Source organism: Gossypium hirsutum, chromosome D09, assembly GCF_007990345.1.
Source record: "Gossypium hirsutum isolate 1008001.06 chromosome D09, Gossypium_hirsutum_v2.1, whole genome shotgun sequence".
NCBI classification, from domain to species: domain Eukaryota; kingdom Viridiplantae; phylum Streptophyta; class Magnoliopsida; order Malvales; family Malvaceae; genus Gossypium; species Gossypium hirsutum.
This window is the reverse complement of record NC_053445.1, coordinates 50,199,381-50,271,469: the sequence shown is the minus strand read 5'-3', so window position 1 is coordinate 50,271,469 and position 72,089 is coordinate 50,199,381. Positions and strand designations below refer to the sequence as shown.

The 72,089-nt window shown below is 29.6% G+C and overlaps 3 protein-coding genes and 3 pseudogenes across 8 annotated transcripts; 1 reads left to right on the top strand and 5 right to left on the bottom strand.

The window, feature by feature from the left end:
- The first annotated feature begins 21,637 nt into the window (after positions 1-21,637).
- LOC107890584 (probable pectate lyase 1) lies at positions 21,638-26,404 on the top strand. Its single transcript, XM_016815087.2, has 7 exons — positions 21,638-21,955; positions 22,387-22,440; positions 22,993-23,076; positions 24,374-25,016; positions 25,116-25,219; positions 25,328-25,466; positions 25,560-26,404. Exons 1-7 carry the CDS (start codon positions 21,858-21,860, stop codon positions 25,779-25,781), a joined length of 1,344 nt encoding a protein of 447 aa, XP_016670576.1. The 5' UTR covers positions 21,638-21,857; the 3' UTR covers positions 25,782-26,404.
- LOC121220988 (inosine triphosphate pyrophosphatase) lies at positions 26,292-31,726 on the bottom strand. 5 transcript variants are annotated; one of them, XM_041101237.1, is made up of 9 exons: positions 30,988-31,216; positions 30,844-30,908; positions 30,687-30,750; positions 30,590-30,599; positions 30,031-30,062; positions 29,800-29,912; positions 28,092-28,168; positions 27,905-28,022; positions 26,292-27,209 (listed from the first exon to the last, which is right to left on the bottom strand). In XM_041101237.1, exons 1-8 carry the CDS (start codon positions 31,121-31,123, stop codon positions 27,908-27,910), a joined length of 612 nt encoding a protein of 203 aa, XP_040957171.1. In that variant the 5' UTR covers positions 31,124-31,216; the 3' UTR covers positions 26,292-27,209; positions 27,905-27,907. The 5 variants fall into 5 exon arrangements, with proteins under 5 accessions (XP_040957171.1, XP_040957172.1, XP_040957170.1 ...); XM_041101238.1 differs by lacking the exon at positions 26,292-27,209 and adding an exon at positions 31,631-31,726 and having other exon boundaries at positions 27,619-28,022; positions 30,988-31,130; XM_041101236.1 differs by lacking the exon at positions 26,292-27,209 and adding an exon at positions 27,619-27,809.
- Positions 31,727-36,822: 5,096 nt separating this feature from the next.
- On the bottom strand, positions 36,823-42,436 carry LOC107890587 (probable leucine-rich repeat receptor-like protein kinase At5g63930). Of its 2 annotated transcripts, XM_016815091.2 has the most exons (4): positions 42,057-42,382; positions 41,189-41,256; positions 37,793-40,749; positions 36,823-37,549 (listed from the first exon to the last, which is right to left on the bottom strand). In XM_016815091.2, the coding sequence occupies exons 3-4, from the start codon at positions 40,737-40,739 to the stop codon at positions 37,167-37,169; spliced, it is 3,330 nt and encodes a 1,109-aa protein (XP_016670580.2). In that variant the 5' UTR covers positions 40,740-40,749; positions 41,189-41,256; positions 42,057-42,382; the 3' UTR covers positions 36,823-37,166. The 2 variants fall into 2 exon arrangements, with proteins under 2 accessions (XP_016670580.2, XP_016670581.2); XM_016815092.2 differs by lacking the exon at positions 41,189-41,256 and having other exon boundaries at positions 42,057-42,436.
- Positions 42,437-55,529: 13,093 nt separating this feature from the next.
- LOC121220987 (probable serine incorporator) lies at positions 55,530-60,035 on the bottom strand (annotated as a pseudogene).
- Positions 60,036-61,733: 1,698 nt separating this feature from the next.
- On the bottom strand, positions 61,734-65,227 carry LOC121220783 (chaperonin CPN60-2, mitochondrial-like; annotated as a pseudogene).
- Positions 65,228-68,846: 3,619 nt separating this feature from the next.
- LOC121220986 (chaperonin CPN60-2, mitochondrial-like) overlaps positions 68,847-72,089 on the bottom strand; it is a 3,961-nt pseudogene continuing 718 nt past the window's right edge.

Here is a 72,089-nt window from a genome sequence, read left to right as displayed (position 1 = left end):
TTAACTTAGATTATGTATAAATAAATTTTGTTGAAGCTAATTAAATTATTGGATGAATGCCACAGCTCAAATTCACAATGTTCACGACCAATAAACAAAGGGTCAATATATTATTTGGGACCTAAATTTGGTTCTAATGTTCAATTTAGTATTTGAATTTTTTTGTCCTCATTTGGTACTTGAATTTGGTTTCAATATTTAATTTGATCCACAGCCAAATGACATCATGTGACTCAATGAATATTTGACACGTACTCTAGTAAGAAAACATAGGGATTTAATAGTAAAAAAAAAACTCAAGAATCAAATTGAAGCCAAACTCAAATACTTAAATGGGAAAAAGAAGAACTCAAATATCAAATTTGAAAAAAAAAAGCTCAAGTATCAAACTAAATATTGAAGCCAAACTCGTCGATTGAGTCGTAGCTCGATTGGCATAGGCGTTGTTGCCAATGCAGAAAGACATGGGTTTGAATGCAACGAAGCGCATTATCCTCCTATTTATGGGTTGGGGGGACTACGAATGAGTTTGTTCAAAAAAAAAAACATTGAAGCCAAACTCAAATACCAAATTGAACGTTAAAACCAAACTCAGATACTAAAATGCATAGTAACACATAAATAAATGGTTGTTACTCTTAATTTGAATTATAAGAAGCTTAATGCTCTTTTAAATAAAGTCTTGAATTTGAGTTTTATGAATGGAGAAAACAACGATAGAAGAGCTTTATCCTCCATTTAAGGATCTAATCTGATTCAACTCTAAATTTAATCATAGTTCAATACCAATATCAGATATTAGAGGGACTAAAAAAATTATTGTTATGTGTAATAAAGCAATTACATTGGTTTTTTGCAATTTAAAAATATGCTTAAAATTTCCATTCAAAAAAAAATATATGGTCAAAATTTGATGTTAATCTCTATACTTTGACAAAATTTGAGATTTAATCATTATACTTAAAAAATTAAAATTTAAGTCCCCTATTTTCTTGATTTAAAAATCACAGTCCAATAATTAAAATTGTAAGTCTTTTTTGTCACAATTTATCAATTTGGATGTTGATTATGCTGTCCTTATGTGATGTGGCATATGATTGACACGAAGTAAACATATTATGTTAGCAAAGTTTACCTACAATTACTAACGACAATAATGATTAGACTCAAATTCTTAAATTTAAAAAAAAAAGGATTAAATTTTAAACTTATAAAATACAATAACTATATTTCAAATTTTATCAAAGTATCTGGACTAACAATTGAAATACAAGTACAAAAGATTGCCCCACATTAAAGTTAAAAGGGAAATTTGAGGCTTTGTCAAAAAAAAAAAGGGATATTTGAGGCTTTGTTTACGTTAAAAGTTAATAATTGTCAGGGTCAACAGTGTAAAAAGTAAATCCCAATTGGCTACTTTTTTTTTTCTTTTGAACTTTTTTGATAAACATTTTTTCTTATAATCTCATATATATTTGATAGAATATTTAGAATTATCTATAATTCTTTTCTAATCTTTAAATAGAAGGATAATGTGTTTCAGCATACTCGAATCTATGTCCTTTTGCATTGAGAACAATGCCTATGCCGATCAGTAACATATTTTTTAAATAGGATAAATACCAAAACTATACATAAACTATGATTTAATGTGCAATTGTATATATAAATTTTAATTTTGTATAATTTTATACATGAAATTCTGATTTGATTCAAATTCTTGTAAATTATTAACATAATTATTCATATAATATCATTTTATGTTTATATATTTTATACATAAACAATTATATTTATCCAATATAAAAATAAATCGATGTATTTATTTCTTTAAATGTGTATGATTAAATTAAAATTAAAGTTTCAAGTATAGATTTAAACCACAATTAGAGTTTCACATGTATAATTGCATTCATATATACAATTCTACATTAAATTAAAATTCATATATAACTTTGAGACTTTTCCATTTTAAATCAGAGTAGTTAAAGATAATTAACAGGCCAACCTTTAAATTACAGAAAAGTGAAAAAGCAGAATTAATGGTATTGGGCAATAATCATTGTTAATTGCTGGATACTGCTCAAAATTAATTAAAATGTCAAAACAATATATTTATCCTGTAATTATGATCAATCGTATAGGGCTGAATCACTTATCTAAGATTTGGGAGCTCCTTCCTTTTTCTTTCTGTTGTTTTCACTGATTGATTGTTCACCTGTAAATTTGTCTTCCTGTAGTATGTCTTTATATATAAAGGAAATTCAGAGGTGCTTTTAGATTTTATTTAACATTGAGTTGGGTGATTTAAAGATTAATATTTAATTTCAAATATTGTACATAGGAAAAACAAGTTGTTTGAAACTTACCTCAACTGAAACTTAATATAATTATCACATACCCAAAATTAATCGTTTACTTTTAATTGTTAATTATATAATAAATATACACTCAGTTTTATTCTTTTGGTGAAACCTCATCAAAGGGTTATCCTATTAGTGAAGCTGTACCGTCTGGATCCAAACATATATCACTCTTATTGTTCATCATCAACATTTTCTAAAACTCAATCCAGTAAAATTGTATAATCAACAAGAAGGGAATCAATGAATGACAAGCCCATGAATTAGTTGGAATACATATTTTTTGACACTACAACTTCAACCTTAAATCTTGAGGTTCGCTGATTTGGGTTACTGTTCGGAATACGTATTTTAATATGATGTTTGGTGTTAAATGACAAAATGATTAGCATAATGCGTAATGTCTTAACACCGTAAATCACACAAAAGATTGTGATTCTCCAGTTACCTCCTTAATCATAGCCATTAATGTAAAAAAGAAAAGGAAACAGAGCCCATTTTTTTTATAGTTGATGACATGACATGACATGACATGACATTTGTTCTAGAGAAACAAGATTCCTTGCTGCAGCAAGCTGGCCGTACAGCTACTTTAAGCATGCAATTACAATGTCCACATGCCGCTATCCCTTTATCCAACATTTTTAAAATAACGAATATTTTTACTGTAACATTGAATGCTTAAACAATAAACAAAGTTTTAAAAAATAAGGGTTGTGCCGCCACCAATCACTCCGCAAGCAAAGATTATAAACATAAAATAAAATAAAAATAATAGCATTAGAAAGGTTGTAAGGCGATGGAATCGAAAATGTGGCAATGATTAAATGATAAGAAATTTGATATTTTTTAAGTAAGGTAAAATCTAATGGAATTATTGAATTTCAATAAAATTTAAATTGAATTTTGTTTTAATGATTGAGAGAGAAGGATGGGAATTGAATAGATGTCGTATATATGGGAGTTGAAATCCTTGATGAGCGCAAGGAAGAAGAGAAGAGTGGTGGGTGGTTGTGGTTGGCGATTTATATATGTATGTTTCAGCTGCCTTCATTTATTTTCTGCCTCCTCAATTAATTCCACTACTTTTCATACCCTATAGATATATTATTGCCACTGTTGCTCACAGAATAAAATAGCCAGTTAAACCCGGATTTTGATTTAATGTGTGATGGGATATACAATAATTTCATTTGATGTAATTCAGCAACAAATTTATTTTAGTTTCATTCTACATTTTGGGGAATATAATTGTTTTTTCTTTGTTCTAGAGTAAATACAAACTAATGTAATATTGTAATTGTGTTAGTGTTGTGTGGAAATTAAATACATTGTGTATATAATTACATTAAAGTAAAGTTTTTATATCAAATAATACATTTAATTAAGGATTTTATTCTACACTAATACTAGAATAAAAAAGAACTACGGGGATAGGTGAAATGGTAATAGTTTTTCTTATCTTAACCAATTGTCGAGAGTCTGATCTTCGTCCTAGGTATAAAACAGCTTTAAAACTTATAGCTAGTGTTTACCCCCTTAATGGACATATAGAACGCAGAAGAGTTATTGAGCTTGCTCAAGTGGATACCTTTAGAAACAAAAAAAAAAGAAAGAGGAAAAAGGATATACTTATAAACAATGAAGAGTTATACAGAAAAAGCAACTATAAACTCTAAAAAAATTAATTTTTGTGAAACGTTTAACACTACACATGATGGTATTGTAAATTATTATTTTTATTTTCATTTATCGATATAGAAAATAATTCTCCTGAAAATAAAGGTGATGTGTAATTAAAAGAATATTTAATATTTGTAGATAGATTGATTGTTGATGTAGCTTTTTTGCGACCCAAATCACCGCATTGAAGGAATCGCTTTCAAATTCAATAATGAAATTATTAGCAACAGGTGAGTCAACTATGGACTTTGAATATATATAACTTTTTAAGTCTTTAACATGTTTGGTGCGTTGAAAAACACAAGTGAGAAAAAAATATAAACGTGTTTGGTAAGAATGTAAATATTTGGTACTGTTTCACGATGATATGAGTTTAAGTGTGTTGATATGTTGTATTTTGTCTCAAAAATGATAAAATTTTAATATAATCATTTTAAAAATTAGAAAGATATAAGCTCTCATAAAAAAAAATACAATTTCATTCCAACCCTTCCTCAAAAGTTTGCTGACTTTGTCCCAACTCATCTCTGTATTATCCTTCAATTTAAAGATGTGAGGATATAAATAAAGAATAGGTAGATACTTTGGGGCCTCAGTTCTCTCTTAATTTCATTTTGGTCCATTCAAATATTAATAATCCAATTCTAATCTTTTAGTGTTCTTTCATCAATAAAAAATTATTGTTGGTCTCTCTTTTTAAAACTAATTATTTAATTTAAGCTTTTTTTAACATAGAATTAATTATTTTTCAAAATTTTATAATTTATATTGATGACCCTCACGAAGTTAACATGAAAAACACCCAAGTACAAAGATGTGAATGATTTAATCCTTTCACTAATAATAGGCAATTTATATTAAATCAACATGCAACCCTAAACTTAAGTAAGCATTTACTTAATAAAGATGACAAATCATATCTCAACAAATGAAACTACTACTCTCATCTCAAATTTGGGTTCAACTCAAATAATACTTCATTTACATAATATGCAACCCAGTGTGCTGGTCTAATAGTAGAGTATTTATCGTCTCAAGTGTGATTTGAGTTTGAGTCGCGTTAATCACATTGCTATCAGGGCTTTGGCCTAAAAAGAAAAACCTTTTCAATCAATTAGGTGATCAGTTTAACTACTATATATCTACCTTCATTTCTATCCAAATTAAGTAAATTGTCAATGCATCCCCATTCTATGGGGTTGTTTAATTGAATTAGTTTACCAATCCTTCATTCTTTTTCTTAATTCTGTTGTTCTTCCCATGTACCTAATTCTTAATTAGCACTTGCTACTTATTATAAAATTAATCGTTGATGTACTTTCTTCATAATTGAATACTTCACAAGCTAAATTCTAATTGGTATCATTAAATTGGTATCCTAATTCTTAATGTAATTTTATTCGCTAAAAGTACTTAAAAGGTAAGTTTATTTAATGTAGTTAATGTTCTTAATAGGTTGGAAATATTAGTAAATAAGATTTCTTGGTAATCAATAAATAGAAGTTTTTTTTTTTTTGAAAAAAAGGGATGTTTCCTAGGAATTTTCATGTAAGGTGGTTTGTATTTTTTTTTTGAAAAATTTTTTTTAAGAAAAATTCATTAATTCATTCAATGAATAAGGCCATACAATTCGCAGAAAAAATAACAAACATTCGTTGTACGCATTAAAGAACAAGCTCTATCAACACAACAAAAGCTTTAGCTTCAGCATCAATAGAACATTATGGCACGTTGACAATCGGTTCTATCACAACATATCAAGAGTGGTTGCAAGCACTTAATATAATAATAAAATCAAGCGGCGAGCATAAATCGGCAAAAGAACTAAGCATCCACTAAACTAGAGAGGACGGCGACAAAACTAACCCTAAAATTACTTGCAAAAGCAAGACTACATGCATAAGTAAGACTAAAAAGCGTACGACAAGAGTTGACAAAAACTTCTAAAAGTGAAGACTTATTAAACAGTGGAAAAACAAATAAAAAAACAAAACAGAAACAGATTAAGAAACTGTCGGTGGTCGGTGGTGTTCCAACGATGACAGGCACCGTCATCTGTCCATCACAACTTGTGAAAACAACAAAGGTACCCACAAAATAAATTTGTAAACTGAAAAGAGCGAAGATACATTGAGTGAATGAGAAGAAGAAAGAAAAAGAGGGTTGATGGGCAGGAGAAAAAGGCGGGCAATAGCTAACCAGAGGCTAACATCACCGCTAGACAAAAACAAAAAGAAGCAAGCTTTTTTTTTTGTGAAAGTTAAGTTACAAGTTCGGTGTAGTGATATTTTGTCGTTTTAGGATTGTGACAGTAAACTAGAAGAGTTGAACCAAGTTAAATATTGTCTTTTATGAACTAATTAAATTAAGTTTCGTGTTCATTCAATCAACAAAGTTTTGATAGTATTGGCAAAAGTTAATTTTTTTGGGGTTTTGAGTGTTTAAATTTAAGTATTATTATATGCAAATGTCGTGTGTGAATTTTTTTCCTAAAAATCGCAGCATATTTGAACTTTGTATATTCAAATTTATTCAAATTTAAATTAATCCATGGGGCTTTATATTAAATTAATAATAGATTATAAATATATTATTATGATTTATACTTGGGACTTACAATTGTGTTAGTCCAACAGATGAATTTGATTTTACAACTTGGAAATATTAAGAAATTGTATAAACCTAAAATCATATTATCTATATACATACACTATAATAATATAAGGTTTAAAAAAAAAGTCATGTTGATATTATAATTTTTGACATATATTACTCTCCATTTGAAGCACTTATTTACAAATTGAGTTAATTACTCTTTTATTCTTTGCCTTTTAATTTTTTGAAGTATTTCATGCCTTTTGTTTAATTTTTTTATAATTTTTTATACATTAAATATAAAATTAATTTTAAATAAATTATCTCTTTATTTTAATATTTTACTTAATTGAATTAACTTTTAATGTTATCATATTAAAATTAATGAATATTAAATTGTTAAGCTTAAAATAAAATAAGAGTTAATTACATTAATCATTGACTAAAGTAGAGCAAAGATAAATATAAAATCAAATATTAACAATTTTGACATTAAAAAAAATTTAATTTAACAATATATAAAATAAATAACCTGTAAGAAATTATCAATAATATTATAATATATTAAATCATGATGGTTTTTATATTATTTTAATATTAAATACCTTTAAAATTAAATAAAAATAATATAATTGATTCCAAATTAATTAAACATTTTAAAAAATACTTTTAATTACATTACTTTTTAAATTTATTAATTATTTTTAATTTTTGAAGAAATTTAATAAAAATTTTAAATAAAAACTAATTTATAAAAAGTATAATAAATTTTATATACACAACCAATTTGTACATGAGAATACAAACTAGTAATATATCTAACTATATATAAAAATTATCCCAATGCATGGGATAGCTTAATTCAACAATGAAAAAGGCTAATTTTTAGCCAAATTAACAATGTCATTAAAGATTTCAAGAGCGGCAATTAAGGTATTTCAAGATGATTAAGAAAAAGAAACAAAATGCAAAGAGAGTTTGTATTAATTTTGCTAAGATAACTTATTTAAATTTTATTTTTATTTGAAAGGAAATAGTAAAGAACAACAAACACGAAATAACCAATGAGAGGAGGACTGCTACAACTCGAGCCGTTCACCCCATACACTTGAGTTCTAGTACCCCAAACTCATTGGAAGAACTCACAGAATTACAAAGAAACAAATCTAACAATGAAGGAAGGGGAGTAGCAACTCACTCCGTGTGGTTTGCATATAATAAGGCGACTCTAACAAGAAAATGAGCCACCTCATTAGCACCTCAACATGTCCAGTGAAAGGACAAAGACTAAAAAGATGATTTGAGTACTGGACAGTCGTAAATCAGCGTACCAAACCTAGAGTCATCAACACAGGAATCAAGAAAAGCATTCACCACTACTAAAAAATCCGATTCGACAATAATATTATTCATAAGACATGGTTACAACCATGAAACAACCTCCCATATAGAAAGCGCCTGAGCTAGGCAGGGATTGAGAAGAAACTGTTGGAAACCTGAAAAACATTTCACCAACCGAGCACAAGAGTCAATAGTGTATGTTATATCTCAATTCATCCCACATTTAGTATAACTTTGACATGTAACTCATGTCCATGTTTTTTAAAATATATTTAGTTTTCACACATTTAAGATTAATTATATGTATATTTTGGAATATTGTGTACATGTTTCATGCAAATAATATTCAAAATGAATAACATTTTATAAATCAAAGAAGTTGAAATAATAATTTACATAATGATACAATATTATTTAAATTAACTTGTGCAATATAAATCAATTATATATTATATATCTATTATAATTAAAAATATTTAATTATGCACCTTACAATTTTTATCAACTATACATTTCAATAACTCGTGGAGCTTGTATAAACTTCAATGATAATGGTAAAAAAAACTTTGATTATCTTTTTGTCGAATCTTTTTTCATCGCTTAGTGTAGATGGTTTTTCATCATAATTTCATTTTAACTCTAATCTCATTTACTTAACATACCAAAATATAAAAAAAAAGAAAACATTTAAATAAATTATCATAGTGACCAATTTAGGAAAAAAAATTAAATGATGTAATTAGAGTAGTTGATCCATATTAGATTTGTCCATAGGTCGAGTTTGGACAAATAATTTTGTGCCTCAAGTAGGATGGGTTCGGTTGGCTCGAAAAATGAGATTGGGCTTGAAAATCTTTTAGAATCAAGCCACGACACGAACAACTCTAATCCACACTCCACATGTTAGTATAAGTCAATTTAAAATTTGTATTCAGGTGGCATCAAAAAAATAAGTAAATTTATTTTATTAATTTTTAATTTACTTTTAAATGATTTATTTGAAAGCATTGTAATATGCATGTAGATTATATATATATATTCAATAATTTTGCTTTAAATTAGATTATTAGGTTAGTACATTTATTAACAGATCGATTTAGCATTTTCATAATTAAAAGTCAAGGTTTTTTTTAAATAATATATTCAAAGGGATTTATTTGGATTTTCACTTGTATTACTTAAGATTTCCCTTCGACCTTAAATAATTAATATGAATTTAATTTTAATAATTAACGAAATATCAATTATCAATATTATTACAATTTGAATACAAAATTCAAATAAAACTCTATTATTCAATAATATATTTTTTAAAAATTTAATTTTAATAACTAATGAAATATAAATTATCCATATTATTAAAACTTGAATATAAAATATAAATAAGATTCTATTATTCAATAATATTTTTCATTAATTTTATTATTAATTAAAAGTTTTATAAAAAAAACTTTAAACCCGTATGAAAATAGGTTATTTTTTAGTAAAGTACAATTAGGGTGTTAATACTCACACACCTACAGTAGGGATATACCTTTTTTTTTTTTGTAATGTACAATTAGAAGGTTAGTCCTCACACACACACACCATAGAGACATACCCACCCCACACATGCACACACTACATCCAAAGGAAATTGTCTAAATAAAGGTCTACAACTTGCTCTTTCGGAGGTTCAAACTTAAGTGGGTTCTATAGATGAACAACGCCAACAAACCAATTACAGAAGTTTGCAAGGGTTAATTCTAGTACAGTCAGCCCTCTCTATAACAACCACCAGCTATAACAATTCATTATAACAGCAAAGTTTTCAATAAAACTGATTCTTTATGTTTTATTTTAACCATAGTTATGAAGTACATTTTTTATTAAATTAGTTTTCTATAATAGCATATTGCCTAAAATTTTAAGTAAAATTATTGCTATTACATTTAAGCAAGTTTATTACTTATAATTTATTAGATAAAAATGATCTTAATTAAAATATCATTTTAATAAAATGTTTAAATTTCAAATTAAAAAATCTATTAATCATATTTTATTAAATGAAAATAAGTTCTAAAGAGTAGAATTAAAGATATTAATTCAATAAACTATTAAGTTCTCTAATTAAATATTCTACTATGAATTTGGAACATCATAAATTTATAAATTGATTACTTGAATTTAATAACTCATGATAAATTAATTAATTTAAATTTATAATTCATACTGATTAATTGAACTTGTTAGATTGATGAACTTCATTATTAATCATGTGAAAGAATGTAAAATAAAATATGCATAATAATAATAATAATAATAATGCATGCATGCATGCATGCATGCACCTACTTTGCGTCTTTTAATCTTATTGATTTAATTTTCACTTTTTTCTTCCATATAATTCTCACTTTCTTCCCCCTTTTTTTTTCAAAAGGAAATTCATTAATTCATTTCATAAATGGGACCATACAATTCGGGGGAAATAACAGACATCCGTCCTAAGCGGTGAAGGACAAGCTCAATCAACACAACAAAAACTTCAACCTCAGCATTCATAGAACATTATTGTATATTGACAATTGGTTTTGTCACAACTCAAGAATGACATATCTAGAGTGATTGTAAGCACTTAATACGATAAGAAAATCAACCTCGGGTGATTCAAAATGGCGAGCAAAAATCGGCAAGAGAATAGAGCTTCACCAAACTAGAGAGGATGACGACAAAAACCATCCCTAAAATCACATGCATAAGTAAGACTAAAAAACGTACTACAAGAGCAAACAAAACTTCTAAAAGTGAAGATTTATTAAACAATGGCAAATAAACAAAAAAATAATATAAAACTATATAAAACTTAAGATAACATGGGTCCAAAAATCATTAATCATTCTAAAATACTCTTAAGACATAAACATATTAACAAATAAAATCTTAACAGATAAACGGAATTATTATTGAAAAAATTTACGATACATATTTGCCTTTGTGTTATACTTCCACATTTTTTTCACAAATGTTGATTATGTCCCCTTTTTTCCCTTCAGACTATGAAGAGAATTCTATTTGACTATCACAGTAGCTATTAATAGAATGCCTTTACGTGGATTAATTCAACAAAGTACTATCAATTTGTGGTACATTTCAAACCATACACACCAAAATACTATCCAATGTTTTTGTTTACAAAAACACTGCGACGTTGATATTTGACTCTAATTTTTAATTGTAAAAGATTCGAGTCACTACCAGAATAATATACACCTAAATTGTTATTTATTATTTACGAATTGAGTCGATTCGGATTAAATTCGATGAACAAGAGAATTTATTTGACTAAGATTGGACTCAGGGCAACCTTACAGTGTAACATATTTTAACCTAAATACATGCAAAGTTAATTGTAATATATTTTATTAGTCCTATTATTTACATGTATTTAAGTTAAAATATGTTACTAGTCCTTAGTACTTATCTAGAATTTGATAATTAACTTTTGTACTTTAAAGTTAAAATTTTAATTATCTTATTTTTTCAACTTAAAAAATTCTAGCTTAATTATTATTATTGTTTGTAATTACTATCAAAGTTTGTAAACTTAACATTTTTATTTTTTATCAATCATCTGTAACGTTATATGAAGGTAGTCTAATCAACATGCCAAGTTAGCAAATTGCAATGAAAATACTAAAAACGTTAATTATTGGATTGAGATTTTTTAAATCAAAAAAATAACATGACTTAATTTTTAACCTTTTAAGTTCAGGGACTAAATTTCAAATTTTGTCTAAATACAAAGACGAATAATATATTTTAACCTAAAATTTAAAAAAAGAAATATTTTTTTTATTTTGTAAATAGTTATTCGGGCTGCAATCGCATTATATGAGTAGAGGTTAAAATATCGGATATTGATTTTAATGTGTCTAACGTCATTCTCATCTCCTAAACATTCAATGGGTTTATATCATAAACTTCAGTTTAATCCTTATATTATTAAAAAGATTTGAGTAGTTGATATTTTAGTCCCTGTATATTAAATGTGTTATTAATGGAATAACTTAACTTAATAGTAGTTAATGTATTGTATCAAAAAGAACATATATGATAAGAACAAAAAAATGAAATTAATTTTCTTTTTTTCTGGTACCTTTAAAATGTTCCTTTTAATAGTAAAAAATAAATAAAATAAACTTTCTAGTATGGTGCAAGGACTTGTAGTAAAATTTACCCTATAATTATAAAATATATTAAAGAAAAATTGTAGTTAGCTTACACATACAGATGGATATGACAGAGTTTAAACTTGAAATTTATAAATAATATGGAACTTGTAAAGTGAGAGATGATGTATTAAGTGGGTACCCCATGGTTCCACCAAGCACATGGAACCACACATGCTTGGTCTAGGTCACTATCCAAATTGCAACCAAAATAGATTCGTTTGCTGATAATTAGAGGACGGCATTATCTAATATCGTAATGCACATCAATCAACCAATGAAGCACACATAAATTTGGGACTTATATTGAGGCAATTTGGAGTAGGGAAAAGTTACATGTTCACTAAACAAATGCATGTGGTTGGGAACATTAGGGGTCAAGTCACAGTTTCCCATGTTCATAATGTATATAGCATATACCTATTTGAATTGATACATATCATAAATGGTTGTTTTTGGGTGTTCAATCCATTTGCTGTATTTTGTGTATTCATATGCTTTATATAGTTGTTGTTGATGATAAGGTGAATGGAACCCAAAAAAGCCTTAATCAATTGGGATGGAGGATAAACTCTTTCCCTAGACAGTTGTGAGAATCTTAATTTTTGGATACATTGGCTTGTAATATCCCATCAATTGTGGCTAAGATTCCTAAAGTCGTCACTTCTTCAACTTTATTTTGGGTTCTAATTTGATAGTTGGAAAATAAATATTATGTTATTGTTATGAAAGAATGGATTGAATTAGTGTTATTCATTAATCGGATTTTAATTCAGTTAAAAAATTATAAATTTTTTTTTATAAAATGGCAAACAATATTATATAGGGTATTTATGTTATTTTATATTTTTATATAAAATCTATAAAAGTACAATTATGTGATTTTAAGCTTAAAATATCATATTCTTTAATATCTCAATTTTACAAATTTATTACACTAAATTTTTTAAACGTATATCATTATATAATTCTTTTTTCACCCATATCGTGGGCATGTAATAATCTAGTGTGATATGAAAATTTTAACTAAAGCATGGTACTTATAAACAAGGTTTTCAGAATCGAATCAATGGTCGAACCAATCTGGCCATCAATTCTTTGGTCCAACTGATTTGTCCAACTAAATTAGATAAATCATTAAAAAATAAAAATTTGGTTTAACAACCCAATTCAATTGAGTTTGTTGCCCAGTTCAATTAGTTCGTACTAATTCTTAGATCAATCGATTGAATGTCCTTTTTTATATTGATACTTCAATTGATTCTTAATCCAACCGATATAACCAATAAATCTAATTTAGCTCTAAAAACCAAGCGTTGGTGGCGTCTTATATCAAAATTTCTATAAACATATATTAGCTTAAACACCATTATAATATATAAGAAAACAAAAACGCATAAATTGCATGACCTATTTAATTTTGGGTGCAAAATATATTTACAACTTTTTCCAACTTTTTTAAAATATAAAATAATAATAATAATAATAAGTGCAATTTATTTTGGCATTGTTTTGTAATAAAGAATGGAAAAGACTTAAACTATACTCCACCCTAATATTATTAGTCTGACATCAAATTATAATCTCCTACCAACTTATTATATATATTAAAAAAACTTGACATCAAAGTAAGTTACATTTATAATTAATTACACCAACCACACCATTTCTCAACAATTAGGAGATTAACAAAATTAATCTTGAAATTAGCTTACAATAATTTTAAAATCGCTATATATTGCTAATTTACTTTAAAATCGATACATCTATATAATAAATACACGCATGTTTACAATTTAATCGACGTATTATAAATATATTAACACTATTTAATTTAGATAAACTTAAAAAAGGAATTAATAAATGCAACACAAATATTTTAAAATTTAAATCATAATTTAATAACGACTTATAAATAAACCCCAAAAAAATATATACTGCACCGAACAAATACACAATTATATTGATTTTTATTTTTTATTTTTATGGGCAGTCAAATTCCTGTCATGGTGCAGCAGTTTGAGGGAGGCCAGTCAAATTGCTTTGCATCACTTTGGTTAATGTTAAAAAAGAAAAACGAAAAATAAAGGTAAGGGAGTTAGGCCCAAAGGCAGGGTAGGGTAGATATTTGGTTAACTAACTTTAGACTACTACTTTCCCCTAGTCACTTGTAGAAAGGATGGTATGGAGAAACAAAAGATAGCCACACGTCTGATTTTAATTGGTGGGATGATAAATGAGGAAGGTTTTTGGATTAATTTTTTCAGTGGAAAATAAATGTTCTTTTTTTAAATAATAGTAGTGATTTAAATAAGTATTTTTTAACTTTATTTTATTTTAAATTTTGATTGACTTCGTTGTTTCACTCAACTCATGTACTTCCTTCAACAAACAAAAAAATTGATGCACCAAATTCAATCAAACAATTACTTGAACATTTGTACTGAGAGGGTACAATAGAATAATATCATTCTCATTTTGAAAAATAAAATAAAATTACTAACCTCCAACTCAATCTCTTAAAATTAATTAATTTTAATTATATAGATAAAAAGTTTCAATGCTAACATCACAAGTAGGGGTGTTCATAATTCTGTTAAAATCAAATTAACCGACTAAACTGATCTGATTTGGTTAATCAATGAGTGGCCGAATTTAGTTTAATTAGAGGTCAATTAATGATTTTTAAAATTTTCGGTTACCGATTTTTGAAATCGAGTAATTAACCGGAATAAATAATATATATTATATATAATCTATTTTTTATGAACTATTTTAAAATATGGATATTAATATATGTTTTATATTTATTTTACCTAAAATACAAAAACATATAAATTTCGGTTAATGTATTTGAAAAAAAATTTGATTTGGTTAACGGTTAAAGATTTTTACCTTTCGGATAATTCGATTAATAGTAATTCGATTCGGTTAATAACCAAATCAATTGTTTGAACACCCTTAATCGTAAGTATATAAAAAATTTATTTTTTATAGCGTAATTTTTAAAAATTTATATCCCCATTTATAAAATTAAAAGATAATTTCTCATTTTATAAAATCATGGATTTCATTGCTACCTCTAACCAATAAGAGTTCTTTTTTCTTTAAAAAAACTATAACCAATAATAATAATAATAATAATTTTAACTTCCAAACTCAAAAAAGTCAAACCAAAAATAACTAACGCATGAGAGATTGGTTGTATTGGTCCACACAATCAATGGTCCGAATTATATCAATTTAATCATGATGATTGATGAAGTGTTTTAACCTTTTTGTGCAAAAAATAAAAGGTAAAATGATGAATAGAATAAGGGTGAGGGGTGTGTCCACAAAGCGTGGGGAAGTTGTCATCATGGGAGCCACTTCTGTTGTTGCATTCAAACATAATCGTGCCCTAAATTACATTATAGCCGTGGCTCGAAATTTTAAGATAATAATATTTTTATTATTAATATTTAAATTCCTATTTTTACTTCGTTGTTAAATATAAAATTAGAGAAGCTCGTAGATTCGATACACAAATATTTTTTGGGGAAATTTAAATTTATTTAATTTGTTCCAATATATATTAATATATTTTAAACCCATCTAATTTAAACCCGCTTCCCGCCAACCTTAAATACTTACCTTTACTATAGCACTTTTATCTTCTTTGGTTTAAGATTTAAAGACGTAAAGGTAAAAGAAATGTTTTGACCCATTTGTTGAAACTTCAAAATTAATTGGGATAGATTCGTGCAAACAACAAGATAATAAAAGTGGAAAAGATCAAATGTACAAATATTTTACGTGAAAAACTTTCAAAGAGAAAAAAATCACGGGTAAATGATGTATTAATTTTTCACTAAATAAATAAACAAACGAGGGTACAATATGGAGAAATAAACCAAAATGTACTGCTTGAAATCTAAAATGCTGCTGGTAAATAAGAGAACACATCATGGCATGCCGGCTCTCCTCGTCATGACATCGATGCCGCATTTGCCTGGGGTTTACATCGTGTCGTCCCGACGAGCCCTACCTGCTAGTCACAACGCCAAGCCTATTTTTTGTCCTTTTTCGGTTGTTCGTTGATTGTTCCTGCAAATTTTTTTGATAAATGCGAGGCACACCCCACAAAATAAGAGAAAAAAAAGCATGGATTTAAATTCAAAGATTAACTAGTTTGATTTATCAAAAATCTAATATTTTGAATTCGAGAATGATTTAAATTTGAAATGATATAAAAAATAATTAAGTTCGAGTTCTACATACATAATTGTTATATATATGTTTTGTCTACTTACATTCGATGAAAAAAAGTTATTATCTTGAATTTGAACATCACTCAAACTCGAGATGACTTGAATTATTAACTTGAAATGACTCCAACAAAAATTAAATTAAAATTTTAGAAATTTTATTACAAATGTATGATGTGTAAATCACGTATTTAGAACATATGGTTTAAAAATAACATATAATATATAGAACTAATGTGGGCGAAACAATATGTATAACAACATTGAAATATATAAAAATATTAAAATAAAACTTTGATTAGAGTGGTAATGAAAAGATTTTATAAATGTTGGTGGCATGAGCTCATATCTCAATATATATAAATTTATATTAATTTTAATTAAAAATGTAAAAATATAAAAATACCTTTACAAGTATAAAATTTATTTTAATAATATAAGGGTAAATTTAATATTTTTCCACACAATATATAATTATAATATATTCCTGTATTTGTTATGTTTATCTGTATGTAAAATAATGCAACCATATACTATACAGTATTTAATATTTAGAATTGTATTATTGTGACAAATTTTTAATATCAAATTAGTTTAAAATTATATAAAATATGAAACAATCTTAGAGTCTATTGTTTAAAAAAATACAATGCTAAAATTCGAATATAAAATTTATTAAATGCGACCTTTAAAAAGTAATTGTAGTAATTGTATGACTTAACTGGATTAAGCCCTAAAGAATTTTGTAATGATTTATTTGGTCCTCGATTTTCATAAAAAATTTATTTTAATTCTTTATTTATTTATTTTAACTCTTTTAGTCCTAAAATTGTATTATTTATGAAATCACCTAAAATAGATAGAAACGTGGCAGTCCACATATATGCCATATTAACAATTAATTAATTTGTAATTCTTTTAATTTTTATACATTTTTAATAATTCTAATAATTTTTTGAATTCTTAAATTTAAGAAAAATAATTGTTGATGCGGCATCCATGTGGCAATCCACATGTATGTCACGTCAGTAAAATGAACAAACACTAACTTTTTTTATCCATTTTGGGATGATTTGAGAAATAGGATAAGTTTAAGGATTAAAAGACACTAAAATTTAAATGAATGACTAAAATAATTTTTTTATAAAATTGGAGGGCTAAATAAATTATTATGCAAATTTTCTTTATTCATTTTCTCAAAATTGAAATGATTCTCACTGATAATTTAATAAATTGATTGTGTTGGATAAGTCCATATAAGTTGCTATTTCTTTATGACTTTTTTTTCCCATTTATTATAAATTTGGTAGCAGAATTATTAATACTATGAATTTTGAAATAAGATTTTGCTACAAATAACACATACCCAGAATTCAATCTTACGAAAATATTTTTTTTCATTTTGACCAGAATGACTAATTTGGCTGGATTTTGGAACATTCACGAGATTGGATTACCTATTTGACTCAAATTTTGGATTGTTGAATGTATTATACGATTATAAATTATAACTTATTTTTTATTGCCAAAGATTTTTTTTTTGATAATAACATGATAATATTATATCAAATTAAAGTGAACAGAAACACCTAAAGCCTCGTCTTACCTAAAAGTGTCAATTAACTCCCTAAGCACATATTCGACCATCTGCATACCCTCTTTCCTAATAAAAGACATTTTGGCTATAACATGCCTCATCACCCAATGATTTCTGATTTGTAGCATCTGCTGGATTCACAGAAGCAAAGTCGAATTTGAGGACACGAAATAACTTTCTTGAATAGCTTTAATCACCTCTAAGCAATCTGTTTGAATCAAAGCCTTATCAGGCACCCTTTTTGTAACAAAAGTAAACCGTTCCATATGCCCCATAACTCAGCCTCAAAAATTGAGCAATCACCTAAATCATGGTTAAATCCAACAATCTACTCTGCGGACTAGTCTCGCACCACACCACCAACAGAGGCCAACCCCGTACTCATCCCATTAGTATGTAGATAAAAAAAAGTTACCTGTCAATGATTGATCTTGAGTATCAATACGACTATCAGATGGTCTATGGAATAATATGCACAATGTTGAAGCTAGAGAGGCTGGCAGGGGCCTTGGGTCCCCCTAAAATTAAAAATTTTCCATTTAGACTCTTTATCGTTTACAAAATTTTAAATTAATAATGGTAAAATTACACTTTAGCCCCCTAAAAATGATAAAAATTAAATTTAATCATTTAAAAATTATAAAAATATAGACTATTAAAATGGTGAAATTGTATTTTACTATCATAAAAATATACAATTTAGTTTCGGTCCCTTCAAAAAAAAAATCTAACTCCGCCACTAAAGTTAAACACTATTAAAAATAAATTAGTTGATTTTTATTAAAATATAGAACTTTATTATTGTTATTTTGGTGGTTATTGTTGTAATTGAAAATATGGCATGATTTTTTTTTATTTAGAAAATATAATAATGTTCACGGAATGTTTGCAAGCTTTGGTTTTCATTTAATTAATTTTGGTTTCGGATCCTTAATATAATGTACTCATTTGCATAACATACATTAAAATTGTTTAATTTAATGAAATTTGTACTTATTAAGTCGTTTTATTTTGATTGTTTATAATTAATTATATTAATCTCTATCCCTAAACACCGATTAAATAACATATAATCAAAATCAGTTGGTCCAATCCACTTGACTATTGTTTAAGTCTGACCAAAACGAAACCTAGATTTGCTACTTGAAAAATAATAATTAATTCGTAATTAATATTTGCGAATTATTGCGCATATACATATATGGTGGAATTTCAGATATTTCAGTTGTAGCAGAAATTCACGTAAAGAAATCACACTCCCATTAGAATATTGCTGAAATAAACTAATTTTCCTCTAATTACCTTCAAAATAAATAGTAAAATAATTAGAAATAAGAAAAATAGTGAAATGCTTTTTTTTTTTCATATACATTATTATGTCAATGAATTTAATAAATAATAAATTATTCAAGTTAAACTTTTTTATTAGCTCTTATATTATTATGCGTAAGTTGTAGATTTAATTCATGCACTTTTCGAATTTTTGAAATTTAAGTTCCAACCGTTAAATTCATCTAGTTCTGTCATTTTCAAGATTTTATGCGGCTAACAGACTATCACACACTACTCCAAAAAAGTTGAATAATGGTTGTAACGGTTGTCATTTGCATCAAGACTGAATTTTTTTTTTAAAAAAAAGAAAGTACTGGGGCTGAGAATGACCAAATTGAAGAATATAGACTAAATCTAAAACTTTACGTATAATACGATATTAATAACAGAATTTAACCAAACAGGTTTAACGACAACCGTGCAAGTCAAGATTGAAATTTTAAATTTTGAAAAAATTCGAAGACTAAAATTCATCCAAATTAAAATATGACTAAACCCACCACTTAAGGGATTAATAGCAAATTTTGACCAATTATTTATATATATAATAAAGTGAAATAATTAGAAATAAGAGAGATATGTAGAAAAAAGAACCCCAAAGATTGAGTTAAAATAGTTTATCAAAAAAGGTTTATTTAAAATCATGTTATTTATTTCATGTTTTGATTTTTATTATTTATTTCGATTCATGGCATCAAATTTAATGTTAATTAAATTTTATGTGTTTTATATAAATAATATTCTTTTAGCAGTTTCGCTGCTGTGAGTAATTTCCTTTCCTGGAATGCAAGTTCTTGGCATCATCGATAAAGCTTTTTATTTCCCCATTTTGCATGGCAACTTAAAATGTAATCACATATTAATATAATTATAGCTAGACATTCCTATTCCGATCCATAATTTGTTTGGCCTCAATTCTATGACTGAAGAAGAATTTAATTACTTTTTTTACCAATAAGGATAAATGGCTGTACAATTAAAATATTAGTACTCACACATACATGCCATGAATGTACCCATGTCCATGAAAACAGAAGGGGTGAGGGCTCGACACGAAATATTTGCAATACCCAACCTCACTCCACTTTTATTGTTATCCCTAAATGTGAATGTTTTTACGAGCAGAATTGTAATTGAAATATAATCATAATACTATATACTCGAATAACTATAATTAGAAACATATTATCAAATTAAGAATCTAAAACCTTTTTTAAGGTGTAAATGACACATTTGTACTCCTAAATTACTCAAGTTCAACTAGAAAAATTTTAACTCAATTCAATAATTAATGAGCTGAATTTGAGCTTAGTACACCCGAGTCAAATGGTTTGAAACCCTTATCAAATTTTCCATTTTAATATATATTTTAATTTTTTTTATATTATTAAATTATATTATTACCCTTAAATATATTATTAAACTTGAGTTTAATTATCAAGCCAAACTTGAGCATGAAAATTGATAAATAAGATTAATCAAGCTTGACCTTAAAAATAAATAGTTGATTGAGCTAGAGTTTATCCATACAAGCTTGGTTCAATTACACTTCTATTGTTACCTCTATGAAAAATTCGCTCATTTTTCCTTTTATTTGGATATATTTAGAATTTTCAATTAATGGCCTCATTAACATTAAACTGATGAATCCAATTTTTTAAATATACTAATTTTCAGTTACATTAATATATTTTTTCTGGGATAATATTTCAACGCTAACCAAACAAGGTCATTAATTTCTGGGATACTATAACAAACCAGGAGCTCATTATTGTATCTAACAACAGCCATGTGAATTTGAGAATCCGAAAAGGAATTAATTTCCTAATTTCGTACCGCGTTTTACTTTCAATCTTGTAATGGACTCCATTTTCCTCTGTTTTCAAAGGCCGTGATTGGCGCAACCCGTAATTCAATTCCACCAATATCCCAATTAAAATTTTTCACTATTAAAAATATAATAAATTTCGTTTTTATTTATTATTTTATGAAAAATAAACTAATATTCAAAACCGGAAAATCAGCAGGAAACCGTGATATTCTGCTCCTTCCTTTCCCTCCGTACGGCCACTGTAATATAATCTGATGTGGCATTTTCACCACGGTTAAATAGTGAAATTGAACTTTTGTTTAACCGCGGTTAAATGGCACGTGACTTAAAGAAAGGGATCTCGGAAGGGAACGAGAGACAGTTAGTGACGGTTAGGTAACTAGGTTCATTGGTTAAAGCAAAACCTAGCCTGAAAAGTGAAAACGCTCTCGTTTTGTAATTACAGGTAAATGACGACGTCGTTTCTTCTTTTTTTCGTTTTGCTCGTGGCTCTATAAAAAACCGTTTCCTTGGAACTTGTACCCAGAGACTCTCCGTGCTTCTTCTTCTACTACTTTTTCTTTTCTCAGCTTTTTCCTGTTTATTTTCTTTTCTTGTTTTGAGTTGCCTGTTTGGGTAGAGAGAAAGTTTTTGAGTACCGAAGAAGCTGAGAAAGTTACAATGGCGGTTTCAAACAACTGGGCTTTCGCTTCTTTAGCTCTTCTGTTTTTGCTTCTTGTTGCCGCAATGGCTACTGTACGGACCGGCAACGTTTCCAGGTTTCTCTCTAAAGACATTCACTCTCTTTTTCTCTTTTCAACTTCAATTCTGAAGCTTCCTTTTTTTTCATTTTGGTAAAAACAGAGTCCCAAAACAAAAATCTTGTTTCCCCCCTTTTTCCCTGTTTTAATGAAATATTAGAGTAATAATTCAAATTAAGTGAAATTTTCCATTGGCTAGATCTTGAAATCTACACTTGGAAAATCAATCTCAATCTCTAAAATGGAACTGGATTTTTGTTTTTAACGTCTCCATTATTCACATTTACACACCTTAACATGTATAAAAATGAGATCTCACTATCCTTTTTTAATGTAAACTGAAAATGTCTCTTCACTGCAGAAAATATATAAAACCTCTTTTTTCTTCATTTGTTATGCATTTTCTCTATTTAACTGTTTTTTTTATTTTTCCTTTGTCACTTTTACAGCAATGTGGAAACAGAGAAGGTGCAGAGCTCAAAGAACTCCACAATGGCAGCTAGGTAAAATGCACTGCAGAGCTCAAAACACTAGCCTTTGCTTTTCTGTTAAAAAAAAACTGATGATCTTAGCCGTTAGTTTTGTCCTTTTAATTTACGTTTCCCGTTTGGACCGTTGGATAATAGGAGCGGTTATTCTTTTATCCATTCTAACAATAAAATTAAGATCCCTGCTGCTTAGATCCAGATCCTTGGATCTTAACCGTTTATTCCACGGTACATTCTTCCTTTCTTTGGTCAGATAACCAGAATTACCCTCCTCTTACAAGGAAAAAAAAAAACGAAATGCCAAAGTGCATTTTGGTCATTTCAATAATCCTCGCCGACGGTTCCCTCGCGGTTTCCTTTCCCACCCATCTTTTAACGGTTTTGGGAGTTTTGGCGGACAGCTCCCTTTGAGCAGTGTGTACTTGCTGTTGTTTTTATATCTACTGTTGTACTCGCATTTAGGAACCGACACGTGTCTTTTCATCAATGGAAACATTAATAACCATTACATTATTTTTATTTATTTACTGGGTTTCCATTAATGAGTTTTATATGGCTGATTTTCAGGTCAGAGGAGGTCGAGCCACTTAACGAGCATGCCGTTCCTGACCCAGAGGCTGTAGCAGCCGAGGTGGAATCCATCATTGACATGTGAGTCTCTCTTTTTTATTCTTTTTTTTTTACATTACTTTTATTTATATAAAATTTGAAGTAAATAAGAAAGTAATATTTCTTTCGATTAAAAGTAAATTTTAGGGAAGGTGATTTGGGTTTTTTATTTTTTTATATTCTTGGTAGGTAGGAGAGTAAATAGTTCACAAGACACAAATTTATTGTGGTAGCAGTTGTAGATTTGTAGCATTTACCCTCGTTTGTTTTCTGTCAAGGGAGCCCATTTTTTAACTTATTAGATATTAAAATAAAAATATAATAAGTATTAGTAATTTTTTATTAGTGAGTGATACGAGGATTTTCATATCATCAATCAAAATCTGTTACATTTTTACTTTGATCATGACATTTTTTTTTCATGCTTTTGTTTTACCCCTTTCATGTTATTACTGTCTTTTTCTCGCTCTCATTCCGTAACCAATCCAATTCTTCAATTTGTTTACACGTACTTTGAGGGTCCAATATTTTCACATGCTTATTCAATTAAATTGTCCAAATTTACAACTTTTATTTTTTGGGTAGTTTTAATCACTTATTTTATTATAGTTAAAGTTGCGTTACATCACTTTAGTGTAGATGCACGTTTGTTTGTCTATTCAAGCAAATTCCATCATTCATACTTCTCCCATAAATCATGATTAACAACCTACTTTTATTTTACCCATTTTCAATTTACTATCTTTTGTTTGTCTTCCTAATTCTTTTTAACCATTATCTTATAAATGTAAAAGTCTAAATGCTTGTAATAATCTTAAGAATGGAAACAGTGGAAGCCATTTTCTTGTTTTCTTTGACTTATGTTATAATTTTGGAGAAAAACAAAATTTGGGTAAAGGATTTTCTTGTGTGTCTAACTTCTTAAATTTATAGATTCTTTGTAGTTTTTTTTTTTTTTTGCCTCTTTTAAGTGCAATTTCTTTTCTTTTGGAAATAACAGCTTTTACCTGTTCGTTGTAAAAGGACAATAGCTAAAACATATCCATACCCGTTAATTTGGAATGACTTTATTGTCCTCGATGAGTGACAAAATTTATATTACACCCTTTGTCTCTTTGTGCACTACCTTTTCTATATTGGGATCTGATTTATGGCCCTCGGGACTGTAGGAGCTGATATGGAAAGTGGGGTTCAATTTATCCCCACCGACAATAATTTTTTACAGCTGCGAATTCCTAGATTATGATAAGTTGTGATTTTATTGCATGTTACCGTTAATAGTAACATTTGATAATAATGCCTAAATGCATGCATGCATGCACATTTGATATGATGGCAGGAACATTCGCAATGTGACTGAAAGAAGAAAGTTGGGGTTCTTCACATGCGGAACAGGTAACCCCATTGATGATTGCTGGCGTTGTGACCCAAACTGGCAGAAGAACCGGAAGAGACTTGCTGATTGTGGCATTGGTTTTGGAAGGAATGCAATTGGTGGGCGTGATGGACGTTTCTATGTTGTCACTGACCCTAATGATGATGACCCTGTTAACCCCAAACCTGGTACCTTGCGTCATGCTGTGATCCAGGACGAGCCTCTTTGGATTGTGTTCAATAGGGACATGGTTATTCGGTTGAAGCAGGAGCTGATTATGAACAGTTTTAAGACCATTGATGGTCGTGGGGTGAATGTCCATATTGCTAATGGGGCATGTATCACCATCCAGTATGTTACCAATGTGATCATTCATGGTCTTCATATTCATGACTGTAAGCCTACTGGCAATGCTATGGTGAGAAGCTCACCGTCTCACTTTGGGTGGAGGACAATGGCTGATGGCGATGCAATCTCCATCTTCGGTTCAAGCCACATTTGGGTTGATCACAATTCTCTCTCTAATTGTGCTGATGGTCTTGTTGATGCTGTCATGGGCTCAACTGCCATTACCATCTCCAACAACCACATGACCCACCACAATGAGGTAAAATTTGCTGCATATTTCTCTTTGTAGCTAGAGTTCTATGCAAAGCATTCTTATTAATGGTAAAGCTAACTGTTCCGGATCTGTGATTAAATGTAGGTGATGTTGCTAGGGCACAGTGACTCCTACACAAGGGACAAGCAAATGCAAGTGACCATTGCCTACAACCATTTCGGAGAGGGACTAATCCAGAGAATGCCAAGGTAGTGCATCAATTAATTAAACCTTTCACAATAAAGGCCTTTTGTTATCAGTGGAAATCAAAAAATGAAATGTAATCTGAGAATTGGATTGGATTATGATTAATGCAGGTGTAGGCATGGATATTTCCATGTGGTGAACAATGACTACACTCACTGGGAAATGTATGCTATTGGTGGAAGTGCAAACCCCACCATCAACAGCCAGGGTAACAGATATGCAGCTCCAACCAACCCATTTGCAAAGGAGGTATGATTTATCTCGGTCTCTCATTCGTTCATTTTCAATTGATTGAGATTCACAATCCTTGATCATTTAATGATATTGATTGAACTTGAACAGGTTACCAAGAGAGTGGATACAGCTGAAGGGCAGTGGAAGAGCTGGAATTGGAGGTCAGAAGGAGACTTGTTACTGAACGGTGCCTACTTCACACCATCTGGAGCTGGAGCCTCAGCCAGCTATGCCAGGGCCTCAAGCTTGGGAGCCAAGTCCTCTTCCATGGTTGGAGCCATGACTTCCAATGCTGGTGCTCTTCCTTGCCGCAGAGGCAAGCAATGCTAGTATTATCCATCTTTCCCCCAATCAATTAAATTGGCTGAAAATCAGCCTTTTTACAATCTGTTTGATTTTCCCCCTTTTTCCATGATTCTTAAAAAAAAAAATTTAAAGCACTACCTACCCCAATCAAATATCCATTTATACTATATATCCCCTGTTTGTTTTCCACCCCATCTACCTCAACCTGCTTCATCACATATTTTGACGAAGTGTACAAATTTACACATTGTCATTATATTTGTCTTGTCCTGCCAACTCACTCATCCTGTTTGTCAATTTGTTTTATTTTCTCAACCTCGGCCTGCTTCAGCTTGAACTCAAGTAACCCAAACCAAAAGGAAGTATATGTGTGCTAGGAGCAGGTGCGGAAGCGTTGTCCCCTTTTTCCCCCCCTTATGAAGTATTTTACTGGGTCATTGTTCAGTTTCCCTCTCTAAAACCATCATTTGGTTTCCACATGCTCTTTGGTCCTTTGGGTCTTTATAGGTTCGAATGATTTTGTGATTTTTTTTCCTTTTAAAAAAATTGTGTCTATATTACAAGCAAAAGTGTCTGAATGTCAAACTTCCAAGTTATTGAAAGACTTTGTTACAGATGATGAAATATGATGATGCATTATAGTCAAATAGCATTGATGTTTCTTTTACATTACCCTTTCACTTTTTCTTTCACTTTTTGGTTCAGTAATTGTCTTGGATATCAACATGCTCTCCCCAAAGCAAATGCATTAGTGATTTTTATTTCATGTGGGCACCGACAGACAAGCATCCCCCACATGACCTAAAAGCCAGTAATTAGTTAATATCATGACTTTAATTCTCTTAACCTTTTTACCAAATGATACAAAGCCATGGTGCAACCGATTGCATTAAACAGGTAATAAATAATTTCAATAAGGCTTCAACCACCCTTCTCGTTAACATCTTGTTCCTGCCTCCCACTAGTTTAGTTTATCCATATTTGTAAAGAAAACAAAAACCATGTGAGTAAAGGTGCATTTAAAGAAATACAAATACAAGGAGGAACATAGAAAAGAAAAAAGAAGACGCATAAAGAACATTGATAGAAACTGAAAAGAAGTGATTGGAAGAGTAGTGGTGGCAAAAAAAAGCCCAAGTCCGACAATTGAGAATGAGATTCAATGTGAATAAGGAGAGTCACGTGGAAGATGAAGGAGACACCAAATGCAGTGGTCTGCTTGAACCATGTGGGATGAGATAAATTGTTTTGCAAATTAAGATGGATGGGACCATACAACACCATTCTCTTTCTATTCCCCCAACTTGCTCATGTTACTTCTGTCACTTCACCAATGCCTTCCACCCTCATTAAGATCATTCTTTATTTTAGAATTTAGGTACCCATCAAAACATCAAATATCTTTGTTTCTAGTTGCAGTCAATCCACCATCACATAGTTACTTTCCGTCAACTGGAAAAACAGGTAATGGAAATTAACTATGCATGCAAAATATGATCTCATTCTCATCCAGAATCCCAACTTTTTCCAAATTCAAAATGAATCTATTCTATAAACACAGTATCTCCACCAGCAATGACAAGTTTTGATTGGCATCAAAAACCAAATCATGATTTCATCTTCAAGCAGACAAAAAAACTAAACATCCTAGGTAAATCTAGACTCATCCCTTTCGGTTTTTTTTTAAATCAAGTTCTAAAATATATTTATGAGCCAAATCATTTAAGGTGAATGCAGACAAATCCAGTAATTGATGTTTAAACCATAAAATATTACAGTTCAAGACAATATAGGAACATCCATTTCAACTTGTAGACAATATAGGACCATCCATTTCAACTTGTAGAGAAGTACTCAATTGTTAAAAAAAAACTGAAACTGGCGTTCAATTATAATTCACGGTGTTAAGATTGCGGTTCTCAATGATTTTTAATACCAGAGAATTTTTTTCCCAAACTAAGCACTAGGAATATAGATTTATATAAAATGTAATCTTCAATGTTTTCCATGCGAGAAACTTGCTTTCACTGTTTCCACTGTTCCTGATATACCCTTTATAGAAATCAGAAGTGAACATGGTGGAGAAGGGTTGTAACAGTCTAAGAATCTACCATACAATGGTAACAACAAAGACAGATATGGCTCACTCTTTAGTTGGAGGTGCTGAAATTGTATCCTGCTTCGGCAAAGTGGGATTTCACCATATCAAGAGCCCTTGACCGGTGAGAAATCTTGTTCTTCTCTTCCTTCGGCATCTCCGCATAACTACAGAAAACAATACATTATTATTAAATCATAATTAATCAACACAGAAAAATTAAACAACAGACTTACGTTTGGTCATAGCCGTCAGGCTGAAAGATAGGATCCCATCCAAAGTCATTGGGTCCCCTGGCCGGAACTATTTTACCCTAATAAATCATCCAAAAAGTAAAACAAAATATCTCAGGAACTTTGCTTTTTCCGGTCATATTATCAATAACTGCAATAATTGGCATAACAATCACAAATGCACTCAACAACTAGATAAAGGAAGTGCAAGCAAAAAGTAAACAAAAAATAAACATCAGTTAAAATCGTCTGTGACCACAAATCTCAGACATAATTTAAATAAACTGCCAAGAACAACTTGATACCCCTAGTGTGACCATCAAGTTTGTTTTGCAAGTCTCCAAGCCCATTTGCTTCTTAATTATTAAGGGCAAATCCGCACAACTACTTCCAGGAAAACTTGGCCGTACTAATAATAGTATTGACCAATATCCTCAATAAAAACAAGACTTTAAGCTTGTGAACAATATACAAAACTTTCTGTCTTGGTCATTGTTAGATCCTTTATATCTCTACTCTTTCTGTTTCTTAAAATACAAATTTCTCAGCTAGGAAATGATCAACTTTGAAAACACAGTACAGTTGACAGCATTATCATCTCAATCTTGGGGGAAACATGGCACATACTAATCAATTAAACAAGTCATTGGCATAAGTGGCTGACCATTATTTAATTCAGGAGCAGCCAAAATAGATGCTCTTGATTCAAGAATTCACTTAATTCAAACTCTGCACAGATTTGAGAGTTATATATTCATATAACCAAATTATCGTTTAAATTTATTTTCTTCTTGGGGTTTCAATGCTCTTTTTGTACACAAGTCATTTGACATTTTCATGTTTGCATAACATCCTGAATTTGTTGCATATGATTAGTCAAGCAGCAAAACCATGCATCATGTAAGAAGCTCAGTATATAAAACTTAGTGGAAAGAGGAGTAACAAACAATTCAATTACTCGAAGCCTATGTTGCTCTTAATATTGATATTTTCTCAAGATACCAAGGTCTGAAACCCATGTCTAAAGCATATCTGGACATAGATATTAGATATAACTCTACACCTGTGTGTCAAGCACATAGTGGTGTTTGACTTTGACACTAACACCCGAGTTTGAATGACTTAGCTTGAAACATCTGATCAACTATCTGGTAAATTCTCTCAGGGGAGGAGGAGATTGTGGTCCAAGTTTAAAATCTATTTTACGGAAACTGTGGATGTCCATTTTATTCTCACTTATATATGAATGAAATAAATTAGTTGATAGTGCAGAATATCCTTTATATATCATTCAGCATTTCATGGACCCTGAAATCATTAACATAAATGCAGCACTATGTCGATCTTCAAGAACAACACATTTCTTATAAATTAGAAATGGAAAAATTCCATGTAACTCTGCCAACCCATACCCTGACTGAAGTACCAGAAATACCACTCTCCCACCACCATTTTCCCTAGTCCATGTTTTTGCTTCCATTCATTGTCCAAAAGATGTTTAAATTACTAAGAAAAAAAATACTATACATGGACCAGCACGTTCTGATCAATTTACCATTTTGGTCTTATTGACCTAACAATGTAAATTAGTACAGTCCAAACCAGTTTCTTTGTGCTTCGTTGCGGTCATATTTAGACATTTCATCATCAAAATGGAACTAGAAAGATAGGAGTTAAGGGAAGAAAGCAGAAAATAATCTTGCATACGTACCGGGGTTTTCCCCAGAAAGGTAACAGGTTCAACATCAGGGCCAAGGGCAAAAGAAAACGCACATAAAGCATAAGCTGACTTATCCTCGTACGCCATCAACAAGTTATTCAAACCTAGAAAAAGTAAGAAAGTGAAGTAAACAGATCAGAGGAGAGTATATGAAGCATCTTAAATTTGTCATTGATATTTCTAAAAAAGAGGAAATGAAAGAGGGTATTGTCAGAAGAGAACCTTCATGGCCAATCTTCTGCAAAAACCACTTGCTGCAGAACACATTAGATAATGACAATTAGAAAACATAAAACAAGAACCTCAATATAACATAGAAAAAGAGAGAATATAATGTAACTATATCATTTTCAAAATCATGTAAAGCAATTTTGGTTGCATCATGACAAAACAAAGGTTAAGCTTAAACCTATAATTTTAAGAAAATGAAGACAAAATAATAAGATTATTACAATTGAGACTAGTAGTCATGCCCTGTATCGATAAGGGATTATATTAATAAGTGATCTTAAGACCCTCAAAAACAATAACTAAATGAAGTCAATTAATGGCTGAATATGCAAAGAATCTATTCAAAATGGATAACCATTTACTTTATCAAGTAAGCCTAACAAGATTTCATACTCACAGAATAATCATAAACTTAATAGGTTCAGTTCTCCAAATACCAAAATACCAGAAACACGTTCAATACCATCCATTTCAATCAATTCTCTCTAGGAAATAAGAAGAAAGCTTATACCTTTTGAATTTTAACTACTAGAATGAAAAGAGAGCTTACATGTATGGCCCTGCAAGTAGTTTAACAAAAATAAAATCATTAAGGAAAACCAAAACAATGAAAAGAAAAGAAAAAAAACATAGAAGATGATGAATACCTGGAAGACCCTTTAGTGCATTGAAACAAAGACATCTATCTTCAACCAAGACTGGTCCATTCACCTTCACATACCCAAAAATAAAAAAGTTCACTTCTTTAACATTAAAAAAGTAGGGCATTTTACAAAATACAAAGATTTATGAGAATATATAAACCTGGACAGCAGCCAAACGAGCCTTTTCTTTGGATATTTCTTCCGGTTCTCCTTGCAGTTCAGGCACTAAACAAGTAAAATGCAAAAAGTTATGAATAAAATCAAAGAAAAGAAATGAAAATGGAGTGGTAGAAGAATAGATTACGGTCAAGCTTGAGGGATTGGAAGGGGATGGATTGACCCAAGATGGATTTCACTTCTTCCAGCTTCTTGGCATTTCCAGTTACGAACGTTACCGGCCGTGAGACCAACACTGCCCTCGACGCCGCCGCCGCCGCCATTTACCCCCTTTTTTTCCACGGCAGTTCAAGTTAGTCTATGTGTAATATATTTCGATTTTGGCTTAACTGAAAAATTAGCCCTCAAATATAACATTTTTTCTACTTTCAAGTTTCAAGTATTTAAAAATTTTAACCATCAAATTCATCTATTTTATGAAAAGAAAATACACAGGTCGTGTGTCACCTTATCATTAATAGTGGTGTATACAATTAAAAATAAAATGCTGTGTATAATTTTTTCCTAATTATTATATTCTTTGGGTTATATTAAATTAAATTAATAAGTTTTTTTCCTAATTATCGTATTCTTTGGATCAATTTAAATTAAATTAATAATTTAGATATCAATTTTGTAAAAAAAAATAAGTGCATAAATGAGAAAAGTAGTATGGTTTACATGCTAATTCTGCACTTAGGCCTTCAATTTTTAAAACTTGTAAAGGTTTCAGCCATAATTGGGTGAATTTGGAAAAAAGTCAAAAGCCCTTCAGAATTTCGAAGACTTACGCTAGAAACTTGGGAAATTTTAGGGTCAGCTTCTTCTTCTTCTTCTTCTTCTTCTTCTTCTTAAAGTGAAGCTTGTTTTTTTAAATTGATTTTTAAAGTCAAAATAGTTATTTTTGTTCTGGGTAAAATTTTCATTAGTCACTCTAAATATAAATCGTTCCTATTTTGGTTACTTAATTTCTTTTTCTTGTTAATTTGGTCCCAAAATAAAAATTGATCAAATTGATCAATTCACCATTAAATGGTAATAAAAGACTAACTATGTATTTCTACTTTAGTCACTCTAAAATTAGGATAAACTACCCATCAATCACTCTAATAAAAGTTGTTCCTATTCTGGTCACCCAAATTTTTTTCTTGTTAATTTGGTCCCGAAATAGAAATTGATCAAATTTGTCACTTCACCGTTAAATGGTAATAGAAGAGTAATGATGCATTTCTACTTTAGTCACTCTAATAAAAGTTGATCCTATTTTGGTCAACCCAAAATTTTTTCGTACAAATGCATTGTTAGTCTTCCATTACTATTTAACTCCACAAATTTGATTAATTTCCTTTTTTAAATGACTAAATTAATAGAAAAAAATACATTGGGGTGACCAAAATAGAAACACGCCCTATTTAAAGTGGCTAATAATGTAGTTTACCCTTTATTCTTATTCGACGTATTAGTACACCAACCAATCAAACGAGAGTACTAAAATGGAATAAAAATTGAATGGGCTGGCAGCCTATATATAAAAAACCAAAGGCCCCATTATACTTTGAATTAACCAAAATGGGCTTTACATTAAAAGCCCATAACATCTTAAATAATATAAATTGGGATATCATATAACAAAGAATTCAATATAAAAGGTTGAATGCGTTTTAAAGCCATAAAATGGGCTTTATCAGATATTGCAAAATAAAAGGCCCAATACAAAAATTTAAAATAAAAACCCAACAAGTTTTAAATTCTATAAAATGGGCCCAAATCACACACTAACCCAAGAATTCGATTTGGTCCTATCAATAAATTATACCATGGGCCTTGAAGCCCACTAAAATTGAATTAAACAAACCTAGATTTTCGAAAAATCAAATTAAACATGTTTTTTGTAATTCAAATTAAGAACTTGTAATCGAACAAAGTCCATGTATACAACTAACATGATATTGCAATACGGGATAAGAAATGATAATATTTGAATCCATAACAATTAGATACTTGACAAAAAGTTCTAACCACAGCTCTTTAAAATTTGAGAAAACTATGCATAAGTGGGACCAAGTAATGAAGTAGGAATCAGATACCAAATCTTAACCATTCAATTTGGAGGATAAAGCTAATCAACAGACAAGAGAAGGATATAAAATTGCATGACTGATGACTTTGAGGGACATCTTGCAGACATGATTATCATCATGCTCATCATATGGGCTCTGCTGGGAGATGCATACAATAAATTAATGGGCCCGTACATATATATACACTTTCATTTCTTTTATAGCAATATATATTTGTACTAAAAAAAAATGCATACATAAATTATAAAGGATGCTAATAATTATTCTGTCTAATTATAACATGGAGCTTATAAAATGATGCTCACATAGAGCTTTTCTGCTTTTTATAATTAATTAGCTAATCCTGTACTACATTTAATTTTTATTAAGTGTTGGATTGAATAATGGAAGGTTGGACTTGTGAGCTGATGGAGGATGTCGGAACTTATACTTCGACACATTCTCGTTAAGTCGGTGAAAAAATTTGATAATGAAAGATGGAGATGTTAATGAAGTAGAAAAAATACCTAGATTTTATACATGTTCATTCGGCTCGCACATGAGTAAGTTTGGATGAGTTTTATAAGAATTATTTTAGAACTTTTAATTTATTGGTATCAATATAAAAGAAATATAAAAGAAAAAAGAAATTTTTAAATAAAAACACAATAAATTTATATAATTAATAGAAGTTAGAAGATTGACTTGTAACGTGCCCAAATCTTATTTTCCTCTATAAACTACACGTGGTCTTGAAAATGAGTAATAAATAATACATAATAAATTAAGGTATTAAATAAAATTGGTCAAAAATTGTAATTCAAGCTTACTGGTAATCTACAGCAATTGTAGGCGATGGTCTGAAGAATTTCTTTACCTTTCAAGTTAACCAAACATTTTTATCTCCCAAATATATTAACAAATTTTTTAAATTCAAGTCTTTTGCTTAAAATTTTATAAAAAGAATAAAATAACATAATTTGCTTTTTTTATTAGTTTAGATATATAATATTAAAATTATTTAGAAAACAAATTATAATTCATGTTTATATAAAAAATTTCAAAAGAGTTATTACAACATGAAATAAATAAATAAAAATTTTATAATTTAAATAAATAAAAGTGATGTTATCTTTATTTCATAAATTCGATTGATTGATTTAATTTAATTAAAAAAATATGAAAAAGAATTTAAAGTGAATGTATATTAAATAATGGTTTTTATTGATTTAATTAAAGAAAATGTAAAAAAAAATTAGAAGGGATAGTAAATATATTCAATTAAATAATTTTTGAAATATTTTTATTTAAATTTAATTATAAAACTAAATAGGTAATAATATAAAAATATATATTTTATTATTTTGATATTGTAAAATATTAAAAATGAAATAGAGGTGAAGCAAATTTCGGTTTTCCAAAAATTACACAATTATTTTTTTTCTTAGTTAAAATGAGGTAAAATAATATACTTACTTGTTTTAAAAAATGATAATGCTAAGGTATATATTGCACTCTTAAGAGGAGATGCAGGTTTGAATTTTGAAGACGACATTTAATTACAAACTTCGAACATGAATCGTAAAATAGATATGGATAATAAAAAAAAGTAATATATATTTTATTATATTACTTAATTAATATAATTTATTATCAAAATTAATTCAAAAAATGGAATCTACATTAAATATACTTGGTAATTAAAAAAACTAACCTAGAACTTAATGATTCCATATATATTTCCCTTCCTTCTTTTATGGTTTGCGTGTATATATATAAAAAATGGGACTCACTTTAAATATAATTAATAAAAGATATATATTAAAAATGAGATCCACTTAATCATATTTAAAATTTAATTTAAAAATGGGACCTATTTCAAATATAATTAAAAAATAAATATTTTGAAATTCAAAATATTTACATTCATTCTTTTATATATATACTAGTTTTTTATCACGACGTATGGGTTGGTTGTATATATTAATTGAAATGTCCTTAATAATTTTTATGAATCTATTTAATTTTTATAATGTTCCATTAATAATTTGATTACAAAATTAAATCATGCTGATATGTCAGTATATAATAGGTGACAAATGTCTTAGAACGGATTTATAACTAATTGTTGCTAAAATTATTCCAAAATTCTATTATGTATGTTATATTTATATTTGATTCTTAAATCAAATTAAAATAAATTATTATATAATGTGAGTAATGGTGAGGTATATAATATGGTAATTTAATTTAATTAATTATTATATAATGTGATTAAATTAAATTGAAATAAAGGAAGGGTCTGATTGCAAATGTGAAAGATTCCTTAAAGGAGTTAATTAAAAGGTATATGGATTTAATAATTATAAAGTTTTCAGCTTTGCTAAGTCATTGACCACATTGTGCATGTATTTTCTTTTCACCATCATAGTGCATGTATTTTCTTTCACTTATTAAAGGGAGAGAAGAGATAAAATTCCAAGTCATTGAAAAACAAACAAAACAACATGGGTGGTGGGAACGGTCATGTACTTGTGTTTCTGGTTTCAGTTTTCTTCTTCATCATATCATCATCAGTTGATGGAAGCCAATACAAGCAATTATCAACGATCCATGTAATGAATTCGATGGCGAAGGGGTCGGGACCAATGCAGATTCGATGCAAATCGAGGTATACAGATTACGGGATGCAGCAGTTCGGCGAAGGGACGGAATACCGATGCGGTGTTCGGGAAAAAGCGGTGTATTACTGCATGGGGATGACGGGGAGGCGAATAGCGTCGTGGCATGCATTTCAGCCACGCAGAGACGGGAATCGGAAGGCGGTTTTCTGGTTGGTTAAGGAGAATGGGATCTTTCTCAGTTGGGATAATTCTACCTGGGTTAGAAAATCTGACTGGGAAACTGACTGAATATCTGCCTTGTTTCTTTTCTGCTCCTTGTTCTTCAGTATATACATGTGTATGTATGTTTACCGTAATACAATTCAGGATGAATTGTTGTGTTATAGCTTCTGATAAATTCCGAAATAAATAAATAATGTCAATTAAATTTGAAAAAAATTCAACAAGTTTATGCTAAGGGTCATGTTTGTTTGTCAACTTAAAAAAGAAATATTGAATTCTGAAGCAATAGCATTCTGTTCTTTCCTTTTTTATTACAAGCAAGGATTTTAGCTGATGTGTTATTATCTGAGTTTGATTTAATTTGTTTGGGTTAATTCTAAATATGGATTGGGTTGGGTTCTGTAATGGTTAGGGTTTGGTATTTAGAGATTTAGGTTAAATATTAAAAATATAAAAGTACACTTTTTAAAAGAACTAAAAACAATATGAGTTAAAGTGTTGGTTTGGTTATGTATTTTATAAATCAATAACCAGTTAATTTGTGTATAAAAAGAATCAACCGATTTAATTTACTATAATCAATCTAGGATTTAATTTATTGTAATTAATCTTAATCGGTTTGGTAGGTTATTATTCACCATAATTGCCTTTTTAGGTATCGAATGAGATGCTCACACCTTCTTTATTTAACCCGTTGTCTCTTTCAAGTACATGGGCTTTTAGTGTTGCGAGGTCCATTGGCTCTAGGACAAAGACGCTTCGAAGTCGAAAATCCCTCAAAAGTTATCGTTTTTAAAATTTAATCCTTTCTCCTACCAAAATAATGTCGAATCGACTCAATTAGGCATTTAAATAAACTAGTATGTATACATTCTCAAGTTATAAAGAACTAGGAAAACAAAATCTACACAACTTTTTGCTGGTAAGGTTCTCTCTGTTTCACAAATAATTTTCAAAAAAATTGTTTCTGTTTTTATTGAGCATGGAAAAAAACAACACAACCACCCATGCAGAATCAGTAAAAACCATATGAACATATAATACATGAAGTATCAGCAGAATGAAAGTGCATTTGGGTAAGAACTAAGTAAAAACATTTGGAATCAACTAAAATAACAGTTTAATTTCAACAACGGATCGAATAAACGATGCTCCGGATGAGTGACCTAAGCACAGCTGCGATATTTCAAAAGAATCTAATTCATGTATGTACACCGGTGTTCGATATCGTATTTCCTATAGACTCCTACAGTGTCACCGGTTACTTCCATTAGCTATCAACAGAAGCTTTCAGTATCACATTTTCTTTATCGAAAAATGTATATGTCCTATTTTATCTTTCGGCAAAAATAGAACAGAAAAATCAATGGCAAAAGAATCATCTTGGTTAATGAAAACAGGGAGTAGCTAGTGACGTACTTTCACGAGGCACTGCGTTTGGGAGGACTGCAAGTGGGAGACTTCCCAAAGTTGTCTTCTTGATCTTGCCTTTTAGATTCTATCAGCATTGTCACAACTTCACGCATAGATGGCCGATCGAAAGGAGACAGGCTGGTGCATATTAAAGCAATTTTCAAGACGGTAATCATGTGATCAACAATTCTTCTATCGTCGAGATTTAAGCGATCATCGAGTATCCCGGTAGTCAACGAGTGGTTGCGAACATAATGTCTCACTCGTGTGACAAGATCACCTCCTTGGTCCAATGCCTGTACAGGAGTCTTCCCAGTTAACAACTCCAGTAAAACAACTCCGTAGCTATAGATGTCACATTTTTCCGTCACCTTCATAGTGTATGCATATTCTGTCATAAAGAACGGATATGATGTCAACAATCTAAACAGATAAAATACCAATATCAATGTCCAAAGAGCACAAGAAAGAAATGAAAATGAGAACATCGCATGCCTCACCCTACTCCATAACCGCATAAAACAGGCAAATAATGAAATGCTATGGGAAAGAGAAACATTTCAATTCTTTCAATTCTTCTCGTATGTTCTTGATAAATAGTATCATTGGAACTAGAAAGCCAAGGACAACTTACCGGGGGCAATATAGCCATATGATCCAGCGATCGCCGACATCGACTTAGATTGGGGCATGTCAATCACTTTTGCTAAACCGAAATCACCAACATGGGCTTCAAAATTTTCATCAAGCAAGATATTATTGGACTTGATGTCACGGTGAATGATCCTTGGTTTGCAGTCATGGTGCAAATAAGCAAGACCTTCTGCAGCTCCTAGGGCAATCATGAACCGCGTTGACCAATCTAAGCTACAAGAGGCCCCGTGAAGCACTTCACCCAAACTACCATTTTCCAAGTACTCATAAAGAAGCACGTTGAGACCTCGGTGATAGCAAAAACCATAAAGCTTCACAATATTCCGATGCCTAATCCTTCCCAGCGTTAAAATCTCAGCACGAAAACTGTTCTCGATATTGTTTCCCTCTGCATTTGACTCTAGCCTTTTAACAGCAACAGTTTGTCCGGAATGTATACCTGCTTTATAAACCGTTCCACAAGCTCCCCTCCCAACAATAAAGCTCTCATGAAAATTATTTGTAGCCTCAATTAGATCTTGAAATGTGAACCCTTCCTTCGGATGAAAATAAATATCCTGAGCCGGTGAAGGTGTCTCCTTTTCATTTGAGGATGGAACACTTTTACGAGGACGTCTCATTTGATATATGAGAATTACAATGAGAATTAAAGATACCCCGCCTACAGCACATGAAACTGTGGTTATGATTCTTCCTCGTGTATCCTTCTTCGCAGGTAGCATAGAAGGAGAAGATGAATCTACCGTGCAACTTCGAAGAGGTGTACCACAAAGCCCTTTATTTTCAATAAAGCTACTTGCGGGCATGTTCTGAAACAATGGGATGGCAGGTAAAGGTCCGGTCAAGTTATTGTATGACAAGTTGCACACCATTAAACTCGATAGGCTCTCAAACGTGCTGGGAATTTCACCACTCAAGTTATTATTATTGAGCAGGAGATATTCCAACATATTAAGAAACCCGAGCTCTAGTGGTATATTTCCAGTGAGGCGGTTATTGCTTAGGTTCATTGCAATCTGCAAGCTTGAAAGAGAACCTAACTGACGGGGTATCTCACCAGAAAATAAATTGCCACCCATCTGAAGCTCGGTCAAACGTGAGAGATTCCCCATAGCTTCGGGTATATACCCCGAGAACTTATTTTCTGAAAGTCTCAGAATCTCAAGCTGAGTAAGGGTTCCAAGCTCATTTGGTAAAGTATCTACAAAGCTGTTATGGCTGAGATCAAGTCGTTGAAGCTTCTTGCAATCAATTATCTCGTGTGGAATCCGCCCAGAAAGCAAATTAGACGAGACATTAAGAATCACTAGTTGAGACAGATTACCTACTTCCTTAGGTAGCTCAAGACTAAAGTGGTTCCCGGCAATATGCAGCCTTTGAAGCTTTCGGCAATTTCCAACCTCTGAAGGAATTGGTCCGGTAAAGTTGTTCTGGTCCAATTCAATAGCAGAAAGATTCACCAGTTTGCATAACTGTGAAGGAAAGCTGCCTGTTAGCATGTTTCGTACCAGACGGAGTTGCACTAAGGTCTCACAGTTTTTGATCCCAGTTGAGATGTTCCCAGACAGCATATTACCTCCAAGGTTTAACAAAATAAGGTTACTGTGCCAACAAAGATACGGAGGTATTTTGCCAGTCAAATGGTTGTTAGAAAAATCAACCACCCAAAGTGGGCTATAAAGTCCAAGCTGCTGCGGAATGGTCCCACTCAGAAAATTCTCGAATAGCTGTAACTGAATCATTTTAGTAAAATATTGGAAACCATAAGGAATGGGGCCTGTAAGATGATTGATTGAAAGGTCAAGCTTCGTCAAGTTCTTCAAGCTACTAAGCTCATTTGGTATGACACCTGTGAGCCAGTTCTCGAATAGGTACAATAATTGTAGACCCTTTATCTTGCTGAACTCAGTTGGGATCTCACCTGTCAAATGATTCTCCGACAAATCAATTTCCGTGGCAAGAGATAGATTCCCTATCTCCCTTGGAATGCTTCCATTTAATTGATTCCTGTAGAGATACAACTTGTTCAGAAACTTAAGGTTCACAATCTCCACGGGTATCGGCCCCACAAGCTGATTTGCATACAATGCAAGTGTCTCAAGGCTGGTACAGTTCCCAAGCTCCTTTGGAATAAACCCAGATAACTGATTCTCCCATAAAATCAAATCAGTCAAGTTTTGAAGCATTCCGACTTCCTTAGGCAGTTCTCCTCCAATGTGATTCTGGGCAAGACCAAGCATTTCTAAGCTTTGACATCCACTGATTTCAGCTGGAATGTTACCAGAAAATGTGTTCTGCCCAGCTCGAAATGTCCTCAACTTCCGGAGATTCCCGATAGAACGGGGCAATGGCCCAGTCAAGTTATTGGTGTACGCCACAAACTCAACAAGTGATGACAAATTCCCCAGCTCTTTGGGAAGGGAGCCAGAGATTTTGTTATTGCATATGTTCAAACTTTGCAAATAAGAGAGCTTACCCAACTCAACAGGAATCGGACCACTGAAATGATTATTATTCAAATAAAGAACGACCAGAAGTGAACAGTTTCCGATCTCCTTTGGTATATCTCCGCTGAACTTATTATAGGACAGATCAAGGAATGTCAAGTGGGTCAGTCCACCGATACTAGGACTCAGGGTTCCCGAAAGATTCATTGAACTCAAATCAACAGATGAGACCACCAGCTCATAATCCAAAGAACAATTGACACCTATCCACCCGCACGGTGTCTCATCAGTGGACTTCCAGTTCCAAAGATGGTTGTATTCATCATGAAGGCTCTTCTTAAGCTCTAGCAGCAATTGGCCCTCGGAATTTAGCCCCTGCGCTATAGTTATCAGTAGAGCCAAAACCAGTAAAATCCTCCAAGACCCTTCTCCGAAATGTCTCCTCGAAGCAAAATTCCTCGACATTTTAGTAATTGCCATAGTTTGTATTCTGCAAAACAAAAAATACTGCTATCACAACCCCAAAGAAGCACAGGCCACCATAGCATACATCAAAACATTTAAGTTCTTCTAAGCATTAAAGCAGAATTTTTTAACTTCAACCGTGGTTACACAGACCTATGGACCGTCATCAACAAAAATATTCCCACTTCCGAGCTCATAAGAATGCAAGAAACAACAAATATAAAGCGACAAGCCAAGTAAGTATTCAACTACTCATGACCCCCGGATGGACATTGCATTCAGAAGAGAAATGAAACAATTCAAAAACCATACATTCATTTCTAAGCACTACACTATCAAATTTCTCTACCATCACATGAACTCACAAAAACCAACCATCTACAACAAAAATCAGCTCAATAGAAACCGATCACGGAACAACTGAAATTTACAGCTCAAACAAAATCAAAAAAAGGGAAACATACATAGCACTTCAGTCAATCCCAAAGCCACCTCTTCATCAAATAAAACCCCATCATTTCACTGCAACTCACTGAAGGCCACAAATAGAAAACAGACTCAATTTCGGAATCAAACAAATAGAACTTGTGCAATATAAAAACTAGATCCAAAAACAAGATCATATAAACCAATTAATATACAGAAAATAAGCAAAGATTAAACATAGCACTGTAACATTGCAACTTTGGCATATAACTTCTTCTTTTTTTTTTTTAAATTCCGAACTTTCTTTTTCATTCAAAAGCAGAATTGGTTATGAGAGTATAATATCTAGGACCAAAATGTACAAACTTCAGTATCAAAAGCCTTTAAATTAGAACCCCTACAGATACCTTTCTCCATCAAACGATATACAAAAATCACCAAGCAAACTTTGAAGGCAAAGAGCAAAAAAAAAAAAACTTTTATTACAAATCTGAGTTTTCCCAGCCAATCTCATAAATGAAATGAATTTTCATCATACAACACCATCAATACATTATTCTAAATATTTAAAAATATCCATCTACTTAACTGTAAAAAGCAGGCACCAAAAAAGAAAACATTGATCTTTTGGGATTGGATTTTTTTCTTAAGCTTTAATACCCACCCAATGCCAACAAACAAATAACCCCAAAAAAATATTGATTAAAAACCATTGGTGAGACCCATTAAAGCTTTCAAGAAAAAAAGAACAAGAAAAATGTTACAGTTTTAGAACTTATTTTATGTATGTAGAAGAACAAAACAAACAAAGCGAAACAACCCCTTTGCTTCAACTTCTCGTCCAAATTTAGCAGCAATTAGCTACCAAAAGTATTTTCTAGAAAAAAAAAAAGATTTGGGATTTACCAGAGCATTGAAGCAGAATATGGGATTAGCAAAAAGAAAAGGTGGGAACTTTGGACATGAGAAGCAAGAAAAAGGAGTTATTTTTTTCTTGGAGTGTGAAGGGTTTTTCTGGCAAAGCACTAAAAACCAGACAACTCTGTCAAACTTTTTTTAAGGAAAGAAGGAAAATCTGCTCAAGAAAAATTGGGATTTTATAGGATTTGGTAGTGACAGCTTTGGTCTTCCAAGGTAGGCACTGCAATAAAAATGGCAGATTTTCCTTTACAAAATAGAAAAAGGATTCAGTGAGAATTTTGATTTGATTGGTTAGTCAATATTCCAGACATTATAATAGACTCCTAATTTATCAGTTAACCATGGATTCGTACTAGTTTCCCGTCTCAACTAATATATATCATAATTCCTTTTTAAATGTTTCAATTAATTAAATTTTAAAAGAATTTATTTCACCAAACACCCTTAAACTAGGACTCTCCTTTTAAATTAGTTCCCAAACTTCAAAATTTTCTAATTATATCCCTAAACTATTGAGGTTATATCAATCAAGTCTTTTCGTTACTAAAATTGATAATTTAATTATTAAATCACACATCAGATCTTATGTGACATAATTTAAAATGTAAAATTTAAATGAATATTGTAAAAATATATGTTTTAAAAACTTTTGTTTCAAAGTTTTCGACTTTTACAGAAATTGTATCGTTCACTTTTTTTTTCAATTTTAATTTATTTTTAGTTTTTACTTTCAAAAGTCCTATGCGATAACATTTTATTTCTTTAGAACTTTTATTTTAAATTTAGCTATATAAAATTTGACATATTATTCAATAGTTAAATTAATAGCTTTAATAACGAAAGAACATGATTGATATAATATTGATAATTTAGTGATGTAATTAGAATATTTTAAAATTTAAAGACCAATTTAAAATAACAATCATAATTTAGAAATATATGTAGCAATTAACTCTTTTAAAATATATATGTTTATTAAACCATGGATTGGTATAACTCCCTCTCGCAACTAAAATATCATAATTTATTTTATTAATTTTTAAATATATTTGTTACTATATACATCATAATTGCTCATTATCGTACTTGAATTTGGATATGCAAGCACACATAGGCGAAACCAAAAAAAAATTTTAGGGAGGGTGGAAATTAAATTATAAATTTTACAGTAGTAAAAATTTAATTTTATTATTTTAATAGTCTATATATTTATAATTTTTAAAAGATTAAATCAATTTTTAAAATTTTAAGGGGCAAAAGTGTAATTTTATCTTTATTAATTTAAAGTTTTAAAAATTTTAAAGAACCTAAATGAAAAGAAAAATCATTTTAAGGGGCCAGAGCCTCTGCTAGTCCCCCTAACTACGCCCTCGGACACATAAACCGCACATGATTTCTTTTGGATGGGACTATCTATTTCGATTCAATTATTACAAAATTTTAAATTTTTAAAAATATATATAAAGATAAATAATAAAACATCAACATTTATTTTGTAAGTTGTAATAATAGTATTAAATATTAAATTAACTTAAATTTGGTTTAAACAGTTTTTTTAACTTATTTATTTATTTCAATTTTTTTATCGGTCCAATTGATTTATACCTATTCAATCCTCCTATTTTATAGTATCAGTCAAATCAATTGAGTTATCAATTTTTGTTCAACTAATTGGTCCGATCCGATTCTAAAAGTCATGCTAATAATTGGAATATATACAAATTTATATAAAAATAAGTCTAGATATAAGCCACAAATAATTTGTTTTGGATTAAACTTAAACTTAAAATCTCAAAGTTCCCAATGGTTTAGAATTTTTCCCTTAGCTACGGTCTTATTTCATACACCATTAAAAAAATTTTAAGTCAATTGAAAATTAATATTTTCAATGATTTAATTTTTATGCATGTTTAATAACCAAAAATAAAAATAATACGATAGAATTTTTCTACAAAAAAAAGTGTGGAAAATAATAAGTAGATAAGAGTTGCTTATACTTAATGGTAAATATTTTCAATTATTTTTATTTGATTTATTTTAATATTATATTATCCTATAAAAGCATTACGTTTAAATTTTGATTTTTGTTTAAAATAAGGTGAAATGTTTAAAAATTTAAGTATAAAATATAGATTTTTTTATAATTTAAAATATTTATCAAATAATCTAATTATATTTCATAATAAATTTAAGTAATATATCAAACAATTTTATAATCTAAATTTATATAAAATTTTTCAACACTTAATTTTTCAATTTATCAAACAATACTTAATTTTTTTAATTTTTCAAAACATTTTGAGGTTTTAAAATTTTCAAATAATATATATTTTTTATGTTAATTTTTTACATTTTAATATTTTTATAAAAGAATTTAATATTTACTAAAATGAAAAATGCTGAAATATTTTCGTTGAATTTTATTTTGAAAATGTCGAAAATTAATGTTGAGTGTAAAATTTAATTAGAAGAAGAAAACCAAAATTGAGTGACGAAATTCAATTATTACTTTAAAATGAAAAACACACGTAATGTAATGAAAGTGACAAATATTTAATTAAAATAATGAAAACAATCTAATTGATTATTATTCAACTTTTTAGGTTGGTGGAATTTTATTTTAATTAAATTTCGATATTAATGATGTGGCAATCTTTGATTGGTTTTCAAAGCTCCGTGAACCAATCAAATCAATATGTAAATAATATAAAAAGAAAATAATTGCTTCGCACAGCCATCTACTGAAAACTTACGTCCCGTTTCGTCACTTCTTCTTTTAGTTCTTAAAATGTTAAAATATGCTGTTAGTCCCTGTATGTTGACAAAATTTTAGCTTTAATCTCTGTACTTAAAAAGTTAAAAACTAAGTCCTACTACTTTTTTTAAAAAAATCTCAATCCAATAATTAAAATCATGAGTATTTTCCATCAAAATTTACTAATTTGACATGTTAATTTGGCAACTCTTATATGACATGACATATGATTTATGGGAAATAAACGTGTTAAGTTGATAGATTTTAACGGAAATTAGAAATGAAAATAATGTCCAAACTAGGATTTTAAAATTAAAAAAATAGAAGGTTGTATTTAATAAGGACTAAATCTCAATTTCTATAGAAGTACAGGGACTAGCAACATACTAACCTTTTAAAAATGTGCAATATTATATTTATTTAACTATTATTACAAATATATATTAAAAATTTTAATTAATAATTATCTCCTTTATATAATTATATAGATTCTATATATATAAATTAAGGGTAAACTGCACCAACTGTCCTTAAAGCTTGTTTAAGATTACGTTTCAGTCACTCAACTTTCAAAAGATACATAATAATTACTAATATTATTAAATTATTACAATTTTGTCACTTTTCCGTTAACATCTGCTAAAAGGATTATGAAGCCCGTTAAATCATTACAATTCCTTCTAAAAAATTGGCAGTAATTCTAAATAAATTAAAAAATCTTTAAAAACAAACAAATTTTAAATTTTATAAAAAAATATATAATTAATTAAAATTTATAAATGAAAGGCTTTCATGATTTTGTTCCCTCCTTTTATCTTGTACACCACCATAACCCCTCTTAGGAAACTTTTTTTCTTCTAAACACACCATACCATATCTTACCGTCAATCCAAATTCACCATATATCATTTTATCCCGAAAATCTCCGAAGCTTCAACTCATGAACTCCATTTAAATATCTTTCAAAATAAATAAATAAAATTCACCTATATACTTAAGTCTTTTTAATTCGTTCTGAATCCAATAAAAATTCAGATAAAAAATAAAAAAATATATACATAAAAATACTCAATTTTGTCGAACTCATGAAAAACCCAGATTCAAAATCTCACATGATTATAAAAAAAATCATAAAATTCAAACAAAAAAAAATCCTAGGCTTTCTGATTGGTTGATGAAAAAAATTAAAGAAACAGCACAAAATTCTTTGGGCAATGACTTAGTTAATTTGAACTATGATATGAAGATCAAATTTATATAATAATCAATAACAAAAAAATCCCAAAAACACCGAAGAAATTTCAATTTGGAAGAACGTAGATGATTACCTCGATGACTAATTTGAAACAACGACAAAAAAGAAAAGAAAGATTTTGCTTTTGGAGTTTTAGATCTGAAATTACTTTTAAATAATGTTTTCTAATTCTTAAAAGAAAACATAATCGAAATATTCATTAATAACAAAAAAATTCTTTTTCTAGGGCTAAACTACATCCAATGTCACTAAACTATTAGTAAGTTTATTTTTTTGTCACTCAACTTCAAAATGTTGCAAAATGGTCATTGAATCATTCGAAAATTTTCATTTAAGTCACTGAACTATCTGAAAGTTTTTATTTAAGTTACTAGCTTGTTAAGTTTTAAAAAAAAGATCTGACGAGCAAGCTCTAAGTGACGATTCGATGATTGATACGACGGATCAGTACCCATCGACGAGTACAATAACATGCCTTAGATCTAAGTCGATCTGATTGTCAATGTCAGATATTACAAAATAAAGTTGTTTAGATTTTCGTTCGCAGATTTGTGACGTTCAAAGTTGTTTCACTAAAAGAAAAACTTAACTGTAAAAGAGAATGAGAGCTTTCGATTGATGCATGCAGCACGAACAAAGAAGACCATGCAACAGTGATATTAACAACCCAATGACTTAAATTAAAATTTTTTAATAGTTCATTGACCATTTTTTAATTTTTTGAAATAAAATAATCAAAATGTAAACTCACTCACCAATAATTTAGGTTGTGTTTGGAAAGTCACCTAATAATTGAATTTTAGCGTAATTGTTTATAATTACACAATGATGACATATGTTTGGGTAATTGTTGTAATTGGTGGTTCCACTGAATTGGATATAATTGGAGCACCTCAATTTTCTAATCTTAAAAGAAGGGTGAGAATTTGAGTAATTATGCAAGTAATAACACCCAAATCTAATTTTAAATTATTTTTATACAAGTTATAAAAATTATATTATAACTATGAACATATATCCAATTACACTTTTCAATTATTAGAGGAAGAGTGAAAATTGAAGTAATTACACAGATAATGACACCAAATCCAATTTTAAAAGTTAATTTTATACAAGTTATAAAAATTATATTATAACCATAAACATGCGTGAGTTTTTTAGATGATAATAGCAAAAAAAAAAACTTATATTATAAATTCTAAAAAATCATATTATAAAAATAATTTGTGTATTTTATAAAGTTATAACAAAAAATTATATTATTTAAATCTTAAAAAATACCAAAGTTATGGGCAAATTATTTATTATAAAAAAATAAGTTACATCTTATAAAAGTGTTATAATATATTTATTATAAAATTTTATGATCAATAAGTATGGACATGACTTATTTATCTGTCTATACTATATATTATAAAAAATAATAAACTTGTTTATAAAAAAAGTGTTATAATTTTTTTTATCATAACTTGGTTATAAAAAGTAAATTTGTAAAATTACTACAAAAATTATATTATTTATAAAAAAATTATATTATTTTTTACTTAAGTATTATAAAAAAGGATATAACCTAACACAAATGTTTCTCCAAATTAAGTTTATATAAGTTTTTATATAGAGTTACAAACTATTTGAATTGTAAACCCTAATATTATAAGGTCGATTCTAATTATATAAATACAAAAGGTTTTATTGCATCATATTGTGGGGAATGGTGTCAGACATAAACACCGTAGATAGCTTGCAAACTCTGTAATTCAAGACATTCAAAGCTTCAAAATGTAATTAAAAAAACATTTGTTGTTCTAAAAAATGTTTCCTATATTGACAATGTCACTTTAGTACAGCATAAAAAATATATATATGTATTAGCATGTCGCATATTTTATAACTTCGATCATAAGTAAAATTGAAATAATCTATATTTCGAATAGTAGATGGAGGAAGAAGATCAATGACCAACAGTTGATGGTAAGGAACATATGTTAAATATTAAAATAAAAAACACAACAAATATGAATTAAAACAATTAGACAAAATTACATATGATGTTTATTTTTATTAGTAACATATTATCAACTACTTTTTTAATTTTAACATAATATATATGATGATTTGATTTTAATTTATATTATTTATTTAGAATTTATTTTTATTATACTAGTATTTTTTATAATAACCATTTTTAAAAATATAAATTATATAATTATGTAATTAAACCTCGAGAGAAAATTAGAGTGTGGTTAGTGAACTTTTGCCTTTTTTTTTTTTTAAGAGATAAAATAATACTCATAGAGCAGATGACGGGGCTAGGAAGTAAGTGGAAAAGATGCAGACAAAAGGGACCTACCAATCTCAGGATTTGGACCCACAAAATGGGTGACATCAGCAGCATTCAGCTGATTTATCTTTATTTTTATTTTTGTTGGTTTTTTATTTTGATCTTCTTAAAACTAATCATGCAAATTGGAAAGGTGAAATTGTTAGGCTTAGACTAGACTTCAATTTTTCACCTGTGTATCTTAAATTTTTCAATATTTTCATTACGGTAATCATATAAATATAATATTTCTAAGAAGAAGCAATTACAATAAAGTATTTATAATAAAAAAATAATTTTGATTGAAATAGTTTCAGTTAGAGTCCATTATAGATATCTGTATTTCTTAAAAAAATTATATGAAAAGATAAAATTATACTCAAAATAACATCTATTATTTATTAAAAATGAGTAAATTTTAGTAACATGATCAAAGATGACATCAACCCAAATACTTAAACATAATAATAGTTAATAGATAATAATTATATGAAATCTCGTCAATAGTTTGAGCCTCTAAGGAAGCAAATGAAAAGCTATATTTACGCAACTCTTTGTTGCACATGATGTGGGTATGTCCTATGTGTATGAATACTAACCAACTAGTTGTTTAAACTATATCAAAATAAACTTATATAAAATCACATGTTATTTAAATTAAAAATTTTAATTACGATTTATGGTTTATTAATATTTTTAATTACAGGGTCGGCTCATCCCCACTATAGAATTCTCTATCAAATCTTAACTTTAGTAGGCAATATTTGACCTTTACTTACATTTTGTGCTTATAAGGAGGAAAAAATCCTAATTCCCAAATGCAAATTTCAAGATTTGTTGGGCAGATTCAGCTTTCGTTCTCGAGATTGATTTACAATGGTTTCCCCTAAAACTCTATAAAAGATTGTTTGCTTTCTTAAGAAACTTTATGTTGAGATTCACCACAAATTAAAAACTAACAAACAATTCTCAAAACATGTTGACTAGGGTCATGACTCATGAGTGACTCAGGTCTAAAATAAAGCAATTTTAAAGTTCTTCCATATTATTTTATTTACCAAATTTCTATCATATTAAATTCGGATTTATGTAGACTAATCACGTAAATAACTTGTATTAATTTCAAATCAAACTAAACTAGCTGACCGGATTAGTAACAAATTGGGTATTAGTTCGGAGATAAAGGTTAAATAGGTTGTGTTGTAAACCACTCAAATTTAGTTGAACTGATTTTTGTTATTTTTATTTTAATGTTTATGATTTTTTAATAATTTATTTGATTAAATCGGACAAACCGATTGGATTGATTAAATCAAGAATCAGTAATCTAATCAGTTTGACTTATTCTTAAAAATTTTGATTGAGATCAATTCTAGAGTTCAATATCAGATAACCTCTCATCCTTAATTTATAATTTATATGTCATAGATATTTTACATATATCACTAAGATACTTTATACAAAAAATCTCGAATATGTAAATTTTACATTGATATAAATGAATCCCTTCTAATATATAAAATTACAATTTTAAAAAGCTTTACAAATGAAAAATAAGTATGGGTATTCACTATATCTACTTTCAATTGTAAATACTTTTATTATTAATAAGATTATTCAATTCTAAGTAAAATTTTAATTTCGTTAAATAATTTTTTCATGGTAAATAATGTCATGAAAATAGGTAAATTTATATTGAATTTTTAAGGTAAAAATACTATGGAAATTCTTGTATTAAGTATTAATTTATATTTTGTTCTCTCAACTAAAAAATATACAAATTAGTCTATGTACATTAAATTAAAGAGCAAATTGATTATTCTGTTAAAAATATGTTATAGGTCGAGGACAACACTAACCTATTGACGGGGTTTGACAGCTTCAACTAGATTACATTCTCTAATTTAATCGTTTTTAGCTTGTATACTTTTAAAATTCTAGTTTTGGCTTGAACGATAGCCATTAGAATCATTAGCTACAATGATTTTTTTTTTGAGTATTAGTGAAAATAGAAAGTTGACATAACATTACACGCGTGATAATATATTTATCATATAAGATTTTAGAAACAACTAAATTAAATGTAACGAATTTAACAATTATCATCTGAATTGAGTTTGAAATTTTAAATTTCAAAAAGTACAAAAACTAAAATTAATTAAAATAAAGTATAAGAATTAAACTCAGTAGAGGTACTAATAACAAAATTTTGACAAAAACTTGTTAGTTTAGTAGTAAAAGAAGAAAACTTATTTAGAACTTGTTTGGATTGGATCTATGGAGTTTTGACCAATAGTCAACACGCTCAAATTTCTTTAATCACCAAATCTCTAAATTCGAGTTGGCACATAGACCTTCGTGTAACGTATCAAAATTCAACTTGAAATTTATTATACCAACAGTTGCAGTAACGTATAATAGGTATACTAATTTAATTTTAAGTAAATAAATTTGAATTTGAATTTAAATTTGAATTATTAAAATATATTTTTAATACAATTTTTATTTTTACTCATAATTTTTCTCAACTTTTAAATTAGAGAAAAATAAGTATTTACGCGTAATTGAACACAGGTTCAATTTGTAGATATGTTAATTTTAATTCTTTTATTTTGAAACTATAAAAATTATGAAAAGATCATCAAAATAATAATGTCATTTAATAATAGGATATATTAGTCATCAATATCCGATTAACTAGTGAGATCAACTCAGTCAAGAATTTTATTAATAATATAGATTATAAAAAATATTATGTGAAGTGATATATCTCATAATAAATAAAAATAATTAAAATATATGATGTCATGAGAAATAAAACGAGCGTGAAGCAAATATACGAATATGTCAAAATTATATAAAATAAATTATTAATATGTAAAATTTATAAAATTCTATATTACTTTTAATAAGTGGTGAATTAAATCATTACGGTAAATAACGTGATATGAGATGAATTGAAATATTATAAACAAACACGTAAATATTATGTCAAATTTTTTTTAAGAGCATCCGATATTTGGTAACCACATTAAACTTCGAGTAAATTTGATATTAAGCTGAGTAGGATCCCTAAATTGATCAAGCTCTTTTAGCGTATTTTTTTTTATTTAAAAGACTCAAATTTTAAACTAACTTAAAAAATATCAACTTTTTATTGGTGAATCAAATAATCCTAGATAAATTTAAAAAATTAAAGACTTGACTTGTAGGTAAGCCTGTTTATCTTTTTTTTTTTGGTTTCAATTTTGTCCTTAATCCGAATAATTCAATTTTAATTCTTAATCTTTTAAACTAATCCGTGATGATTATTTAATTTTATATTTACAATATAAAAAAGACATGACCTAAAACGTCAATTGTCAACCAAATCTTCATGTGCATGTCACGTAACCTTTAATGCTAACAAAATCAATTTTGTAAAATAATAATTTGATCAGAGGATCAAAGGGGACTCATTTTTAAAAACTTGGAGAATTTAGCATGTGCATACTTTGTGTAAATTTAAATTGAATAGAAGTAATGATTATATTTACTTTTTTTTAATATAATGTTTATAACTACTTATAGATTGTCTTTAACTTATAAATAGGAGGATAATGCGCTTCAGCACACTCAAACTCACATCCTCCTGCATCGACAACAATACTCATACTAATCGAGCTAAAACTCAATCGACTTTTCTTCAAACCATCTTAAATATTTTACCACCTTGTATATCATCTTATCTATTTAACTTTTTGTTTTTCTTAACAAGAAAATATATGAAGTAAGTAACTATGGATTAATGTAAATTTAATTAAATAAATTAATAAAATAACTACAACCCTATTAAAAAAAACATCATAATCAATTTTAAGCTTTAATTAAGAAGACGTAAGATTGAAAACTAACCTCAATTTTCGGATAACAGGAAATAATGGCTAAAACTATAGTTTTAAAGGGTTTGGACTAATTAAATAGTTTGGTACCATGGTATAATCTATTTGTGTAGGATACATTAATAATTTTTTTAATATACATTTTGATATAGTACTCGGTGTTTAGGTTACGTAGTATTTTTTTTATTATAAATTTCAAATTATAAATTTTAATTTTGTACAATTTTATATATAACATTTTAATTTGATTCAACTTTCATAAATTATAACCATTATCGATGTAACACAATTTTACATCTACATATTGCATAGATAAATAAATATACTTATTAATATATAATAATTTAATGTATTTATTTATTTTATATGTATACAATTGAATTAAAATTAAAATTTTATGTATACATTTAAACCATAATTAAAGTTTCAAGTGTATAATTACACAAAATAAAAATTCATGTATCAAATTGCACATTGAATAAAAGTTAATGTATAATTTTGTTATTTCTCCCTATTTTTTATTACATTTAATTATGTTTCTCATTTTATGTTACACTTATATTTTTATGCCATGTATTTATTTCTATCTCATATTTTTAATTTTTTATGTGAAAAAACATTATAAAAAATTTACTTAAACATTTAAGCAGGGTTTAGATAAATTGGTAAAGATAGGATTTACGGATTTTATCCAATGTTGTAAGAAATAGATTGGTTAGTTCAATAATTACAAAATAATTTTTTTAAAAGATTGATAATAATAATTAAAAAAAAGAGAATAAAATGAATAAACACAGATAAATAATAATAATAATAAACATAAACATTCCTTCTATAAATTATAGCGACTAAATTATTTGGTCGATATTGTTATTTTTAATAAAAATATAATTTAATTTTTTTAATAAGATAGGTTAATTTTATGATTTTTAGTAATTTTTAAATATTAAAAGAGCTTAATTGGTTTTTTTTAATTTGTTATTAAGGTCTTTTTGCCTTTTAGTCTTATTAGTTTAAAAAGATTATAATTTATTTCCAAATTAGTAGTGGTCAAATTGAATAAATTTGTAAAGATTGAGGGGTAAGTTTATTATTATACCTTATATATAAATACCAAAATAAATATTTAACAGTGCAATTTTAACATAGGAGTTGTGTTACTTACAATGACTAACTTATCTATTTTTTAAATAGAGAGATTAAAGTGTAATTCAAAATATAATACAGTAGATTTTGTGATACTTTTACCCAAATTTATAATAAAGCTACACGTGTTACCCAGGCAAAAAGAAAGCTTGAGATTTATGTTGACGAAGTTAATAGATGAAGCTCGACGTGTCAAACATGCCAAAATGAAATTCATGGTACCAGCGAGATACCGGTCCAAGGCGAGCTAATGCTTGGTGTGGGCGAAGCTTCACCAGGCAAAGCTAAGAGAGATATGGACATATAAAAAATCATACACCAAAGTACCCAATGTAATTGTATGTGAGATTGAAGTTGTTTTTCTATCCACAAGCATAATATTGAAAACAAATAAATGAAGAATTAATGGTAGAACGCCAATAATGAATAAAATAAAAGACTGTGTGTTTGCTGCTTACAATTGAACACAATATTAAAAATAAATAAATGCTGAATGCTAGAACGTCAATACTGAAGAAAAATAAATAAAAGATGTATGTGCTTACTGCTTACCATTGAAAAAAAATTGTAGCTTCCTTCCACCAACACTCATGGTCCCATACCATCAACTTGATGGAAAAGTGCTTGTAAAAACACTTCCCTCACAATTCACAAGCAATCTGCCTTCATCATATTCTATTTAATATTTCCTCTTTCAATATTATTTTTTATAATTTTGAACAAAATATAAATATTATCTCAACTCACATTTCCAAGTTGTATGGTTGGATGTTTATAATAACAAACAGGAAAAGAAACCCCAAAACAATGCATTACAGATTTGAAAATGGAAAGTGGGTTTTTTTTGTTACATTTGCTATGTTTAGAAGATCATGTATTGGGCATTTATTGTTCTTTTGGTTTGTGGGTGGGAAAGCATCACAGCACTGCTGGCTTTATAGACGCAAAGATGGAAAAAGTGAGTGCAAATGCAAAAGCAAAGCGTGCAAAATACCCCCACACTATCTATAACTATAACCCCAAAAGCCATCTCACTTTTCATTCTTTATATCTGTCTCCAACTTCGCATGCAAAAAGGAGAGCCTTATATTTAAATATAGAAAATGATTCGAACAATCTATAAAATAAGGAGGGGGTGGATTGATTAAAAAATTGGGATTGGGAAAAATGACATCCATAAATATGACCCCCAAAAAAAGGTTAGCTTGGGTGGCAATGCCTACTACTTATGATGAAATGGTAATCTGTGAAGGGGGATTGGAGGGGATTAAAGCTCAACCAATCTCTTTATTTATTTTTATCTGCTTTTAAATGTCTTATAGCAATAGAAATAGATTTCTGAAAAAAAGACATTGGGAAATGCAAGTGGTCAAATTGGGGGGGGGTGTTTGTGTTGGAGGGGAGATATTTGCAACCATTAGTTTCATGAGAAGTCTATGAATGAAGTTGAACCTCATTTTAGTTTGGTATGCAATAAGTTGGCTTTGGGTTTCAAACTTAGCTACCTAGCTTTCCACTTCTTTAATATCTTTAAAACAATTATAGTACCAATAATCAAGACTATTGAATAACCTATATTTTGTTGTAACAACAAGTTTAAAAGCAATTAAAGTATATCTTATTTTTGTTGGCAATTGTATTATGACTTGTAGACGTATTGCCTATGTTTTTATGTAGAAGAAATTAAATTTAAAAGAGTTTTAATTCTATTCTGGTTGAAGGATTTAAATTAGATTACTTTATTGTTTTAAAGGATGAGCTATTGATCGGATTTAATTCAAGTAGAAGACTTATTTATCGATCATATCTACTTTAAGTAGAATTGCTGATACGATTTAATTCAAGTAGGAGATCATATTTACCCCAAATAGAATTGGACTTATTTGAGTGCTTTTCTTGAGAATTTGAGAGCTCGTTATTATGTAGAGTTATGTGTTTTATATTGTGAGGTTTGTGGGAAGTGATTGTGACCATTTGAGTTAGATTTTAAGGCTACAATTATTCATTGTAAAGGATAAATTGGGCTTAATTAAACCAATAAATGTACTGATAAATTATTGAATAAAAATCATTTTTTGAGCATAGCTTTGCAAACATAAACTTGAGAAATCCGAACTGCATTAATAAATTTATTGGGTTAATAAATTTATAAATTCTCGTATGAACTACTTTGTTTTGCTTTCTCATCTTGTTCGTACAACTAATAGAATAATAACTTGAAACAAGTGTAAATCGTAGTAATTTTAAATTGAATATAATTTTCTTTAATAGCAGAACAAAATCAAGGCTGCATGGTCTGCTCATTGTTCACTACCCTATATTGCTTCACAACGGGGCTAACCAACTTCCACGCTGTATAAATTAGAGGATAAATATTAGTCTGCATAGTTAATTATAGTTACGACCTAAAAATCGCAATAAAATAATGGATTACAATATAGAACATTGTATTCATTTACAGGGGTGAATTTAGGGTTTTGTAGAGCTCAGTTCCCCTTAAAATGTGAAACTTTTTTTATTTTGTTATTTTAAAATTTTAAAATTTTAAATTAATAAAATTAAAATTACACTCCCTTAAAAATGATAAAATTTTAATTTAATCTTTTAAAAATTATATTTTTACTATAATAAAAATTATAATTTAACTTCTACCCCTAAAAAGATTTTCTTATTTCTCCATGTGATTTATATGTTTAATTGTAAAATTATCTTTAAAAGTTGATTTAACAGCAGTAAATAATGGATTTGAATTCACTTACTGTATATGGTGGCTGCCACCCACTCGTTGATGATTTTAACGCCTGCACTTGCCCAACCAACATCAATGCTCCATCTGAGATTAATTGTAAAGCAACTATAAATATATAGGATAATTAATTATTTATTTAGTATATTGGGAGTGAAATATTTTACTCGGTTGCTGAGTCTTTCAAATTCCAACTGATGAATAACATTGCAAAGTACATGGCCCCCAAAGAGAATATCATGTGGAAAAATCCATAGTTGTAACGTATATCATCCTCTAGTTTAACGTTATTTTTGTTAAACTGAAAAAAAAAAAAACGTACAAAACAATTACGTTAAAAGAGGTTTATCACCTGACAAATTTAAAAAATCTGATAGAATTTAGACTTTGATATGGTATTATCATTTTATCGATATAATATAAAGAGTCATTTGTTACCTGAAATGATTTGGAGTCAATCCCTGTTGAAAAGGTTGCCATGACAATAGCACCTATTGCAATCAGAAACCCCTGCAAATGAAGTGAAGACAAGTTACTACAAAACTCTGGGAAATGTAATTCATAAAGCAGTGCTATATATAAACACACACGCTACCCAAAGTTGTGAAGAAAGAATGGGAAACTCTTACAAGTACGGTGGTCCAATCGAATTTCCGGTTATCTGGCTTTTGTACATTACATTTTTCATCAACTGGTTCACTGAAAAAGCCATGTGGTGGAACCAAAAGTCACTTCTTTTGTTAATTTCTTAAGGCACAACATATTAATGCATGAAGGAATGTATATATAAAGAAACCCGAAGCATATTATAGTATTTGAGACCTAAAATAAATAAAGAAAAACCAGTATTCACAAGTTACTTGTTAATTTAACCTTTAATAATTGGACATTGAAAAGGTGAAAAAAGGGGTCACAATGTAGGAGAAAATGACTTCTTGCAAGGAGATGAGTTACAATTTATGTAACTCTGAATTTTTTTTAATAGTATTCTTGATTGATATTTGCATCTTATACGTTTCTGGACGTGCATATGAGGAAATTATCCTCTAAACTCTCTTCCAGTACAAGAAAAATTTAGAAAAAAAAATTAAACCTAATTGTATTGGACACATATGTAGCACTCTTACTAGAGTCCATAGGATAATTATTTTATACATTGTTAGTGAAATAAAAAATTTCATAAGCAAATTTAAAAGGCTGTAATATATCTTGCAAAAAAAAAAATCCAACAAAAAGACACATAACATCTTACATCTGTTTGTGAAATTTGTGAAATTTTTTATTCTATTGACAGTGTATAAAATAATTATCCGGAATAGAAATATTATAGGGTATATAATACGTACTCTACTAGCTGAGATATGCAGTTAAACAAAATTTTAAACATTTTCCTAAGTTTAGCCCTTCATAGTTAATTAGCAATAACTGCTAAAACTCAATTCAATGCAGCAGGTTAAAAATATGGGATCAAATTCAAACCTTCTAATGGCAGACCAACAGAGGAAAACAACATAAGAAGCCATAATTCCTGAAGATAATAGACCTCTATTAACCTGCATTCCATGATGTTATGATTTAACTTCACAGTAATTAAAAGAAGTTACCACTTCCCTAGCAGTCATATTTGGTAGAATTTGAATGCTTCATTTTGTCACTTGCAGTGGATGATGGCCCAAAATTTACCCATAGAGATACAACAAAAATGCTATGTTACTAAGATATTTCTTTTTTTTTTTCTAAAATACCCTTGTTTAGTACTCGTGCCCAACACATACTCTGACATTGGATATAGGAATTTGATCCTCCAGCAACCTTCCAGATACATGAAAATCTCAAGAAAGTGCTGAAAAAAAATTCTCAGGTGGCAATGAATGATATTCCAAAGAAAATATATATATACACCTTTGAATGCAAGGATATAACCATCATAACTATGAGCAGAAGGGCAGTCCATGTGATGAAGAATATGTTGAGAGAACATGCTGGTCTTGGGCGTAAAAATAGTACATAGACACAATTCCACATATGGAAACACCATAAAACACTGTTGAGGTAAATAATGCAATGGAGCAGCTCCTGAAGGAAATGAAGAAAATGATTCATCAGAAAGTATGTATGTATGTATGACTGTATGTATTTATACCTTTGGTTACTTTGCTCATCAGGTGACCAGTACTTATTCCACCATCTGATAAACTCAATTACACTTATAAGTTGCAGAAGCAGAAAAATCCTATATCAGATAAGCAGCAAAGCATACTTAATCTCATACTTAAAAAGCTAAAGCGTAAGTTAAAGCAAATTATACCAACTATTGGTAACTTTATATTACATTTAGCATCATATAGTTAATAAGATTAAAATTTGAGACTGATGAAATCATATAATGAAAAGCTGTGAAATTAAAGATTGAAAGTACAAAGAATACCCTGCACCGACACGAGCGACTTCTCCTGCAAGAGGGAGAAAACAAGGTCCTTAACTCTGTAGTTTTAGATAGCTACTCTTATGATCACGATGTTCAAGTCGAGCACCGATGCGCAGAGCCATATTAACATGCTTAAAGTTTCGAGTTCTTAAATTCGGGTTTCAAAGCTAACTTACCATAGATGTGAATAAAACCTGGAGGGATGAAGAAGGGTACCACCATTGATGCAAGCAATAGGAAGAACTTCAGCTTCCACCATCCTGAGTGCCATTTTACTGCAAGCTTCGTATAATTTTCTTGCATAAATGTGGTAAGAAACATGAGAAAGAAAAATATCTGAAATGAATGTCAAGGAACACAATTTCCAGAGTTTGGAATGTAAACAATGAATCTAAGTGTGTGTATAATACATATATTGGTTAAAAAAACTTAATATGTATCCATGTATGTTTCAGACACACAAGAACTTCAGATAAAATGAAAAGTCCACGATAACATACCATAACTATATATATGTACATATATAAATATACATATATATATGCAGTGTTAATAGGAAGATACGAAACATCCTAAACTCACACGGAGAACTCCCAATGTGTGAAAACAATCATGTCCTGTGGTTCCACAAGCTTCTTTATCTGTCAGACAATATTTTCCATTCAATATATTTAGTAGAAATTCTAAGGGTTCAACAGGGAATATATATGTGCTCAAAATAAAAGGAACCATGTTTTTATTTTTGATAATACAGTCAAGGTATCCATATACTTTGTCTCAAAGGATCCATAGAAAGGGAAAACTTGACTCACAGTAGGTTGGAGGGAACACACTGTGTCCATAATCTCGAATGAACCAGGCAGTAAGGTTGATTGTGAAGAAGATTATGGCATAAATGTATCTAGCTCGGAGTGACTTGCTCCTTTCTTCACAGCAATCTACATTCTTTGGATCCATCGATGATGCCTTTGCTCGCGGAGAGTTGGTTGAACTTATATCTATCACGCTTGATTCAACTGGTGCAATAGACCCACTTATTTCTGCCATTGTTCAAGCAATTAAATTGTTGTTAATAAGATATCAGCTGCTTCCAAAACTGCATTTAGTGATGTAAAATCATCCCAGTATGGTCATGAAAGAAGACCAAGAACCTTAAGAACCAGGGAAGATGCCCTCCTTGATGGTCGTAATGACATGAAAATTATAAAAATAAATACAAGACAAATTAAAAAAAAAAAAAAAGGTTGAAACTTAGAAAACCTTTTGCTTCTGGGGAGTGTAATTCAAGGCTTGACAGTCGTGAAGAACACTAATGTAAATGTAGCCGCTCAGGACATTTACCCATAAATTCTTGTAGGACCATAATCATCTTCAACTTGAAGCTTGTAATTTCTTTCATTTTCTAGCATTTATTATTCTCAACAACAAAACAGATATATAGTAGAAATAATCAGGACATTAACCATATAGTTTCAAAAATAAGAAATAGTAGTAAACGTGGTTTCTTAACAAACAAACATCAAATTTTGAGTTGCAGTTCATTAATTTTGTTAATGAATAATATCTCTCAAATTTGTTTAATTTATTAGTGTAGTTGCATGTTTAAGTTGTACATCAATTGTAAACTTATTACAGTTGCATGGTTGTGTAACTTGCCGTATATGTTTGTATACTTTAATCGAAAAATGTTGTTTTAGTTTTAGCTTTTACATCATCTTGGATAAATTTAAGCACAATTTATGATCGTATCACGTTGATATTAATCATGTTACTATATGATAGATCATTTTAATTAAAGATACAATCTTGAATATCTTTGCTTATGTGATTTCTTATAAAAGTTCTACTGAAACAATTGCAGAGATAACCACTTTCATAATTTAACTAAAGATTTGAAGCTTCCAATTTTAATTTAGGATTGTATATTATTTGATTTGTACGATTTTGCAAACAAATTATTATATATTTAACTTGTGATAAGCTACCAAGGAAAAAATTTAGTGAAAGAGAATGATCTTAACGAGTATATAGGATAAATTACAAACTTGATGAATGAATGAAACTTAAATCTTAAGAGACCGACGTAAACTCTTCCAAGATTGTTGCCCACAATTTTTTTTAAAAATGCACATGGATCAACTACTTAAGTTGGATTTGAAGATGATAGAACCAAATTTTGTACTTCTAATAAATTCAAATAGATTACTTGATTCTAATTTGGTTAATGAAAGTATGCAAATACTTGTCCACATTTCGCTCAACATATCACTTCAAGCTGTAGGTTGTTTTTCTTTGGAATGCCAACTCTCAGACCTTTAACCTTCAAGGACAAGGGAGAGATGGTAATTCAAGCTGTAGCTAAGAGAGCTTGAAGTAGACAATTAGTTCCTTCACCTGAATTTGAATTCAATTTAACTCGATTAATAAAGCTTTGGATAAGTGTGTGTGTTTTTCCTGATTTTGAAGTTTACAAATACCATTACAAATCCAAACAACACAAATCCTTGCACCAAAAACATAAAAATCCAAATAATTATAATCAAAATCAAGCATTACAAAGCACCCGAATATATCTGAAATCGAACCAAAATAAATCTGAAAAAGACCCCACATGATGGGATTTAAGCAAAAATAAAATCTAGATGCAATACTCACATGATTTAGCAAGATTTCCTGCAAAAAGGAAATCGAACTTAAGACATCAAAGTCCCCGTCACAGGACCTCACCTCATTGGCACTACTTGAATAAGTTGACTAAACACATGTTAATATATAATAATCCAGGCACTGAGACAAAAATAGAATCCAAGCTTGAACAATCCAGAATAAAACCAGAAAATCCGTCATAAGAACAATTAAAAGATTCTTTGCAAAAATTCATGTCAATCACGGTGGAAAGTCAGAATTCTTTTTTCATTTTTTCCATTTATTTCCAGAAAATGGTCCAATACAATGTAGTCCTTTCTTTCTAGCAAAAACAATGAGACAGTTTTGTTGACCCTTTATCACCAAAACCACCAAATAGCTCTCAATTTATGATTACATGGAAGCCTTCCAACTTAAACATCAAAACTCGGATAATCTTTTTTCTCACAGATGTTGAGGAAATGAAATAGATTAGATGAAAACACTTACAATCGGTGCACTGTTAGGGGAATAACCTTAATAATCCATGCCACCCATACCGCCAGGCATGCCGGAACATCCTTCTCATCCTTTGGAAGTTCGACTACAACAGCTTCAGTAGTTGTCATCAATGACACGCTGCATCAGAAAGGAAACATACTCAGCTTGTTACAATATTTTAAGTCAGGGCCCAAGCAAAACTACCGATTTACACTTACCTTGCAGCATCACCAAAGCAGTTCTAATTACTTTCAATGGATCAATAATACCAGCCTTTACCATATCGACATATTCACCTGGTTATACACCAAACATAGGAATATAAGCTGTGTCAATTTCATTAGAACAGTAAAAATATACGATGAAAAAACCTTCCAAGAGATTCACAAACCTTTGGCTGCATCATAGCCAAGATCAGGGTTATCCTGCTCCAACAGCTTACCAACAATGACAGCTCCCTCAACTCCAGCATTTGAAGCAATTGTGTGTACAGGTCTGCAATAAATTCATTATGAGGAAGATTGTAACTTCACACATCAAATCACCAGCTTTTTGAAACTGTATAGTGGAAGAGCTGTCTAGACTTTCAACAGTATATCAAGAATAGAATTTTCAGAATTTGAACCTATCTGACATGCAGAAAAGAGTTGCAAACCTTTAGAGCATTCTGGATGATTTGAACACCAATCTTCTGGTCAAAGTTAGCGTAGGTAGCTTGTCCAACTCTTTCGATGCATAAAAGAGCGACACCACCACCTAGATGTTTCCATATTGAATTATATTCCAAGATTACTGAAACTTAATGAAAAACCAAAGATAAAAAGTTTTTACCTGGCACAATACCCCTTCTACAGCTGCTTTGTTGCATTGCATCTGTAACTCTATCCTTCTTCTCCAACTTCAGCTTCACTAGCTCCTCCGATCTGCAATTTCCAACGAATTCTTGTTAATTTCCAACAGCAAATAGGAAAGGAACAGCTATTGCCACTCGAATGACAAGCTAACAAATGCCAGTAACTGTAAGGAAACTATACCTTCAAACAGCCACACCCAGAAAGTTTTGCCAATCTCTCTTGCAACTTCTCCTTATCATAATCAGAGGTGCTCAATTCAATTGCTGATCTAATCTGTTATCATGAAAGACATTACAATCAGATTATTAATAAAATCATGCAGAGTTCAAGAATCATAAATGGCTAAACAATTGTTTGTAAAAGAACAAGACCTGTTCACATCTTTCCTCAATGGCTTCTTGTCACCATTCCCATCAAGAATAACAGTGTCATCCTTCGAGACAGTAACCTTTAACACCCAAAAGGAGAAGAATCATGCATCAAAAAAGAAAACCACACGTAAAAAGGGACTAAATAAAATGTTTTACCAAACTTGAGAACTTCCTGCTTATATAAGAACATATCACATTAAGTAAACACTTCATGTCCAAACTATAGAAATCATACCTTTTTGCAAGTGCCGAGCATGTCCAGATCCACCTTTTCAAGGTTCATGCCAAGTTCTTCTGTTATAACCTACAGTAGAGAAGTAACAGATACCATCATCAAGAGGTCATGAAAATTCATGTCGAGGAACTGTAGGCTACGAACAAGGAAATATCATATAGCAGAAACACAAAATTGTCCTACCTCTCCTCCTGTGAGGACAGCAAGATCATGCAGACTAGACTTCCTGTTTTCTCCAAACCGGGGCTTTGATGGCACAGACCTGCACCATAAATAATCCATATAGATTAGCAAGCATTCCTACAAATGAGGACATTAACATAGGACAACAGTAAAAAGGATTCATATCAGACTGAATATCAAACCTTGATTCCAGCACGAAGCTTGTTCAGAATGAGCGTAGCAAGTGCTTCGCTCTCTACATCTTCAGCTACAATCAGCAAGGGCCTTTGTCTCTGAACAAATATAGCATAGAAGATGTTAATGTTACAAATCAAGTGTAGAAGTTATTTTAAGAAATTCATACCGTTTAGTGAGATAAACAATTTGATGAATGATGATTAATCAAAATTAATTCAGCCAGAATGTTCATAATGCATGATTTGTTCAAAATTTGCTTACCTTAAAGCTAACTCTAATACTTTTACAACAGCATTCAAGCTTGATACTTCTTCTCATGAATTAGGATAAGAGGATCATCTAATTCCTGCCATAACACGGTGAATTGAATCAAACCATAGCATGGTCAAGACTCAAGACTCAGAGATTTTCCAGTTTAACCAAAGGAGAAATCAGTTACTTACACATTTTGGGTTTTAGTGTTGGTGATGAAATATGGGATATGTAGCCCCTGTCTAGCTTCATGCCCTCAACAACTTCCAACTCATTATATAATGTTTTACCATCCTGCAAAGGTTTAAAGCGCAGAATAACCCACAGTAAGACATCTATCAGGTATAAAATAGTTCAAAATTATATGCCAAGCATGAGCAACAAAAACTAGTAAAATTACAAAAAACAGGAATATCCTCAAGCCGATATATGAAGGTACTGATACCTCAATTGTTATCACCCCTTCTTTGCCAACTTCTCCATGGCCTTTGCAATCAACTCACCAATTTCCCTCTCTCCATTAGCCGATATTGTTCCAACCTATTACAAAATATTTAAGTTGAAGACTTAGTAGATTAAAGTTTACCACCATTTTGGTTTTTTATTCTAAAGTACTGTATGATTCTGACTGCAATAAGCTTTTGATAGAAAAGCTTCAGATAGTAAAACAACCTGAGCAATCTCTTCAGATGTGCTAATCATCCTTGCCCGGCTTTTCAAGTTTGTTAACAACGGCATCAACTGCCATTGTTATGCCACGCCTAAGGTCCATTGCATTCATTCCTGCAGCAACAGACTTGCATCCTTCGGTAAAAATTGCTCGTGTAAGCACCGTTGCACAGGTAGTTCCTGCAAAAATGTCAATGAATTTCACAAATCGGCTTTCTACTAGATTAGAAACAGATCCAAAGGTTTCAAGTGAATCTAATAGATTAGAAAACGCTTGTGCCTTACCATCACCAGCTACATCATTGGTGGCATTTGCAACTTGTTTCACAAGACTCGCACCAACGTTCTTCACTTTGTCTTTGAATTCAATACTCTTTGCAACAGTACACCATCTTTAGTCACTTTGGAGCACCGTAGCTTTGTTCAATAACCACATTCCGACCCTACAAGTATGTAACATTATTTCTTCCATCTATCAATATCTCTACCTATAAATATTAAGTCCCTACTTCTTGTTCATATAGAAGAGAAGGCATAAACAGTTCCAGTGAATGATTAACCTTGAAACAGAACGAGTACATAAAAGAAAATAACTCAAATGAAATGGTGAATATTGGATTTACCTTAGGACCCATGGTTACTCTAACAGCATCAGAAAGCTCTTCAACACCTTTAAGCATCAAAGCGCGAGCTTCAACCCCAAATTTAATATCTTTTGCAGCATAGTTCCTATTCCAACTCAACCTACTACCATCTAACACGCACCCAAAGAAAAACAGAAATCAATTAAAAAAATCTAATCAAACATTAATAATAAACAAAAATAAAAAGAATGTAAGTACTGGTCACTAAACTACCTGATATGTAGTGTTCCTAGCAGCCCTGAAACCAAAGATTGAAAATGAAGAAAGGGGAATAAGCTAGTTAATTCCAAATCAACAAAAATAAAATAAAATGACAAGTAATGAATAATTGCAGTGAACGTAGTACCTAGCTTTAGAAGCAAGGCTTGAAGCAAAACGATACATGGTTATTTTGGGAGGAAAAAAAGGAGGAAAATCTTGAGTAAAATGTTAACAGTAAAGCTGTTTGTGGGTTTGACAAAAGACAATGGGTGGGTTTCAGGGGGCGTTTTAAAGAGGGAAAAGGAAACCCAAAGAGATGGGAGAGAAGAAGGGTCTAGAAGCAGGAGCAGCAGTTTCTTAACCCTTCTTTAGGGTTTAGGGTTTTATCATTCCAACTTCATTTTTTAACGTTTCTTTTTCTTTTTTAAAGTAATATTAAAATAAAAAAACTCTTCAGTTTTTTTTTTAGGAAAATTATTTGGTGAAATTTAAGTTATACTAATTATTAAATTTATCCATTTGTAATATTTTAATCATTTGTCAGTTATGGATGTCGTGTTAATCCTTTGATAAAATGATACCTCACATTTATAGGTTAATACTTAATTTAACCCCTAAATTATAATTAAAATATCAATTTCATCTTTATAATTTTTCATAACAATAATTTTAAAATTTTAAAGTTATCATTAAAAAAATTAAATGAATTCATTTTTCATAGAGATAATTCTAATCTAATGCATGTGTAATAAATTAATAATTTAGTGAATAGAGAGATTATTCAAATAAAAATTATTATTTACTACCCAAATATTCAAACCAGGTGAATTTTATGGGTAAATAGTTATTGACCACTAAACCAATTACGAGAGCTTAACTATAAATCTTTGATCAAGTAAATTTGGTTTGTGGCAACAGGATATAAGAAAATTTTTGTTGCAATGCTTAAAACTATTCATAGTACTTTCTTCAACCCATAAATAAAAGATAATACATTTAATACACTTAAACTTACGTCCTCGTGTATTAATAATAATGCGAATCAATTTAACTAAGACTCAAATCGACTCTTTGACTAAATATTAAATGTTGTATTTTAGAAAGCTAGTTAGCTAAGTTTGTACTATAATCATCTTACTTGAAGCTTCCAATTTCTTTCATTTTAACATATTCCAAATAACAAATAATTATATAGTAATAGTTGACATTACCATAAAGTTTCAAAAATATTAATAATAAGAAAAGTAGTAAACGTCTTCTCAAGCAAATCGTCTATGTTTTATACTGTAATTTGTGTTCAGTATTGAATGAAAATTTTAAAAATTGGATAAGTTATCAAATAAATTAAGAATTAATTTAATTATTGATCTAATAATCACTAAATAAATTTATCAAAAAAAAAATAAGTAATTAAAGATCATAAAATATTTATAAAATCAGTTTCTTATCATTTTATCTTAATCTTTTATTTATCAGTTTTCAACAATTCATTTAGAAATTCAGTCATTTTTCTGGACTGGTATGTTAGTTGATTTAATATTATTCGAATAACGCTATATCAAATATATATGTATTTTTTTATTTCGGATATACTAATTTTATCTATCAATAAAAAATATATTATTACATTTCGTAGTATATTTATTTATTATAGATTATGTATAATATATTAAAAATTTTGAAATTAGTACACATAAATACAATTTAACTAAAAAAATTAATTGACTTTAAGGTACTACTAAACTTTTGATATTCAAAGATATAATTAATCAGTAAATACTATTTGTCAATCATAAAAAAAACGTCACTTATTATCATTTTAAACCTTCTACATTAAAAATTGTCAATATATTTGTATACATTATAATATAGGTGTGTAATATGATATATTAATAATAATTTTCAAATATGTACCGAAAAAATTTTAAGGAAAATAATGTTCTTTTAACACTATAAAAATAATGTTAATTATATAAACAGGTAAAGAAATACTTGACTTAATATATAACAATTTAACCAATTTTTTAAAATATCCATTGAAATATTAAAAATACTAAATATAAATTACCCTTTTCAAAAATTTTCTAAAATCCATTAAAAATAAAATATTGTGTTAATAAGAATAAAACTGCGAAAAGATAAATATAATCTTTGAAAAAATATGTAATTTGACATATTAACTTGTTTTGATGCAATTTCACATAAAATTTAAATTGTTTGTATACATATACATATAATTTTAAATAAGTATACACTTTAAAAAATACATATATTTATTTTCATACTAAATTAATGTAATTATTTTTATGTAATATATCACGTAAAAATGATGTTAATTCAATAATGTTAAAAATTTCAAAACTCACAATTTCATGTATAAAAATAAAATCAAAATTTATACGATTACATTAAATTAAATTTCATATATAATTTTTAAAAATTTATTTTTAAAATGTATTAGAGTTTAAAGTTAGTGAAAATTTTTATACAACAAATATGTAAAAAAAATTAAAAAATTGATGCGACAATCAATTAAATGATGTAACTAAGAAATAAATTATAACTACTTACATGTATTTTGTAATTATTTAAAAATATAAAAAGATAAAAATACTTTCAAAAATTTTGTTGTTTTGTAAAATTATCTTTTTGATATTTCAAATAAAATTATTACCTATCAAAGGTGGTTGAATATAACAAATTTATAAAAAAAATTGATATAAAAATTAAATGAACTTCAAGCGAAAATGGAAAAAATGAAAAGAATGCTCTATTTTCAAATTTAATAATGTTCCATATCAGATTTGTATTTTTTCTCTGGATGTTATATATAGAAATATAAAATAAAACGAAAATAATATTTGTATTAAAACTTTAAACAATGTTAAAAATTAAATTGGAACATTTAAACCCAAAAATGGGGAAATAAAAATTCAGTACATTTTACCATAATAACTTAATTGAAGACAGCATGCGGTAAGTGGTCCCGTCCCCCCAAGTAAAATTTTCCCACGTTTTCCATTAAACATGTTACCACTCAGGTTTTTCACTTCAGGCTGAAGAGAACAAAGCTAAAGCTTTAAATTACACGATGTAAATAACATTACAAACAATACATATCCGAATAAACAATAACAATAATCGGAATATATTCGGAAACCAAAATAACTATGAAAAAATCCAATATGACAGAATTTAAATAAAGTAAAATTTGGACACAATCCAGCACGACAGGAAAGACATCAAAATCCCATCCCAGGACCTCGGCCTCATTGATAGCACACTTGAATAAGTTTATCTAAACTAATGTTAACTTATATTTAAAATGATCATAGCACTGAGCCAAAAAAAAAAAAAAAAACCTACAGCATAAGAATAATCAAAAGATTCTTTGCAAAAACTCATATCGATCACAGTCGAAAGTGAAATTTTTTTTTCTTTTCATTTTTTCATTTATTTCAAGATAAAATGGTAATACAAACTAGTTCGTTCTTTCTAGCAACAACAATAAGAGAGTCCTGTTGACCCTTTATCACCAAAACACCTTCCAACTTAGACATCGAGACTCGGATATTCTTTTTTCTCACAGATGTTGAGGAAATGGAAATAGATTAGATGAAAGCACTTAAAATCAGTGTATTGTTAGGGGGAATAACCTTAATAATCCATGCCACCCATACCGCCAGGCATTGCCGGAACATCCTTCTCATCCTTTGGAAGTTCGACTACAACAGCTTCGGTAGTTGTCATCAATGATGACACGCTGCATCAGAAAGGAAACATACTCAGCTTGTTACTTTTAAGATTTTAAGTCAGGGCCCAAGCAAAACTACCATTACACTTACCTTGCAGCATCGACCAAAGCGGTTCTAATTACTTTCAATGGATCAATAATACCAGCCTTTACCATATCGACATATTCACCTGGTTATATACCAAACATAGGAATATAAGCTGTGTCAATTTCATTAGAACAGTAAAAATATACGATGAAAAAACCTTACAAGAGATTCACAAACCTTTGGCTGCATCATAGCCAAGATCAGGGTTATCCTGCTCCAACAGCTTACCAACAATAACAGCTCCCTCAACTCCAGCATTTGAAGCAATTGTGTGCACAGGTGTCTGCAATGAATTCATTTATGAGAAGATTGTAACTTCACACATCAAAATCACCAGCATTTTGAAACTGTATAGTGGAAGAGCTGTCTAGACTTTCAACAGTATATCAAGAATAGAATTTTCAGAATTTGAACCTATCTGACATGCAGAAAAGAGTTGCAAACCTTTAGAGCATTCTGGATGAACACCAATCTTCTGGTCAAAGTTAGCTGTAGGTAGCTTGTCCAACTCTTTCAATGCATACAACAGAGCGACACCACCACCTAGATGTTTCCATACATTGAATTATATTCCAAGTTTAACTGAAACTTAATGAAAAACCATTAAGACTAAAAGTTTTTACCTGGCACAATACCCTCTTCTACAGCTGCTTTTGTTGCATTCAGTGCATCTGTAACTCTATCCTTCTTCTCACCAACTTCAGCTTCACTAGCTCCTCCGATCTGCAATTTCCAACGAATTCTTCATTAAATTGCATTCAAACAACAGCAAATAGGAAAGGAACAGCTATTGCCTCTCGAAGTTGATAAGTTAAAAATGCCAGTAACTGTAAGGAACTATACCTTCAAAACAGCCACACCACCAGAAAGTTTTGCCAATCTCTCTTGCAACTTCTCTTTATCGTAATCAGAGGTGCTCAATTCAATTGCTGACCTAATCTGTTATTGAAGACATTATAATCTGAATTATTAATAAAAATCATGCAGAGTTCAAGAATCATAAGATGGCTAAACAATTGTTTGTAAAAGAACAAGACCTGTTCGCATCTTTCTTCAATGGCTTTCTTGTCACCATTCCCATCAAGAATAACAGTCATCCTTTGAGACAGTAACCTTTAACAGCCAAAAGGAAAGAATCATGCATCAAAAAGAATCTACATGTAAAAAGGGACTAAATAAAACTATTTTACCAAACTCATGAACTTCCTGCTTATATGAAAACATATCACATTGACAAACATTTCATGTCCCAAACTATAGAAATCATACCTTTTTGCAAGTGCCAAGCATGTCCAGATCCACCTTTTCAAGGTTCATGCCAAGCTCTTCTGTTATAACCTACAGTAGAGAAGTAACAGATACCATCATCAAGAGGTCATGAAAATTCATGTCAAAGGAACCATATGCCGAACAAGGAAATATCATATAGCAGAAACACAAAATTGTCCTACCTCTCCTCCTGTGAGGACAGCAAGATCATGCAGACTAGACTTCCTGTTTTCTCCAAAACCGGGGGCTTTGATGGCACAGACCTGCACCATAAATAATCCATATAGATTAGCAAGCATTCCTACAAATGAGGACATTAACATAGGACAACAGTAAAAAGGATTCATATCAGACTGAATATCAAACCTTGATTCCAGCACGAAGCTTGTTAAGAATGAGCGTAGCAAGTGCTTCGCTCTCTACATCTTCAGCTACAATCAGCAAGGGCCTTTGTCTCTGAACAAATATAGCATAGAAGATGTTAATGTACAAATCAAGTGTAGAAGTTATTTTAAGAAATGTCATACGCTTAGTGAGATAAACAATTGTTATGAATGATGATTAATCAAAATTAATTCAGCCAGAATGTTCATAATGCATGATTTGTTCAAAATTTGCTTACCTTTAAAGCTAACTCTAATACTTTTACAACAGCATTCAAGCTTGATACTTTCTTCTCATGAATTAGGATAAGAGGATCATCTAATTCCTGCCATAACACAGTGAATTGAATCAGAACCATAACATGGTCAAGACTCAAGACTCAGAGATTTTCCAGTTTAACCAAAGGAGAAATCAGTTACTTACACATTTTTGGGTTTTAGTGTTGGTGATGAAATATGGGGATATGTAGCCCCTGTCTAGCTTCATGCCCTCGACAACTTCCAACTCATTATATAATGTTTTACCATCCTGCAAAGGTTTAAAGCGCAGAATAACCCACAGTAAGACATCATATGAGGTATAAAATAGTTCAAAATTATATGCCAAGCATGAGCAACAAAAACTAGTAAAATTACAAAAAACAGGAATATCCTCAAGCCGATATGATATGTCGGTACTGATACCTGAATTGTTATCACCCCTTCTTTGCCAACCTTCTCCATGGCCTTTGCAATCAACTCACCAATTTCCCTCTCTCCATTAGCTGATATTGTTCCAACCTATTACAAAATATTTAAGATGAAGACTTGTAGATTAAAGTTTACCAACACTTTGGTTTTTTATTCTAAAGTACTGTATGATCCTGACTGCAATAACTTTTGATAGAAAAAGCTCAGATAGGAAAACAACCTGAGCAATCTCTTCAGATGTGCTAATCATCCTTGCCCGGCTTTTCAAGTTTGTTACAAGCATCAACTGCCATTGTTATGCCACGCCTTAGGTCCATTGCATTCATTCCTGCAGCAACAGACTTGCATCCTTCGGTAAAAATTGCTCGTGTCAAGCACCGTTGCACAGGTAGTTCCTGCAAAAATGTCAATGAATTTCACAACTCGGCTTTCTACTAGATTAGAAACAGATCCAAAGGTTTCAAGTGAATCTAGTAGATTAGAAAAGGCGCTTGTGCCTTACCATCACCAGCTACATCATTGGTGGCATTTGCAACTTGTTTCACAAGACTCGCACCAACGTTCTTCACTTTGTCTTTGAATTCAATACTC

Excerpts from the sequence above, each read along its gene's own strand:
- LOC107890584 (XM_016815087.2), top strand. The coding sequence starts at position 21,858 with ATGGCGGTTTCAAACAACTGGGCTTTCGCTTCTTTAGCTCTTCTGTTT. Across the intron at positions 23,077-24,373 it reads GTGGAATCCATCATTGACAT|GAACATTCGCAATGTGACTG; the intron begins GTGAGTCTCTCT and ends ATATGATGGCAG. Across the intron at positions 25,017-25,115 it reads ACATGACCCACCACAATGAG|GTGATGTTGCTAGGGCACAG; the intron begins GTAAAATTTGCT and ends GATTAAATGTAG.
- LOC121220988 (XM_041101238.1), bottom strand. The coding sequence starts at position 31,123 with ATGGCGGCGGCGGCGGCGTCGAGGGCAGTGTTGGTCTCACGGCCGGTA. Across the intron at positions 30,909-30,987 it reads CCAATCCCTCAAGCTTGACC|TGCCTGAACTGCAAGGAGAA; the intron begins GTAATCTATTCT and ends TTACTTGTTTAG. Across the intron at positions 28,169-29,799 it reads CCTTTCTGGGGAAAACCCCG|GGTAAAATAGTTCCGGCCAG; the intron begins GTACGTATGCAA and ends ATGATTTATTAG.
- LOC107890587 (XM_016815092.2), bottom strand. The coding sequence starts at position 40,739 with ATGGCAATTACTAAAATGTCGAGGAATTTTGCTTCGAGGAGACATTTC. Across the intron at positions 37,550-37,792 it reads ATATGGCTATATTGCCCCCG|AATATGCATACACTATGAAG; the intron begins GTAAGTTGTCCT and ends TCTTTATGACAG.